We start from the raw sequence: 72,089 nt of genomic DNA on the forward strand, positions 1-72,089 counted from the left end.
TCCCTTAAAAGAGATTGGAGATTTATGTTCTAGAAAAATTGCAATTTAGGGATTCGGGATTTAGGGTCACTAGATGCTGCTGAAGAAAATGTGTCATTAATGAAAAGAAGGGAATTAAGTGATGAGACCCTTCAAGTTAGTTTGATAAGAAGGATGCAGCTCATTTAATTTGATCTCATAGGAAAGACCCAGGGAAATAATCAACTTGACTTCATTCTCCTTCTCTCAGATCTTCTGTCAGATAGAATCCAGAGACCCTAGCATCTTGTTGATGTAATCCATACACATCAGCCTCATAGGGCAGAAAACAGGATGAAATCTGGAGGGATAAACTAAAGATATCCCACATAGTAAAACTGCCCCACTTTTCAGAGGGTCTATTTTCCCAAACTTTAATTATCATTTGTCTAAGAAGCATTGTCAATTTGATTTCTGAAACAATATTTTAAATATTCTTTTCTGTAGGGTTACATTTCATAAATAAATACTATTTAAGAATAAATTTTACAAATTTGCAGAACATTGTGTGTATATACATATACACACATATGTATATACATATATACATACATATCATATATATATGACTATGTGTAACCAAAATGGTGGTAACACATCAGTGGATTTCATCCTACCCTACCCTCTTGGACAGGACTGAAACTTAAGGCAAGATATTTCAAAGTTTAAATCTCTGATTTCTTATGCCTGTGTTAGTGTGTACGTAGTACATTCTCTGGATGATCTTTAAGGTATGGAGCAAGGCATGGTATACTAAGTTATGGTATGAGAAGTTATCATGTTATAGTAAAGTATGGTATTGTGCATTTCACAAGCCTTTATGTGATGAACTCAGCATTGTGTGATGAATTCAGCATTTTCACCAGAAGAAAATGAATAACTGAGCTGTAGTGTGGCAGGGGGTTAAGAGCAAAACTGGGAAATGCTTGAACTCTTCATCATGAAATTCTTTCTGTAGGATATAAAATCAGTCAACATTTTTGGTAATGAAAGGTTGAAAAAGGTGAGAGAAGACCACGGGAGTTGATGATATTAATGTAGGCAAATATTCATTATTCTCCACTTTACCTCTGAAAGAAGTGTATTATCCTCCCCAGCAAATTTGGATTTAGGCCATGATCTCTTTGACCAATTAAATGTGGGAAGGAAGAACATACCAATGATGCTATGAGAAGCATCACATTTTACCATGGATCTCTTGGTTTTTGTCTACCGTGCAAATGAGCAAGTCTCATAAAAGGGCTGCTCCTTCACCCTGAGACACAAAATGAAGATATATGTGTCAGAATCTTAGCGTGTCTAAATTCTGGAACCACGGCAGACCAAAAGCAACATGAACAAGGAATAACTCTTTGTTGTAGTTAACAAGAAGTTTGAGATTATTACATTTCTTTAGTAAAGCTAATATAATCTCTTTTGACAGAACTTCCTTAAATGGTTGCTAAGTTGGAGACTAGTTTAATATTCTTCCTATGAGCAGTTGCTCTAAAGTATCTGCAATAAATATGGCCATTCACTATATCATAATAAAGGAACTAACTAACAAGAAGATCTAACAATTGTAAACATACATGCCTCCAACTTGAGAACATCCAAATATATAAAACAAGATAATAATACAATCATAGTAAGGGACTTTAACGCCCCACTTGCATCAATGGACAAATCATCTAAGCAGAAAATCAAAAAGTAAATAATGGCTTTGAGTAACACACTGGACCAGATGTACTTAACAGATATATTCAGAACATTTCATCCTAAAGCAGCAGAATGCACATTCTTTCCAAGTGCACACAGGATACTCTCCAGAATAGATCACATATTGGGTTACAAATCAGGCCTCAACAAGTACAAAAAATTAAAATACCATGCATCTTTTCTGACCACAATGCTATGGAACTTGAAGTCAACCACAAGAAAAAATTTGGAAAGATCACAAATATGTGGAAGTTAAAGAACAGTTTACTAAAGAATGAATGGCTCAAACTGGAAATTAAAGAATAAATAACAAAAATAGATAGAAGCACATGAAAATGAAAATATGCCAATCCAAAATCCTTGAGATGCAGAAAAAGAGGTCAAGGGAGGGAGGTGTATAGCAATATAGGCGTACCTCAAGAAGCAAGAAAAGTCTCAAGCATGTGTCCTACCCTTACACATAAAAGAGCTAAGAAAGGAACATAAAACTAGCCAAAAAGGGAAGTAATAAAGATGAGAGCAGAAATAAATTATATAGAAACTAAAAAAGAGAAAAAAAGATGGTGAACCATGAGAGACTATGGACTCTGAAAAACAATCTGAGGGTTTTGAAGGGGTGGGGGGTGGGAGGTTGGAGGAACCAGGTGGTGGGTATTAGAGAGGGTACAGATTGCATGGAGCACTGGGTGTGGTACAAAAACAAAGAATACTGTTACTCTGAAAAGAAATACAAAAAGAAAGAAACAAACAAACAAACAAACAAACTAGGAGATGATTCTTTGAAAAAAATTAATAATATTGAAACCCCCAGCCAAACTGATAAAGGGAGAGAGAGAGAGAAAGGACCCAAATAAATAAAATCACAAATGAGAAAGGAGAAATAACAACCAACAACAGAGAAAAAGAAGCAATTATAAGAGAATATATGAAAAACTATATGCCAACAAATCAGACAGTCTGAAGGAAATGGATAAATTCCTAGAAACATGTGAACTACAAAAGCTGAAACAGGAAGAAATAGAAAATTGAAAAGACACAATCAGCAAAGAAATTTAATCATATCTGATAAAAGGGTAGTATCCAAAATATATAAAGAACATATAAAACTGAACACCCAAAAACAAATAATCCAGTTAAAAATTAGGCAGAAGACATGAATAGACATCTTTCCAAAGAAGACATACAGATGGCTAAAAGGCACATAAAAAGATGCTCAACATCACTCGGCTGAAATACAAATCAAAACTACAATGAGATATCATCTCACACCAGTCAGAATGTTCTTACACTGTTGGTGGGAATGCAAACTGATGCAGCCACTCTGGAAAACAGTATGGAGATTCCTCAAAAAGTTAAAAATAGAACTACCTTATGACCCAGTAATTGCACTACTACATGTTTATCCAAAGGATACAAAGTACTGATTTGAAGGGATACATGCACCCCGATGTTTCTAGCAGCATTAGCAATAATAGCCAACTATGGAAAGAGTCAAATGGAGAAGAAGTGATGTATATCTGTACCTATATCTATCATCTATCTATCTATCATCTATCTATTTATCTATCATCTATCTACTTATCTATCTATCTATATATGAATGATGGGATATTACACAACCATTAAACAGAATGAAATCTTTCCATTTGCAGTGATGTGGGTGGAGCTAGTGAGCATTAGGTTAAGTGAAATAAATCAGTCAGAGAAAGACAAATACCATATGATTTAGCTCCTATGTGGAATTTAAGAAACAAAACAGGTGAACATGGAGTGGAAGAGAAAGGGGCTAACCAGAACACAGACTCTTAACTGTGGAAAACGAACTGAGGGTTACAGGAGGAGAGGTAGGTGGGGAGGTGGGTTAAATTGGTGAGTAGGATTAAGATGGGCACTTATGATGAGCACTGGGTGTTTATGGTATGTACATAATGAATCACAATATTCTACATCTGCAACTAATATTATACTGTATATTAACTAACTGGAATTTAAAGAAAGACGTGGGAAAAAAAGAAAAATAAGTAAATCTTGTCCTTTAGAGACAACTTTGGTTTTGATATTTGGAGAGTTGGACAAAATTATTAAATAATTCAATTAAAATTAATGTTCAACAGTTTCATGAGTTGACATAAATTAAAAAATAGCATTTTCATTGGTAAATCAGTAAGGAATTTTTTTTAATTCTTCTGATAACAGATATACATATGTACCTGGATAGACATTCATTCATTCATCAAATACACATGAATACTTTGTTTTGATCAGTGAATAACACAAACTCCCTGTCTCCATGGAGTTTAATTCGATTTGGGTTAGAGAGAGACAAAAAAAAAAATGTTATCCTTGGTTCCTTGGTCAAACTTGAGTCTTGGGGCACCTCGGTGGCTCAGTGGGTTAAAGCCTCTGCCTTCAGCTCAGGTCATGATCCCAGAGTCCTGGGATCGAGCCCCACATCGGACTCTCTGCTCAGCAGGGAGCCTGCTTCCTCCTCTCTCTCTGCCTGCCTCTCTGCCCACTTGTGATCTCTGCCTGTCAAATAAATAAATAAAGTCTTTAAAAAAAAAATAGAACTTTAAAAAAAAAAACTTGTCTTAATTTTACCATTTTACCATAATTACATCTTAATTTTACCATTTCTCTTTCTTTGTAATTGATTAGTATTTTCTGAAGAGATACACTTAGTATTTGCAATATCCTGTTCCACACTGTGTTTGTTACATACTGTAGTGTAACAAATTACCCTAAAATACAGTGGCTTAAAACAACAAACATTTATTATCTTTATTATCTTGCACAGTTTCTGAAGGTTAGGAAGCTAGAAATGATTTAGCAGGATGGTTCGGTCTTAGAGCTCTCACAAGTTTATAGTCAAAATGTGGGTGCTCCAATAATCTAAAGGCTCAATTTGAACTCAAGAATTCAATTTTAAGATGCTTGACTTGCATCATTGTTGGCAAGAAGCCTCAACTTCATTCTGGTCAATGACAGATGACCTCATTTATGTGCCATGAGGGTCTGTCTACAGAGCTAACTGTACTTATGACAGGACAGCTTTTTTTTTTTTTTTCCCAGATGTTAAAGGGATAATTTTTTTAGTTGAAATGAAATTGACATATAACATTAGATTAATTTCAACATAATTCAATATTTGTATATATTGCAAAAATTACCACAATAAATCTACTTAACATCTGTCACCATACATAGATACAAAATTCTTTCTTGGGATGAGAATTTTTAAGATGTACTCTCTTAGCAACTTTCAAATATTCAAGACAGAATTATTATTATTATTATTATTAGGAAGGCTTATATAACCTGTGTTTTAAATGAGTCCTAAAAACTTTAGGCCACAAAAGTATGCAAATTCCTCTTTTTATTTCTTTCCCTTGAAAGTGGAAGCATTGCTAAGGGCTAAGGAGCTACTGGGGTCTGGCAGGCAAAAGCATGTTTGGAGAATGAGAAAGTGGCAATGAGGCTAGGGGTCAAGTAGTGGGAAGGACAGAGAAGGTGGCCAAGATGATCATAGGGTTGGGGGAACTGAGCAAACAAATAAGTACATTAAAGATAGTGGAAACAAATTTAAAATTTTGGAAAATAAGAAGGCTAGACAATCCCTTGAGGTTTTAGATTTGTAGGTATTAATATAAACTTGTATTTTTTATAATTAGTATAGTCAGACTTAGAAATAAATGTATATGTATTTATAAAAATGCACATGTGTGTGTGAATATCTATGTTCTTTGTATTTGTGAATGCATAGTGAAATTTAATGAAACATTCAGAAAAAGACACCGGAGAAGAGTAAAGTGAAAAACTGGATGCAGTAGTTATAGACAATTCTCAAATGCTTCTGACATAAAGAACAGAAAAATGTAGGACTATCTGCAGGATGTTTGATGCAAATATTTGTTGTGTTTTAAATTGTAAGATATTCCAACATTTTTGCTGATGGGAACTGATCATGCAAGAGGAGAAAATAATGAGGATACAGAGAGAAATATCAATTGCTAAACTAGATGACAGCTGAAGAATTTAGTGCACAAGTAGAGAGGTTGGCATTATTCAGATACCAAGGACTGTTCCTCTGCAGTAAAGAAAATTCAGATTTTAAGGAGAGACATTTTTGTTGTTGATGGTGGAGAAGTTATTTTTTTTATTTGCAATTAAAAGAAATAACAAAAATCCTTAAAGTACTTTTTCTAATTCCGATACTCATATTTTTTAAAAACGTGTTGTTTAATTTTGATACAGATTAACCCTAGATAAAGATTTTAACTTCCAACACTTGTCTTAATATACCTGTATATTTAATATAAGCTAAAAGACACTTGTTTCTAGCAATGTGGTTATGTAGATATTTTGAAAGACAGTCAACAAAGAGCAAGTAAGTTATGGATAAAATATATCATTTGGCGCATTCCTGGGCTTTCTAAAAATGGAGGGTGATTATACACTTCCAAAAATGGAAGAAAGAAAAAATTAGATAGGCTGGCAAATTACAGCCTTCAGACCAAATCTGCATTTCCATTTGTTTTTGTACATAAATTTTATTTTAGCAAAGTGACACACTTATTCACTTGTGTGTGTTGTCTCTGTCTCCCTTCAAGCTACAATGACAGAGTTGAATAGTTGCAATGATGACCATACAGTCTGCAAGTTGGAAATATTTACTATCTGTACTTTTACAGAAAAAAAAAACAAAAAACACAAGAGTTGGAGGAAAGAAAGAACTCCAAAGAATATCTGTACGATCAGCATCCATTTCCCCCTATTATTAAACTCTTATACTTCAATGGTACATTCATTACATATTAATGAATTGAAGTTGATACATTATTATTCGCTAAAGGCTATTCTTTATTAGAATTTTGTAGATGTTAGTCGAATTCACATCTAGGGTACCACATTATATTTAGGAGTCATGTGTCTTTAGACTCCTCTTAACTATGACAAGATTCTCAGATTTTCTCTGTTCTTGATGATCTTGATAAAACTGGAGCTTTGGTCAGGTATTTTTGTATTGTTCTTCCTTCAATTTGGCTTTATCTGATTTTTACAAAAAAAAATTTTTTTTATTTTTTAAAGATTTTATTTATTTATTTATTTGACAGAGAGAGAGAGAGAGAGAGACCACAAGTAGGCATCGAGGCAGGCAGAGACAGGGGTAAGTTGGCTCCCTGCCAAGCAGAGAGCCATGTGGGGCTTGATCCCAGGACCCTGAGATCATGACCTGAGCCAAAGGCAGAGGCTTAACCCATTGAGCCACCCAGGCATCACTGATTTTCTTTAAGATTTTACTTATTTATTCATCATAGAGAGAGAGAGAGAGAGAGGTTGAGAAAGAGAGCATAAGCAGGGGGAGCAGCAGGCAGAGGGAGAAGCATGTTCCCCACTGAACAGGGATCCTGATGTGGGACTCAATCCCAGCACCCTGGGATCATGACTTGAGTCAAAGGCAGATGATTAACCGACTGAGCCATCCAGGCATCCCTATCTGATGTTTTTTCCATAGTTATACAATGGCTATAAGTTTTGGGGGAAAAAATCAGCAAGTTTAGGGACATTTTCATCATGTGCCAGAGGTTTTTTCTCTTTTTTTTGTTTTATTTTTTTTTATTTTTTTTTTATTTTATTTATTTATTTGTCAGAGAGAGAGGGAGAGAGAGCGAGCACAGGCGGACAGAATGTCAGACAGAGGCAGAGGGAGAAGCAGGCTCCCTGCCAAGCAAGGAGCCCGATGTGGGACTCGATCCCAGGACGCTGGGATCATGACCTGAGCCGAAGGCAGCGGCTTAACCCACTGAGCCACCCAGGCGTCCCCAGAGGTTTTTTCTATGAATGTGTCTTATCATTGAAGATGTTAACCCTGATCAACTAGTTGAGCTAGTATTTGCCAGGTTTCTCCACTGTCCCCTCCCCACTCTAGCCTTGACCCTTGTTCCATACTCTTTTGAAGTCATTATTGAATCCTACACTTAAGGGATGGAATGGGAGTTATACATAGCTAGAATTCTTCTGTATGGGGTATTTATATATGTTCCCACACATAACTATTTATTCAATTAATTTATATCAGCATGAATTTGTGGATATTTATTTTATACAGTGGGTTTTAATCTAGTACTATTTTATTTATTTTGTTGGCCAGATTGAATTCTCAGGTGTTTTAGCCACATAAAGGAACTCTATGCCATGGTTCAAGTTATGTGCAGTTACGACTGTCATAAATAAATGCTTACTAAGCACTTTCTGGTCTTAACATGGTATCAATCAGTTAGTCAGTCAACAAGCATTAGTGCTTTTAAATATCTAGCCATGTCCTGAAGGCATCATTCTAGAGATTTAATTATTGGGAAACCTTAACCACTAAGGTAACCAGAAATTTCTAACTTTCCAGGATGCACAGAACCAAAGCTACAGTGGTTACACCTGTGGCCCCGTTACATGATGCTATCCAAGGCTCAGTTGTCTCCAGCTCACACAGACATGAAGCCCAGCTTGGGGAAGATGACAAAAAAATCTCAGAGGGTTTGAAGTTCCTAGCTGAATTTCAAACTAGATCCTAGTCTCTTTCTTTCTCCAAAAAAGTTACAAAGATTTCTGGACAAGCTATTGGGAAATGTGATTGATCTAAATTTCATTCAGGCCAACTTGGAATACACTGGTTCACTAAAGAACTAAAGTCAGAGAGATACATGAGTTTATTCTTGTTTAGTTATACATTAGGCAACAGCCACTGTCAGTTCTACAAACTACAAAATTAAAAAGCTTCTGTTATTATAAACTATAATGTTAAATGAAAAAAATCATCAGAAAATGGGTTTTTAAATTAAAAATTGTTTCCTTCAGAGATTGAAATTCTACTTCTCATCCCACCCCAAACAAATCTTAACTGTTTTTGAGACTTTCCAATTTTTTGCATAATGTATAACTATGTTACACATTTTTTAAAAATAACTCTAATCTGAAAAATCATAATTACTGAACAGAGTGCTGAGAAATCCCAAGACTTTTCTCCAAGGTGTAAGAATACAAATCATATCAATTTATCCCTAGATTTGGCTTTTTAGCTTGCTAATTAAAGATACAATATTCTACAAAAGGCACATAGTGAATTTTTCATGACCTTGTGTGTCTTTTTTTATATATTTTTAATAATAAACATATATTTTTTATCCCCAGGGGTACAGGTCTGTGAATGGCCAGGTTTACACACTTCACAGTACTCACCGTAACACATACCTTCCCCAATGTCCATAATCCCACCCCCTTTTCCCACCCCTCCCTCCCTCCAGCAACCCTCAGTTTGTTTTGTGAGATTAAGAGTCACTTATGGTTTGTCTCCCTCCCCATCCCATCTTGTTTCATTTATTCTTCTCCTACCCCCTTAACCCCCCATGTTGCATCTCCACTTCCTCATATCAGGGAGATCATCTGATAGTTGTCTTTCTCCGCTTGACTTATTTCGCTAAGCATGATACCCTCTAATTCCATCCACGTCGTCGCAAATGGCAAGATTTCATTTCTTTTGATGGCTGCATAGTATTCCATTGTGTATATATACCACATCTTCTTTATCCATTCATCTGTTGATGAACATCTAGGTTCTTTCCATAGTTTGGCTATTGTAGAGATTGCTGCAATAAACATTTGGGTGCATGTGCCCCTTTGGATCACTACGCTTGTGTGTCTTCTGATTTAGAGAAAGGAAGCATTGAATGTTATGATAAGCATAGTATAGAAAAGAAAATCACCAATAAGATATAGAAAAATAGGAGACATAAGCCAAAACAACATTGCTTAAATAGAAAATAATAATTATTCTTCTCTTACTTTTGTTTTTGTTTTGTTTTACTGGCAAATATCACATTCTTCAATACTTTACTTTACAGAGTTTACATTCAATACATTGTATATTGGACAGAAGGACCTCTACAGCATAAATGTTTCAGATTAGCTGAAGACATTCAAGCATAAACAGTACTCATTAGGACTATTTATACAACTGGAAATCAGGACTGTTCTGCCCAAAATTTATATTAGACTAAGGTAGATTCCTAAGTGATTTTGCAGAAAGTGAAAGAAAATCAAGAAGGAAATAATAGGTATAATTATGCTTCCAAATGTATTTATTCTTTAGTTTTTCTCCCAAGGTCTTCAAAGTTCATGCAGAGTTATTAATATACATATTTATGCATATATGTGTATATAAATATATTCATATACTAAATGTACTACTAAATGGAAAAAAGTAATCACAAAAATAATTTAGAATGCTTTGTTGTTTTAAATTTTTTTTTTTATTTCATTTTTTTTTAATATTTTCTTTACTTATTTGATAGAGAGGGATCACAAGTAGGCAGAAAGGCAGGCAGAGAGAGAGGGAAGAAGCAGGCTCCCTGCCGAGCAGAGAGCCCGATGCAGGACTCGATCCCAGGACCAGAGATCATGACCTGAGCCCAAGGCAAAGGCTTTAACCCACTGAACCACCTAGGCACCCCTGCTTTGTTGTTTTAAATGAGACTCTGACAATTCAAACTGTATGTGTGTTCCTACATCATACACATAGATTATAGATTTATAATAACTTATAGATTATAGATTTGTGTAATATTTGTGAAGAAGAAGAAAGAAAAAAGATTGTAATGGGGAAAAAATCTTTTTATATGAATATCTCAATAATCATGTGAATCTGATCATGATCCTTCATATGACTTCTTTTTTTTTTTTTAAGATTTTATTTATTTTATCTGACAGACAGAGATCACAGGAAGCAGAGAGGCAGGCAGAGAGAGAGGAGGAAGCAGACTCCCCACTGAGCAGAGAGCCCGATGTGGGGCTTAATCCCAGGACCCTGGGATCATGACCTGAGCCGAAGACAGAGGCTTTAACCCACTGAGCCATCCAGGCGCCCCTTTCATATGACTTCTTTACCAATCTATTTTTTTTTTTTTTTTTTAAGAGAGAGAGCCAGCACGACTTGGGGGAGGTGCAGAGGAAGGAGAGAGACTCTTAAGCAAGTCCCACACTCTTCACAGACCTCGATGTTGGGCTTGATCTGACAACCCTGAGATGACAACTTGAGCCAAAATCAAGAGTCAGACACTTAACTAACTAAGCCACCCAGGCACCCCTCTACCAAGCTAAACTTTGAAAAAAGTGAAGAATGATGAAAAAGAAAGCTTTAATCTTATATATATTAAGAAACCCTCCTTAGATCTCAGTTCTTAACTTCAGTGTAGACCCCTTCATTTGCTGCTCATAATGTATATCAAATTTCTCGTTCAGAGCTACCGTAAAGTGATTCTTCCAGTCTCCTGCAATTCCTATAACAAAAGAGAAAACAGTAAATATTGTGTTTTCCAGCGAGAATCATGATGTTTTCTAATATTCATACGTTCATTAACACCTAATCAAATTTTATCCTTATAATCTTCAATTATAAAATAAAATATATACTATAGTGTGTGAGTGTGTGTGTGTATACACAGATATATATATTTGAGCTTGTAAAGAAAGATGTGTCCTGATTATTAACAAATAAACAAAACCCGGCAAATTTCTTTTTCTGATCCTTTCCTCTTTTGCTACTTTATTTATTTTTTCTTCCCCAATTCCCCTTGAAATGTTGGAGTTCTTAAGATGAGATCTATGTTTTGCCACACTTCCAAGATATTAAATATCATCTTCATACTAACACTCAAATCCAGGCTTATGTATCCATAACCTGTTGCCTCCTGGATTCCATAAGAGTATCTCAGATTCAACTAGTTCAAAATTAAATCCATTTTTTTCTCCACCAATTGTGGGTTTTTCGTGTGTACTTTCCCATAACCTGATTAATGGCAGCACCAGGTATCCATAGCATAAATTTGGAAGTTGTCCCTCAACCACAATATTTGATTTTATACTCATATTCAGACTCTCTTCATATCCATTTCTTCCATTCCATTTTTGCTGCCACTGACAGGTAAGCTTCTCAGCATCTCCTACATTGTGTTATTGTAAGACTGGCAGGTCCTTTTCTTTCGAATTCCAATACATCCAACCTTTCCCCAGCAGAAGGAGTATCTTAAGTTAGTAGTTTTCTTACCCCCTTAGTTAAAGGAGCTCTAAACTTTCCCAGTGAAATAACCCCAAAAGAGAGAAAATATGTGTCTTCAGAATTAGGTAGGGGCTAAGGGTATAGCACTAAGCAGCCCTTTACAAGCATGACAACTATTTTAAGTCCATTCATCTTAAAAATACATGTGAATCTTATGAAAAAGAACACTGAGATCATCTGAGAACTAGACAATTAAAATACAATCCATACGTTAACTTGTTTTTTGGGGCTTTCTGGGGGTGTCAGTAGCAGGTTTGTTATTCTTATCATCTTAAAAATTCCTGGCCCTGTCACTGAAAGTTCAGTTAAAAGGGCAAGATTTTCTCTATTTTGTTTCTGCTTCACATATTAGTAGACTGATGTCCCAAGTAGTCTACATATTCTACATGCTTTTGGATTTATTAACTGATCACCACTCCTCAGATCATTCCTCCTCCCAACAAAATGTCACCTCATTGTATTTTGATATTTTGCCAAACAAGGCTATATTTGGCAGTAAGTGCTTTGAAACTTAATCTTTTCAAACAGCTTTAATGAGGTTAACTGATCTACAAAGAACTGTACATATTTGTATAGCTTGATGAGTTTGGGTATTTGACACTTAGTTTTGAAAAATGTTTGCCGCTCGGTCAAGGAAAAAATAATTGTTCTAGGCTTTTTTCCTCAACTCAAGGTGAGATAATTATAGATGTTTTCTTTTGAGTTTCTTACTTGAGTTTGAAGAGAAAAATAATTTTTAAGTTATATACATTTATATAACATACATGGTGTAACACCAAGGCACACAGGCTTTATAAATGACAGTAGTGTGTGGTATTAGTGCTGATGGTGAGGCTTGGGGGGCTGTTGACAATTCTTAGTATGCTCCATAGAGTAAATAATCAGCAAATAGTAGCAATTTAGCAGCAGCAGCAGCAATAGGAGTAGTAGTAACACTACCATTTTAATCTCACTACAGAACTGGTAACTCAGGAAAAATATTGCTCAAATGTGAAACAGCTTTGAAGAAAACTAGCTGGGTCCACAGGCAAGAATAGACTTCAATAGGCGTTTGCCTAGAACTAGTTCAACTTGTGACTTTGTAGAGCCATCGAGGCAAATTACATGACTCTCTCACCCTTTCTCATGAAGGGAGAAATTTTTTGGTTCATGACTTCATCTGGTAGTGTTGTATAATTGGTAGACGGATTGTTCTTCATCTCCTGGAATGAAGTGTGTTGTACGATCTTGTCCACAAGCTCCTCTGATGGCTGTCTTCCCAGAAATTGTATCACTTTTATCACCTCCTTTCTGATATCCTAGGAAGAGAAAATATTTTGAGGACTCAATTACTAAAGTTAAATTCATTACTATTTAGATTGAGAGAGAGAGGGAGAGAGAGAGATTCTTTCCCTTTTGTCCCCACTGGTATTGGAATTAGACTTTTAATGAAGAAAAACACTTCCTGGAGAAGTATTTTTTCAACTTCTCTAAGCATAATTTCCCTTATCCACAAAAGGGACATAAAAGTTGTTTCAAAGATTGTTGTAATACTAAATGAGATGGTGTTTATAAAATATTTATTGTAGACTTTGATGCTTAGTACATACTCAGTAACTATTATCTATTAGTATGAATATATACTCTTAAAGACTAGAGTCCCTGTGAAAGATTAAGATTGGGGTTGAAAATATGTACATAGTTTTACTTTTTTCTTCTAATTTATTAGTGTACATACCAAGAAACAAAGTAACCAAAAAGATTAAAAAAAGGTATAAAAACTCAAATATCCAACATAGAACATCAGCTGTATATGAACCATAGCTCAAGCATCCTCAGCCCTACACGTCATATTTATAGTGTAGCCTATTATCCAGATAAACCACTCATACAAATATTCACAATACCAACTATAATGCTTATTTTGTCATATAGTTCTCTTTACAAAGAATGTTATTCTCAAATTCTCTGTCCTGCAAATTACAACTTGCCTATCAAACTTTAAGTATCACCTTCTTTGGCATGATTTCTTTGACTACTTCATTTTGAGTGAGATGACCCTATTTTCTCTCCTGTAAATTCCTGGATAGGTCTTTATTCTCATAATTTTATTTATTTGTCTGTCTGTTGTTTTTCTTTATTTTATGAACTCAAGTTCTTTCAAATTTTGTCTTTGGTAATTTTTTGAGATTTGGGTTTCAACATATTCATTCACAGAAGAGTTCTATTTATTAGCTTCAAATCTGTGCTAAAGTATCTGGATTATTATGATTTGGGGAGGTAGCTGCATCATCTATTTAAAGACAGATTTTTGTAACTACATTGTTGTCAAATGCTAATATTTTAGAAATACTAAGTCGCCCATATGTTTTCTTTTTCTAAAGTATTTATTTTAATAACATAAAGTGTTATATTAATCTCAGGTGTACAATATCCCATATGTTTTCAATTTCTCACCTCCTTCATGTCTTCATAGAAAAGAAATAGCACTTGTGGATTATTTCTCTTTTCCCACCAAGAATTTGCATGTTTATACCAGGAGCCATATGGCACTAAATTTAGAGATAAAAACAATGTAAGAGCATAGTATCATCTTTATACGGCTTGAAAATGGGTATTCAATCAACAGTAGCAACAAATAAATATAAGTGAATTATCATGGAATGAAAACAAGAGATCAGTCACACATCTTTTTTTTTTTAAGATTTTATTTATTTATTTGAGAGAGAGAGGAAGAGTGAGCACTATAGAGCGAGAAAGAGAGAGCGCCAGCGGGAGGAGAGCCTGACGGAGAGGGAGAAGCAGACTCCCCACTGAGCAGGGAGGTGATGCAAGACCTGATCTTAGGACCCTGAGATCATGACCTGAGCTGAAGACAGATGCTTAACCAACTGAGCCACTCATGTGCTCCGTTGTCAGACATCTTAAGCAAATTTCTCTGCAGCAAGAGAGGCAAAGTATGTTGAGTAATTTGTGTAAAGAAACATATTCTAAACTTTCATCATTATGACATGGTTAATGACACAGAAAAAGTAAAGGAAATTCCCCTCCCACTAACTTGATTCAGAGCTTATAAAAGGATTTTTGAAGTGTGTGTGTGTGTGTGTGTGTGTGTGTAAAATCAAGCTGTCAGTGAGGAGAGTGGAGTGGGAACTATTAATGATCTTATAATCTGAATTCAGTCTAGGTCTCAAATTTACCATTTACAAACTGTCTTTGGCAACTAAAGCCAGTAATTATATAATTTCTTATTACACTACTTGCAGTTTATATAGCAGGGGTGTTTTGTTAGGGAGCCTTAGTGATATTCTCATTTCAAAAAAGTTAGAAGATTTTCAAGATGATATGATACAACATGCTGAAATGCTGTCTGTCTAACTCCCTCTTCCCTTATCTTGTCTCATGCATATCTCAATGTTTTACCCAATAAAAAGCTGACAGAATAATATAATGTTGTCTGAGTCAACGTATTCTGTTTTGCGCTGTCATTGCCTACCATTTCTGTTCTTTGACTTTATTCACAATTGCTCCTAAAAGAAAAAGTCACACAATGATATTTATAGTGCCTCAGTCATCCATTTTGCAGAAGAGTAATACTGCCTTTCTCCGCCTTACAATGGGGATTTTGATGATCTTGTGGCATTTGTTTAATTCATGATGCTTTAGCATAATTTTTTCCCAAAATGTAAAAAACATAAAGGATATGTGTTCTAGTTTTATTAAGCCAATATTATCATCTATGAATATAAAGATGATATTATTATTGTTATTCTTGCAATTATTATTACAGGATCAGAATGGACTTCTTTCGATAATACTAGACTCTGCTGAACTCTTTCTTCCACAACTTTAGATAGTTGCTGTAGTCTGAAGTTAAAGAAAAAGGTAAAATTTCCCAGAATTTCAGCTCAAGTAACCCTTGTATGGTCCCGAGAAATCTAGCTGAATCATTCAGACTGTACCCTGGTGGAAAGAATAAGAACTTTGTAGATATTCAAACTCCTTTATGAATTCTGACCCCACAAAACACTTGAAATTTTCCTTGGAAACAAATGGGCATTCTCTTTTTTCTATTTCCTTGCCCTTTATTCAGTAGAATTATAACACTGTGAAATACTTTTCTAATAAAAAGAAATGAGAGAAAATTGGACACTGAATCTCAGTCGTAGAGCAGAAAATCTGTTACATTCAACCTCCAAACACACTTTTATATATTTATTTTTAGGCACTGAACTGGAATGTCCAAATTCTTCAATTTGCCACACACATCTGGAAACCCTATGCTTGCTTCAGAGTTCAGAGTCTTCTGGTATTTTTGTGTTTTATTTAAGGATCAGAGAAGATAACAGACCATAACAAGACAACAAAAATTTTTGCTCAGAGATGTCATTTGTCTTGTATTATTTACCTTGAAGGAGTTGAGAGTAAAGAAGCTCCTCTTACCTTGTCCTTCCATGAATTTTTCCACAAACTCTTGGAAAGATCCAGGATCTGGATGAGCAGATACCATTCGAAAGAAATAATAATAAGAAACAGCCACATCTTTGGCATTCCGGCAAAGATAGATCATCTAAAAAGGTGAAATTATATATGAAATCATTTTTTTTTTCAAACATAGTCTCATCAAGATGTAAAAAGAAAACATTTATGTTTTCAACTACAAATATAATACACAGTCATTGTAGAAAGTGGATAAGATATATGAAATTATATAGAAGAAAAATTCTTCAGTAACCTGAAATGATAGCATCTTTTGTACAGTTGTTCAGGGCTAGTTCTCACTTTACATTTTTCATGCCATTTTCACATATAATAACTTATTTTAATGTCATAAATTTCATCCAATCTTAGAGAGAAAACATGTTTACCAAGGGTTTACTTAAATGCACACTTATCTCAGTAAAAATATAATCTTCACCAATATTTTTGAGTTTCCATATTACATATAGAAGAAGCACCAATCAGGCATAGCAATCAGGAAGCCTTCTATCCCCATCTGGGGAAATAAAAAGTTTCTCTGACTATATTGACCTTAATACACATTTAATTTATTAAATGTCTGTAGATTCCAAAAAAGAACAAATAAACAAATGTGAAGTTTTAAGAATATTTGATTCTGCTTACCTTACAGTTCTTTTCCCAAAATGAGGCTGGAAGAAGGTCAGCTGGCAGATGAGTCTTCACTATTCTAGGAGATGCCATCTGTTTTAATTGTTTTACTCCTGATTTTTAAAAAGTTAAAGGTTATATAACTTTAAAAAATTAGAAATATTTATATGAATTTTATAGACATTTAAAAAATAAAAGTAACTTTAAGATTCTAAGTATATTCATAATAATAATAGTACATACCATGACAGAAGTTTAGGTAGAGGAAATTATAAAGAAAAAATAAGATAAAGTAAAATTTCACCATTTGGGAAAAATCTTTAACATTTTGGTAAGATATTAACACAATCATTATTAACATTCCACATTGAACATGTGCTTGAACTGCACAGGTCCACTTATATGTGGATTTTTTGCAGTACTATAAATATAAAATTTGTATTTATACACTTTATATAAATTTATATTTATTTACATAAATATATATTTATATGTATAAATTTATAATATAATATAAATATAAATTTATAAATACACTTTGTACAAATATATGTATAAATACATTTTGTACAAATTTTTGGTACAGATATATGTATAAATTTATAATATAATATAAATACACTTTGCATTATATATCTTATATATTATATATTATATATATAGTACTATATATAATTTCTCTTTTTTTTAAAGATTTTACTTATTTTATTTGAGAGAAATAGCACAAACAGGGGGAGCAGCAGAGAGAGGAAGAGGTAGAAGCAGACTCCCCACTGAGTAGGGAGACTGACTTGGGGCTCAATCCCAGGACTCTGAGCTGAAGCAGACATTTAACCAACTGAGCCACCCAGGCACCTCTTATAATTTTCTTAATAACATTGGCTTTCCTCCAGCTTACTTTATTGTAAGAGTACAGTATGTAATACATATATAACATACAAAATATGTGTTAACAACTGCTTATGCTATTGCTAATGCTTCCAATATAATAGTATACTATTAGTAGTTAAATTTGGGTGAGGTCAGAAGTTATATGCAGATTTTTTTTTTAATTTTATTATAAACATATATTTTTATCCCCAGGGGTACAGGTCTGTGAATCACCAGGTTTAAACACTTCACAGCACTCACCAAAGCACATACCCTCCCCAATGTCCATAATCCCATCCCCTTCTCCCAAACCCCCTCCTCCCAGCAACCCTCAGTTTGTTTTGTGAGATTAAGAGTCACTTATGGTTTGTCTCCCTCCCAATCCCATCTTGTTTCATTGATTCTTCTCCTACCCACTTAAGCCCCCATGTTGCATCACCACTTCCTCATATCAGGGAGATCATACAATAGTTGTCTTTCTCTGCTTGACTTATTTCGCTAAGCATGATACACTCTAGTTCCATCCATGTTGCCGATCACCACTGCTATTCAATATATGCAGATTTTTTATTGTGTGAGGGGTGATCATCCCTAACCCTACACTTGTTCAGGGGTCAACTGTGAATCCATATGACTAGACTCAGAGCTATCTAAATACCACACATGTAGACAGAATTTTTAATACCTCCTAATTGATTTTTTCCTCAATATAGTATACTGAAACTGCAATGTGAAGAAACATGACATCCTAAAATTTTAATGATATCATAGAGTTATTATGTCACTTTATTCTTTTATTGACCAACACATTGTTTCTAATTTTTCACAATATTAAAAGAATCTGTGATGAATATCCTTTTAGATATATCCTCGAAAATTTATGGATATTTTTCTAGTTTTTAATGTATTATCACATTCACCCCATATAGGGACAAATGCTTAAATATTACTAGGCTCTCATATGAAGACATGTAAGAGCTATCCTTATTCAATCTATTTCAGTTGAATGTTATAATGTAAACTCTGTCAAGATTTAAATTTAAATTTACATGTTTTTCATGGAGAAGACACAATACTAATTGCCACTTTTGTTTACAGTCTCTTTCCTTGCACTGTCTATATCCACACTTTAGAATATATGTACATAGTTTTTATTTTTTTTTCATTTATTTATTTTTTAATCTAAACTTAAAAAATCTACTTAAACATTACCATTCATTACATCTTCTTTTCTGCATTCCAAATAAGGTATTCGATTAAAAATGGCATCTGCTTTGCATTTTTCCACATCGCCCTCTTTGTAGATCATGTACACAATTTCACTAACCCAGGTTGTACCTGTAAAAATTAGACAAATCTCAGTGTTTCACTAACCATTCAGATTGCCAATGCAAGTAGTGTATTTATAGCTGGATAAAGCAGAAGTGTCCTAATGCAATATAATTTGAAAGATGTCAGAATAACTTTAGAACTCAAGAAATATTTCTTCTCATACTTAATCTTACAAGACCTCAAAATAACCTCAATAGATGAAGATGAATATTGTAGTAAGACACACCTATGGTAAGAGTCCAAATTTGTTCACAGTGAACTGGGACATTGTGCAAGCTGGTAACAGTTTAGGATTTAAATTTTTACATCTAAAATGTTAGAAGGCTTGAATTATTGAATTCTTACTACATAGAAAGCATTGCATTTAATTAGACATTATCAAGAAAAACAAAGAGGAATAAGATACAGTTCCTGGCATCTAGGACACATTAACAATAAATATATTTAAGCTGACTAAGTCATACAAGTGAAAATAATGCACATTGAATCCTGAGTTTAATTTAAAGAAAGAAAAGATGAGTATCCAAGTAGGAGGAGGAAAGCTTTCAGGTGAGTTTTGAAGGATGCACTAAACACAGATGGGCAGGAAAGAAGAACTGAACAAGTTGGAGAATCCAGAGAGCAAGCGCGCGCTCGGAGGCTCCCACATCATGTACGTGCTATTCCTGCAGCCTGGAACAATCTTCTAGGAGCTAAATCTCTCACATCTTTGCTTTGTTTACCCTAAGAAGCCTCTGGACTGCCCCAAGCAAAGTACTCCTGCTATATGTTCTCACAATACCCTAACGGAGCTCCTTCATCCTCAACATTTTCATACTATATCATATCTGCCACTTATTTCTTTATATTCTCCTCTGGGTTATTTATTTATATTCCCCTCTGGGTGATACACACTGAGAAGGCAGGGATTTGATGTGTTTTATTCACCATTGTATCTCCAGTGGCTAATAGCACCCTTGACACATAGCAGAAACTCAATAAAAATTTGCTGAATGAACAACTGAAAAAACAGAAATGGGAAGAACATGCAAAGAAATGGTGAAGAGGCAGATCAATGAGAATAGAGGGTTTGTACTTCGGGAGAGATAATGTTCATAGGAAGGTGTCATTCATCCATTCATTCTTTTCAACACAGGTATATCGAGAATACTCTGGTCATGTTAAATTTTAAGAATACAGAGTTAAGTAAGATGTAGTCATTATGCTAGTGTTTCATGTGTTATGGAGACTTATACTCCAAAGACATGTATTTTGAGCACAGAATTTGAACTATCTTTTCGGCCTATTAGATATCTACAAATACTACATGAAAATAAAATTGTTCATTTTGAAAAAATGTAAAGAGACTTGAATAATAGATGATGCACTCGAGCATGCGTCCACCACAGACTTTACTGTTAACTTCTGATGCCTCAAGCTAAGCCCCAGTACAGAGGAAACAGAAAAAAATAGACTTGATCCTTGCCTTCTAGTGCTCAAAGTCATGTTTAAGAGTTGGAAACAGTGCACAATAATTACAAAACTTCTTTTTTTCTTCAGATGCTATAACACAGGTGGGCACAGGAATTTCAAGGGCTACAAAGGAAGAACATTTAACTCCGTGTGCTTCTGCTGCTGTGATGTATTAACAAGAAATGCCTTCAAGACAACATGAGAATTGAACTTAGACTTAACACATTATTGGCATTGGTTCACCAGTTTTGTGAGAAAAGGATTCTAGCAGGCAGAACCATCTCCCTCCCACCCCCCATTAAGGTCAGATACTTAAGAATAGTATAGTGATGAGGAAAAGAATTGGAAATCCATTATAAAGCCTAAATGGAAGAAGAAATGGGTGGGAAGGAGGGTGCAGAAGCAAGCAGATGGCAAGCATAAAATGCCTTGGAGTTCATATTAGAGTTTGAGTTTTTTAGAAGTTCTGGAATTAATTGAGCAAGAGAGCAAGATTATGAGAACTCTGTTTTGGAAGAATTCCTTCAGTAAGATAACAATATATTTAACACATATAAAAGTGTTAAATGTAACAACCAAATAGAGAAGTCTCGATCAGATCTTTCTAATTTCTAAAGATCTATGGTTGTGAGATCCCCGAACTATGATTAAGTTGAGCTAATCTCGGGAAAAAATATGTTACTTAAAAAAGGAGTCTGGGGGCAAACTTAAGAAGAGCTAGTTAGCTGAAAAAATAATTTTTTAAGTCTGAAAAAATTGTTTGTACTTTGTTTATACAAAATGACAATATGGTTCTATAGTCACACATTTATATTAATAATTTTCTAAAGGTCCATGGAATCTGTGCTGCTCAAGTCACACGTACAGAACGTGCTCTTAGAACAGAGCTATAATATCCACTTTTTCTGTGTCTATACCAAAACTACTATGTTTGTCTTTAATATGAAGAATCAGTGTGGAAGAAGCCAACAGCTTAATATTCACCATTCAAGGTGGGTTTGTCATTTCTAGATGAAAAGAGAACCGCACTGAGATAATAAGGAAACTTACCAGATTTGGGATACGTGGCAATGACAATGTCATCTGGTCTTGCCTGGAATGTATCCACATCATCCCAATATTCTATAAAGTCTTTATACATTAGAATTCCGTGGACTTTGCCAAAGTATTCATCATAGTCAGATTTGGAAGAATCCATCCTAAGGGTCGTGCACTGAAAGAAAAATGTATATTTTCCACTTATGTGTACTTTAAAATGTTTTAAAATTAATAATAGCTCTTACATTGAGGTTCTCTTGAGTTTCTAGCATTTCTTAGCTATTGAGTATATGGAGTAAGGCATGTTTAAGAAGTATATAACATAGTCTTGGTGCTTTAAGAATCTCTAATCCCATTCAGAAGGTAAGTCTAACAATATAAAAGAGTAAGAAAATACAAGGCACTATAAAGTGTTTAAAACTACATAAAAAATGGGGGCACCTGGGTGACTCAGTCTGTTAAGTGTCTGACTCTTGGTTTCAGTTCAGGTTATGATATTGGGATCATTGGAACAAGCCCCATATTGTGCTCTGCATGAAGTACAGAGTCTGTTTGAGATTCTTTCTCCCTCTACCCCTCTCCTTCCTGGTCTCTCTCTTTTCTCTCTCTAAAATAAATAAATAAATCCACCCCCACCACACCCAAAATAAACCTATGTAAAAAATAATGTGAAGTGCTTGTATTATGTTAATTTTTTAAAGGATTTTAAAATCTGAGCCACCCAGGCACCCTTGGATAATCTCTAAGATTTTTAACAATTGTATTGTACTTTCTTCCATGAACCCAAAAAAACACCACTAGGGGCACCTGGGTAGTTCATTCTGTTAAGTGTCTGCCTTCCACTCAGGTCATGATCCTAGGGTCCTGGGATCCAGTCTGTATGAGGCTGCCTGTTCAGCAGAGAGCCTGCTTCTCCCTCTCCCTCTCCCCTGCCCCTACTCATGTTCTCTCTCTCTCTCTCTAATAAATAAATAAAATCTTTTTAAAAATTTATATTATAATTATGCATAGCAAACTCCATGATGAATAAAAACAGAGCCTTCCATTTCTTTATCAAAATTGATGGAGTATATGAAAAGACTAAGAGATTTAAAAAATACAACAGTATTTTGGCAAATAATCATGGTGATTAATCATGTAAACATCAAATAACATGAAAAGATGGATGGTCACATTTGATAGCCACTACACGATCTCAAAGTCATAGCTTCCTTAGTTCTTGAATGTTTCATTTAATGAAAAAATTCAAATGCTTGATAAGTGTATTTAAAAGATGAAACTAATGACACTGTAATGGATATATCTAAAACACGGGTTCTTGAGGATATAATAGATTGCTCTGGGACCTCTCACATTACCTTCACCTTTCTCTCATTTGATCAGTAAAGTAGTACATATTCCCATTGAATGACTTGTCTGAAACATATAAGGTTAAACAAGATGGTTATCACTGATAATTCATTTCCTGATCCCATGACAACTCATTTCATGTTCAGCATTGTTCATAGGATTTTTACTTAAGCAAACTTTCTTTCATTGACTTTCAACTTCTTCCACTATCTTTCCTTTTCCATTCTGAGTTTGTGATATAGCATCTCAACAAATTTAGTCCTTTGATATTAGCCTCTTTAGATCTCCTTTGTATTCATCTGTGTGAACCAGATTAGTGCACATGTGCCATGATGACTACTCTGTGATCTGCCTTCTTGAGCTATCACCTCCCTACATTCTTTCCCTTTGTTTAACCACACCCTTAAGTACACCCTCAAGGTAAAATGTCTTTGGTCTGCTCTAGAGATAAGACTATGACACACACTTATTCTTTTATAAATTTTTTTTTCTTAGTTTAAATTTTAGGTTGTTAACATATAGTGCAATATTTGTTTTGGGAGTAGAACTCAGTGATTCATTTACTTATGCACAACACCCAGGGCTGTTCATAACAGGTGCCCTCCTAATACCTATCACCCATCTAGTCCATCCTCAACCCTCAGTTTGCTCTCTATTGTTAAAAGTCTCTTCTGACTTATTTCTTTCTCCCCTTTTTTTCTTTTCCCCCGTCCCATATGTTCATCAGTTTTCTTTCTTAAATTCCACATGTGAGTGAGATCATGTGGTATTTATCTTTCTCTGACTTATTTCACTTAATATTAAACTCTTTAGCTCCATCCATATTGTTGCAAATGGCAAGATTTCATTCTTTTTGATACTGAGATATGTATATATATATAGATAGATAGATAGATAGATATCTATATATATAGATCTATATATATATTTATCACATCTTCTTTATCCATCCACCTTTCCATGGACATTGGACATTTGGGCTCTCTCCATAGTTTGACTATTGTTGATAATGTTGGTATAAACAACAGGAGCATGTATTCCTTCCAATCTGTATTTTTGTATCCTTTGGATAAGCACCTAGTAGTGCAATTACTGGATCATAGTGTAGTTCTATTTTTACCATTTTGAGGAACCACCATACTATTCTCCAGAGTGGCTGCACAAGTTTACATTCCCACCAATGATGTAAGATGATTAACCTTTCTCTGAATCCTTGCCAACAACTGTTGTTTCTTATGCTGTTAATTTTAGCCATCTGACAGGTGTAAATGGTATCTCACCATGTCTATTTTTTTTTAAGATTTTATTAATTTGTCAGAGATAGAGAAAGAGGGGAGATACCGAGCACAAGCAGGGGGAGTGGCAGGCAGAGGGAGAAGCAGACTCCTGCTGAGCAGAGATTTCCCCCCCCCGCCCCCGCCCCCAATGCAGGACTCCATCCCAGGACCCTGGGATCATTACCTCAACCAAAACAGACACTTAACCAACTGAGCCACCCAGGCATCCTTCATCATGGTTTTGATTTGTATTTCCCTGAGAGATCTTGAACATCTGTTCATGTGTCTATTAGCCATGAGGATGTCTTTTTTAAAAAAGTGTCTTCTGCCACTTTCTTAACTGGGTTACCTGTTTTGGGGGGTGTTAAGTTTGATAAGTTCTTTGTGAATTTTGGATACTAACCCTTATCAGATATGTCATTTATCAGCCCATTCTGTAGGCTGCCGTTTACTTTAGTTGATTATTTTCCTTGCTGTGCAGAAGATTTTATCCTGATGAAGTCCCAAGGGCTCATTTTTGCTTTGTTTCCCTTGCGTATGGTGATGTGTCTAGTAAGAAGTTACTATAGTTGAAGTCAAAGAGGTTTCTTCTTGGACACACACATTCTTAAACATTCTCCTCTTGGGTGGTTCCCTAGCAGTACTCCCAGCCTCTAGGTCTACAAAAGCAAGTCTTAAGGGAGGTGGGTTGCAGAGATCTACTCATCTTTCATGACCCAAGACACACTTCAGTCCATTAGCCCCCTTAATAAAACCATTTCTTGTTAAGCTGGAGTTGGTCTTTTTCTTTGGTTTTATGGTTCCTTTGGACTTTAGAGGTTGTTTTCATGTACCTCCCTTTCACAAATATCACCCTTGCCCAAAAGCCACCTGGTAAGTTATATGCTTATTTGTAACAACTATGACTTTTATTGTCTTTTTCAGAGAGCCTGTAGTATAATAAGAGCCTTCTGGAGGTAGTAGTTCTTTTAGTCACTTAATATGCTTCCTTTAATACAGAGAATCCCAGTTCATGAGAGATGCATTATAAAAAGAAAATGAAATTTCAATTACTGTGACAGATCGACTATCCCAACACAAGAAATAACTAGTGTCAAATTTTAGGACGATAAATCCTACAAATTAAACCAAATGGTTAGACCATTAACTTATTCTGAAGGTTTTTTCCCATCATGTTTTCCCCACTATATTTCTAGGCTGCACATTATAGCTAGAGACTTTCAGATGTTGCCTCCTAACTCCCCATCACCAGCACCTGGCACTAAGTCCCACAGACTCAATCCCTCTCATATCAATCATATTCCTATCTTCATGATCATTGCCCTTGTTCAGAGCTCCCAACTGTTGACTGAATATGAGAGTAGCCTTTCATCTGGATTTTCTGTGAAAAGTACAAATCTCTTCTTTCTACAATCACCAGAAGAAAAGGAATGAATATTCTTTACTAGGCAATTACTTTGTGCCAGATTTGAAAAGTCTTATTTTAAAATCTTATTTATATGTCATAAAATTACATGAAAAAGCAGACATCATTATCTATTAAGTTTGTCCTGTAACAGACCTTGGAGACAGAAACTGTTTTTGTCTTTCTGAAGGGAGGGCAAATATGCACACAGTTATGCATACATGTAAATGTACATATATAAATATTCTTATTTTTGACACATGATTGGTGAAAACAAATTAAACAACATAGATACAATGAAAATGCTCTCTTTATTCTACTCTGAAGATATAATCACTCCTAATAGCACTATATTTATGCTTCCAAATATTCAAATGTATATAAAGCCTATATACTTATATATCTAATTTAATTTGTATTATAGTTTACATTCTTTTTGTACTCTATTTTTTCACTATATAGTGTGAACAAAAGTTTCTATTAATACATAAATTCTGTTTTTATTCTTATAAATGACACATGGCAGTCCATAGTATGGGTGTAACATAGATAACACAATTCTTTACTGAGGGAAATTTCTGTTGTTCCCCATTTTTTAGATATAAGTAGCACCATAATGAATGTCTTTAAGCATATGTATTTTCACACTTACCTCTGCAGTGATAATGAAACTGCAAAAATAAAAGATATGCACATATAAAATATCATTAAATATTTTAATTGCTAAAATTATACCAATTTGCATAATCTGTGCAATTGCCTGTATTCTCATATCCTCACCAGTATTAGAAATTATTTGTTGTAATCTTTTATAATTGAAAATATGTTTTTAAAATTGTGTTTCAGGGATATTTTATAATTTTTCATGTTTCATCTTATATAAGTTAATTGGTTATTTTAATTATTTTATTTTTATTAAATTGATAACTTTATTATTATTTTATTTTATTTATTTTAATTTATTTAATTTAAATGTATTTAATTTTTATTTAAATAAAAATATTAAATAGTTTAATTTAATTAATTTAATTTAATTAATTATTAAATTTGTTATTATTATTATTTTATCCATCGAGAGTGTTGCTTTTGGGGCACCTGGGTGACTCAGTGGGTTAAAGCCTCTGCCTTTGGCTCAGGTCATGATCCCAGGGTCCTGGGATCGAGCCCCACATCTGGCTCTCTGCTCAGCCGGGAGCCTGCTTCCTCCTCTCTCTCTCTGCCTGCCTCTCTGCCTACTTGTGATCTCTGTCTGTCAAATAAATAAATAAATAATCTTTAAAAAAAAAAAAAAAGAGTGTTGCTTTTTCGTAACTGATTTATAGCTAGTAATTTATTGTTGATTTTATATTGAGGATATATGTGCTTTTTCTGTTTTATATGTCAGTAATCTTTAAACTTTTTTATTTTAAGATTTTGTTAATGTGTTTGACAGAGAGAGAGTGAGATTGCTCACAAGTAAGGGAAGTGGGCAAGGGAGAAGAGAGCAAGAAACCCGATACTCAGCTGGACCCCAGGTCCCTGGGATCATGACCTGAGCCAACAGCAGACAATTAACCAACTGAGCCACCCAACCTCCCCTAAACTATCTTAACGAACTCTTTTGATACAGTTGCATAGAAGTTTATTGCTCACATAATCAATGTGTCAAATTTTGGCCTTATGGTTGGTATGGTTCCTTAAATATTTAAATGTGCTCATACAATGAGAAACATATATACATCGTAAGTTTATATAATCTTATTAGTTTAGAAGATTGATGTGTACACAACAGAGAATAGAATATAGTTATTCAGAGTGTGGGTCCTAACGTATACCACCATGTTTAAATCCTAGTTCTGCTATTTGAAATTGTATGATCTTGAAAAATTACTTCAGGTCAACTATGCTCCATTTTCTCATCTACAAATTAAGGATGATAAAAATGATAATACTTATTGGAAACACTGAATGTAAATTATAAATTCCCATTATAAATTCTTAATAACTATGAGCTTATATTGTTACTACACTGAATCCATATGGTAATATGGAGGAGTGTAGAGAGCAAGATGGAGTCTCTCATGTCAAGCAGGGGGCTGTGTCAAGCAATGATGCAAGCAGTTAAGGCACTGCATCTAGGAGATATGCCAGGACCAGAATTGTTGACATCCCACAAATGATAACAAGCAGAACCAGAAGAGGTCTTCTGGGCCTCCTAACCAGTTAGATCTCTTTAAAAAGGGGAAATTTTTGGCAGCAAACTGTCAGAATCTTCAGAGGTGATCTATGTCTGACCACTTTAAAAAGGCAGCCACCACCCAAGGTTCTGCCCACTTGCTCTCTGAACAGAACCAAGACCCTCCATTGTTTGACTATGATAAGTAATAAGTGCAGAGAACTGACCCAGACTGGACCAAGGCCTGATCTCAGCTGCGCATCCACAAACTGACTTCAGGTTGGTTCATTAACTTCCTACACCCTTCTGTTGTTGTTGTTTGTTTGTTTGTTTTGGTTTTAGTTTTTGTTTTTGTTTTTTTTAAGAGAGAGAGAGAGAGAAAGAGAGTAACGAGTTGGGTAGGGGACTACAGAGGGAGAGGGAGAGAGAAAATCCCAAGCAGACTCCATGCTCAGCGAGGAGCCCGACACAGAACTCAATCTCACAACCCTGAAATCATGACCTGAGCTGAAATCAAGAGTTGGACACTCAACCAACTGAACCACCCAGGTGTTATCTTGTTTGTTGTGTGGCTTGTCTTATGGTCTGCTCTATGTGCTGTGTAAAAAGCCACATTAATCTCATGGTGAAATGTCATTGAGTTTGAAATCTTGAAACTGTTTTATAATCATGTCTAACTTTGCTTTCTGACTGAATAAAGCTGACATAATGTGTCACTTTCATAGCATGCTCAGGATAACGAGCCAGACACTTTGGGCTCTCTCAGTTAGAAATAGTACGCATAACGCCGTAAGATCTCCTCTAAAAGCAGAGGAAATATATGTTGTTACAATTCCCAAGAATAAGGGCACCTGGGTGGCTCAGTCATTGAGCATCTGCCTTCAGCTCAGGTCATGATCCCAGAGTCCTAGGATTGAGACCCGCATCAGGCTCCAGCCCTGCATGGGGCTCCCTGCTTGGCAGGAAGCCTTCCTCTCCCCCCTCCCATCATCCCCTGCTTGTGTTGCCTCTCTCGCTGTGTCTCTCTCTGCCAAATAAATAATTTAAGTCTTTTTAAAAATTCCCAAGACTATATTTCATAAATACAAAATTACCTGGAGAAACTGATAATCAATAACCTGTTTTCTCACTGGAGAGGGTAAAATCTGTTAATATCTGATATGATTTTTACAACACATGACTTCTATTTGTTTGCTTCTCTTAAGTTCTTTGGGACAACCCAATATATTTATTTCATTTGACCCCAGATTACCCACCAGAAGACAGACCCAATGGAAGAGAGTTTTTAATTTGTTTTTGACTAAAAAATGGCTTAGCATGTGTTTTGGAAACATGGAACAACACTAGTCCTGCATGTTGTTACTAAAAGTTAAGAAAATCCCAGTCCCTAATAGACTCAACTCTTTGAAGACCTCCCTCTCAGGTAGGTTAGATGTCATCTCACCAAAATTACAAGATTTTGATGAAAAATTAGCCTTGTTAATAAATCAGCTTGTTGGGAGCCTGGGTGGCTCAGTCGGTTAAGCATCTGCCATAGGCTTAGGTCATGATCTTAGGGTCCTGGGAAGGAGTCCTGCTTCCAGTTTCCTGCTCAGAGAGGAGTATCCTTGTCCCTCTCCCTCTACCCCTCCCCCCTGCTCATGGTCTCTCTCTCTCTCTCTTTCTCAAATAAATTTTTAAAAATCTATAAAAATAAATAAAATAAAATAAATATAATAAAATAATAAAATAAATCATCTTGTTCCCTAAACCTTTCTTGCTCTCAGAAACAGAAATCTTTCACTAGAAGAAATGTGTATAACAGATGTTACTTGCCCAGCCTATTGATTTGTTTATTCATGTGAACAACTTTCTTGGTGTTCTGCCAAGTTTGCAAATATTGGCTTACAGTCAACTGGGAGTAGCCGATTTTATCATTCAGCAGTTGGCTGGCTTCTGCTTACCCCTTCATGGTCAATTTTTTTCTCAGAGTTAAGCTGAATGGCATATAATAAAATCTCTTTTCTTATTAACTTCTGTTAGTAAGTTATCTCCTATCACAATGTATGGACTTACTCTCTAGCTACTCTCTTCTTTCTCAAAAGATGTATTTCAGTTGGAAATTGTCAATTTTATTTTCCGAGTGTAAAGGTTACTGTTGTCTAGAAACACCAACCAAGAAAAATCATTAGAACTGTGCTTTATAAATTCAATAAAATTCAGAAAGAATTTTTCTTTTTCCTCTTTATTTCTTTCTCCTTTTCTCTATCTTCCCCTCCTCTAGCCCCTAATCTGCCTCTCATCCAGCAGTTATTAGGTGTGTGGGCAACTACCTCATTTCCAGATGTAGTGTTAAGGGTCAGAGACACAGGGTGAGTGCAGATGAATGAAGCTCGTTTAGTCCCCACTGTCTTCTGCTTACTCAGATTTGGGAAAAATTGTTGAAAGCAGTGAACATCCAGGCTCCATACTATGTCACAAAGCAGATGTTCAAAAATACTTCTTAAATTTAATTGCCAAATCGAATGTCTCTGCTCTCTCTCATTTCTATTAAGGACTCCTAGATAAAATAGCTACTGTTTTGCCAATAATCTACCTATGATGGACCAAGGACTTGGATTTCTGCTATATTCTCATTTAAAAGTAACAGTAATATACATAAAGGCCCATGGTGGCATTCAACTACTTCTGTCACACTTCACAGAACTGATCACCACACTGGAAGTCAGTCTCCACTTTAACTATTTCTACCCTGCTTGTTCTGTTTCCTCCTTAGTGAAATGGAGGACATGTCCAGCATGCAGAACTTGCAGAGTCACTACGATACCATAGTTTTATGTTAAAATTCTTTAAACACCAAAACACTATATAATGCAAGATTTATTTTTAATGACAAGTGATTTAAAAAGGCTTCGAAATGTTTTACATTATTAAGTAACTGAAGTATTAATAAAGACTTTATTCTCTCTGTGTTTCTTTTTCTAACAGCTTTGTGATGTATCCTTTGCATCTAAATTTTCTACATCTAAAAATCTAAATATTAACATCAGTAACAATAGTAAAAATACAACCTGTCCTGATGATCCTGGGGAAAAAACTGGGTGATCCAATTTAGTTTTCTTCGATCTCCACTCAGGTTTTAGGCTGCCAAAAAAGATGAGAACCACTTAAGCATTTGAAATGTTTCTGGTGAGCTTTTATTCCCAATGCCAGAGAGGGAGGCGGAGATTAATTTGTGGGGCTTGGTTTTCTAGCGTTCGTGATGCAACGAGGATCAGAAATATGTATACGTACCTGCTGATGGATGTAGCCAGAGCCGTGCTCATTCATAGCGGGATGTGAAAAGCCTCTGCTGTTAGTTTTCATTCTTGGCTCATAATCAAATTCCTAAATTTGCCAATAGCAATCAGTGGGTTGGAGAGAGGGAGGGAGGGGAAATGAAGAGGAAATGAGGGAGAAGGGGTTTGGAGCAAAATATATGCTAGGAAGGGGAGGTTCTTTATTTATTCACTGATGAATAATAAAATGAGATTGACCTTCAAAAGAATAAACTTCCTGGGGGAGCGAGAGGAGAGAAGAAAAGGAGGGGAAAACCAGGAGGGCAGTGAGGACCCTGGATCAGTAGACATAGCTCAGTTTCCTGAGGGATGTCAAAGAAGGCTTTGTAGTACCTGGTTATGTCCTAACAAGTCAATTGGGAAACACCTCCTACTTTCAACTCTGAAGCGGACCTGAACATCAAAAACAGATGACAGCTAAAGAAAGAATGTAGATACACATCACTCACCTTTGAATTCTTATTTAAAAATCTCACTATCTCTGCACCCAGTCACATGCATAACAGGATAGTGTGGTATTTACTGTGATGTTAACCCTTGACGCCAATGTAATTTAGATACAAGAATATGAAAAACAAAACCCTAAAGATTTGTAGAGCCCAAGAATCCTTCACTTTTCTTCTTTTCAGGTCTGCACCTGCTGAGGAAATTTTCCCTTGCACCCACCTCTCTACCCTAATCAATACCTCTAACCCAGTTAGTTCCAAACCTCATTGGAACTAACTAATTGGACAGATTAGTTCTCATTTGTCTCTTGATTATAATGAGAAGACACTTCTTTAAAAGGTTTATTATGACTCTTGCAGAGCTGAGCAACCCTCTAAATGACCTTCAAACCCTACACTACTCATTAATGCTTAACCCATTATGCTGTAATTAACATTTACTTTGTGCAGCTTTCTGATAGTACATAACTTAGAGAGAGGGGTTTTACTCAGTGATTAGCATGCTGCTGGCATGAATGCATACTAACTGAATGAAAGTGGCCAGCGTGTTCGAGACAGTAGAAGTTAAAAAAAAAAAAAAAAGTAATGGTTAGTTATAGAAGTTACTAATATCTAGCCCTACCAAAAGTAGAAAAGAACAGTTGCATGGTTTTTGAGAAATGAGGCTTCTCACAATACAAAATCAAGGTATAACAAGAGTAACAGAGACTCGAATATAGATTTTATATTACTTGGTTTTCTGTGGTTGGTCATTTATATATTTCTATTTTTGAGTTAAAATGTGTGTTAAAAGGATTTGATCATTCAAAAATGTAATCATTAAACATACACACTTAATAGAGATGATAATTTTTAACCCTGTTGCATAGTGTAAACTTTAATTATTATTTTTTAATAATAAGGATCTAGGGGCGCCTGGGTGGCTCGGACATTAAGTATCTGTCTTCGGCTCAGGTCATGATCCCAGGGTCCTGGTATCAAGCCCCACATCAGGCTCCCTGCTCAGCGGGAAACCGGCTTCTTCCTCTCCCACTCCCCCTGCTTGTGTTCCCTCTCTCGCTGTGTCTATCTCTGTCAAATAAATAAATTAAATCTTAAAATAATAATAATAATAATAAGGATCTGTGAGACTTACTTTATTGTTTACCAAAAATAATCTTTTATTCAAAAAGTCAGGATAAATACAAGCTAACTTGAACAGGTTTAACCTCAGGCCATCTCTCTTATCCTTCTCTTGTAGACAATTGGCCACAGGAACATTACAAATGCTTCAGAATAACGTGAGGTTGGTAAACTCCAAAGGCAAAAACACATTGAGCCTTAGAAAATCTTATAAATGAGGATTCACTCGCTGATCAAAATAAAACAATAGGCAAAATGGCCACCTTTTAACTAACCTTTCATCCTTCTCCAGGAACAATGAGTAGAGAACTTACAGAGTGATTGGGTCCTTGGTCTGAGCTTTCTTCCTTTGTACCCCCATGCTAGGAAAATAAAAACCCAGATTAGGACTTATTTTTTTTTTAATACTTATCTTGACTAGTAGAATTTGGGTGCAATTACCATCATACCACTGTCATTCTCTAAAACACTGAAGATAAATGCGAGATGGGCATATCTGTGTGACGAAGTGTTCTCAAGGCAACAGTTACTTATTCCCTATGTGACTGTTAAACTTTTTCTTCTCCTTCTGATCACACACTTATTTCTTTTGGGTCAAGTTTGAGGGTTTGTTTTATAAACAAGATTTCAGAATTAATTGTGAAAAGATAAATAACTTTTTTAAAATAACTATTATTGTTAATAGACTATTTTTTAGAATAGCTTTGGGTTTACAAAGAAATTGAGCAGATAATACAGAAAGGTCTGATATAGCTCTTCTCCCCTGTACAGTTTTCCCTAGTTATTAACATCTTGGATTAGTGCGGTACATTTGTTAGAACTGATGAACCAATATTGATACACTAATATTAAATAAAATCCATAGTTTACATTAAGATTTCCTGTTTGTTCAGTAAAGTTCTGTGGGTGTTGACAAATGCATAATGTCATGGGCCCACCATTACCATATCATTTGGAATAGATTCAATCCCCTACAAACTCTTGGGCTCTACCAATCAGTTCTGCCTCCCTTCCCCTGAACTTCTGACAACCATGGATCTTTTTACTGTCTCTGTAATTTTGCCTTTTCCAGAATGTCACAGAGTTGTAATCTGTTATATAGCCTTTTCAGACTGGCTTCTTTGACTTAGCAATATACATTCAAGGTTCTTCCATGTCATTTGGTGACTGGATAGCTAATTTCTTACTGTTGTTCATTATCAGCCACTTGTCTGAATACCCCACAGTTTGTTTATCCGTTCACCTTGGCTGTTTCTAATTTTTGCAATTTTGATCAAAGTTGCTACTAGCATTAATGTGTAGGGGTTTATGTGGACAGAAGTTTTTACCTCACTTGGGTAAATACTTAGGAGTTCAACTGCTGGATTATGTGGTAAGACTATGTTTAGTTTTGTAAGGAAATGCCAAAATGGCTGTATTGTTTTGCATTCCCACCAGCAGTGAATAGAAATTACTATTAATCCTCATCGTCACCAGCATTAGTGTTCTCAGTTTAGGATATCATGTGCTGTAGTTTCACAAATCTCAGTTTGATCTAATGTCCTTGATCTATCTCCTCTTTTGCCTTCCTTTCTCCCCATTTATGAGACAGAAAGGCCAGGAAGGCTATGGGTAAGTATTTCTCTTCTTCCGGATTACATACGTCTCTGGTAATGAATTTTTCCATAGCAAGTAAGACTTTTATGGTGGAGAGGATGTGAGGTTTATTTGTAAATTGTAAATTTTTAAATTGTAAATTTATTTGTAAATCTCCCACCCCCTCCTTCTGCCTGAAGCTCAAGGAGATTTTTCTCCATTCATTCTTCACCACCATAAGCTGGTGAGACTCCCAGAAGTCAAACTCAGGAAAACATGGAGCGGATTTAAGACTGAGCCTCCTGGAGTTTTTAAGTCTTAAACTCTCCACACTTAGCCTCTAGCATTTCACCAGTTTACATTTAACTCTTCCTACCAGTTTAAGGTTCCTCAGGTTTCTACTCTCAGTGGCTCTCATTCTATGTATTTGGAGCTGCAGTCTTCCCTGTGACCCCCTTTCTCTGATAAGTCTAAGTATTCTTGATTTCTAGTTCCATTTTTGTCATTGTTGCAAGGGATTATTTAAAGTTCATTATGTGTCATAGCTGAAACCAGGGGCACCATTATTATGCTCTGATACATTGATGTAGCCTCACTTTTTAATATTCCATGAGCCTAAAAAAGTAAGTGACTACAATCTTCTCTCACTCAAGAAAAGTCCCTGGGAGTCTTATCACAAAAGAAAGACATAAACACTAACTTTTTAGTAGCATGTAATTGAGCATACGGGTACTTTGAAATGCCAGATAACTTAATGTTGGGAATTTTGAAATAATTTACAAAACTCAACATCTTCATGTAATCTTAGCAAAAGAAAATCTTAAATTCATATTTTGTCAATGTCAAATTTATTAGTTTATCTTTCATTGTCATTCTTATCAGATCCAGTTTTGTTATCCAATTGTTAGAGTTAGTTTTTTTTTTTTCTTTAAAAATTTTATTTATTGGGGCGCCTGGGTGGCTCCAGTGGGTTAAAGCCTCTGCTTTCAACTCAGGTGACCCATGCACTGGGACCACTCTCTCCGAAATCATCACCACCCCAGGAAGCGCTCCACTGTAGGAAAGAAGAGCTGAGGTCCATCTGAGTGTGTCCCATCGGCCTGCTTTCCTTAATGGGCTTGCAAGACACTGGGTCTCTCCTGCAGGCAGAAAGAAGGTGTATTGATCATTGTGTCCTCGGACGGGCTCTTGGTATGATCTCAATCAGGAATTTCCTTTGTATGTTATGTTTAGAAGGATAATGATAATAATAAAAACAAACAGAAGAATTAAAAAAAGAAATGATCCCAGGGTCCTGGGATCGAGCCCCACATGGGGGGGGGGGTCTCTGCTCAGTGGGGAGTCTGCTTCCCCCTCTCTCTCTCTGCCTATCTCTCTGCCTACTTGTGATCTCTCAGTCTGTCAAATAAATAAATAAAATCTTAAAAAAATTATTCATTCATTTGAGAGAGAGACAGAGCATGAGCAGGGGGAGAGGCAGAGGGAGCGGGAGAAGCCGACTACCCACTGGAATCTGCCAATCCCAGGACCCCAAGATCACGATTTAAGCCAAAGTCAGATGCCTAAACAACTGAGCCACCCAGGTGCCCCTACAGTTAATTTTCAAGCTAAAAACAGGAGTTTGGGCCTATAAATTACATTGTTAATTTCCAAATTAGACTTATCCAGTTATTTTAACAAATTTATACATTAAAAAAATAATAAACTACGTGTAAAATAGGCTATAATTTGTATTCTTTTACTATGTGTACCATCACACAATTAGTGTATTATGGCTATATCTTTAAAAATGGCACTGATCATTTGGTAAAGACTTGAAAATCCTCACCACTTATTTTTTTGTGGGTCTATTTATTTTGTAGGGATTTCCTTCTCTTGAATTCAAGGAAGGGAAGATTGTGAAATCACATTTTTCTTTTATTATTGTTTTTTCCTTTTCTCCTCAGTGAGTCTAATCCTCAAAGACAATACCAATACATAGGTTTAAGTTTTTTTCATTTTAACCCTTCTCAAACTCTCCATTCCAAATCCTTGACAAATTATAAAATATTTTGAAAAAAATATTCATAGTATACTTATTTTGTAAGATTTTATTTATTTATTTGACAGAGAGAGACCCAGCAAGGGAGGGAACACAAGCAGGGGGAGTGGGAGAAGCAGGCTTCCTGCTGAGTGGGGAGCCTCATGGGGGGCTCGATCCCAGGACCCTGGGATCATGACCTGAGCTGAAGGCAGACGCTTAACCACTGAGCCACCCAGGTGCCCCAGTATACTTATTTTGAAATAACTCAACCTTGTTATTGGTACCATGTTAACCTATAACTAGTTACTGGGCTCGCTCTTTATTCATCCATTTGTGACAGCAACAATGATTGGAAGAGGAAAAAATAGAAATAGACCTACTATGTGCCTTGCAGTTTATGTCTAGTTACCTGTGATCATCACATTTATCATTTGGAGGTATGTCCTAGAACTGTATTCTGAGACTTTGTTAGCGGGTAGATACTGGAAGGATGATACTGTGATACAGGAATCCCGCTCTAAGAAGAAGCTTCAGAGTAAAGAGAGAGAGAGAAGACAGAATAATTGTAAAGCCTTCCAATAAGGTACATTCTTCATCTTTAAAATGATTTAGATTTGAATTAGATATCTTGATAAAAACAAGCAGGAATAATGACACAGCAGATAGGCAGAAGGTGCTGGGACCGTGGCGTGGAGAGAGCATGGTGTAACAGGTAATAAGTATGTGTGTGTCAGGAGTCAGGAGCTGCAGCGCGGAAGAATCCGTGGTATTCTAAAAGTCAGGCAGGATGTTGACAGCCTCCACACAGGAGGGAAAGTGCTAAGCCTGTGACAGGTGTTGCCACAAGCCTGGAGCTCAGGAGCAGGACTAATTCCAAGAATGACAGAAAAAAGCGCAAGTCTAATTCCTATCTGAGAGGAGATAAGGTGCTCAGATGAAGATTCGGATATGTGAAAAAAATACGTGAGAAATCTGGGACACAAAGCAGCTTGGGGGTCATAAGAAAAAGTCCCTTACTTGTTAAACTGATAAATCATAGCTAAATAATAATATCTAATGTTTCACAAGGGCTTATTGCTTCTCAGAATCTCTAAGTACCATACATAGATTATCTCTTTTCATCCTCACAATAGCCTTACAAATTAGTACTATTATCCTCACTGTCAGATGCAAAAATTAAGGCCAATGAGTAAGTTATGTTGCACAAATTTATAGCCACTAGGTGGCTGACTTGGGTGTTGAACCTGAATCAATTAATCCAAGAACTCAGTCGTAGACCCCTGTGCCAAAGGACTGTAGCAGTTAAGTACACTTAATCTCCCTGAACCACCCCTAGCTTTGTCCCTCCACTTCTCACTTCCTCCTCATTCCCAGTGGGATTGGTCTCAGAGCATAGGAAGATGCCACGTGGAAACCAGAAAGATCTGACTGGGATTTAGGGTGTCCTTATAGAACTTCTCTCAGATTCCTGTTGCTGATCTTTGTGATGATACAGAAATCCTTTTGGGGGGGTCAGAGGAGATTGCTTCTTAGACTTCTCCCAGTTGCTTAGTCTAGCCCCGTAATTCTCAACCCTGGTGGCACCTGGTGACATTTAAAATATTGAATTTCTGCATCATGTCTCTTACCTTGTTCCAATTCCCTATAGTTCTATCTCTGATGAAATCACCCAGTTAGACCTGAGTCAGTTTTGAAAGGGGCAAGACAGCATCAGAATCATTCTCACCTACCTAAGTGCTTTTGCTTCTGTGTGGAGAGCCTTGGGTGTAATTCCCATGTTTGAATTGCATCCCAACCCCCACCCTTTGAAAGGGTGGACCCCACCCTTTCAAGAATCTTTCTTATATCCAACAAGACCAGGGGATTGGTACTCCAGGGGCAAGTCCTGAAGATCTGAAGCTACGGAAATAGCTTACACTCATGCGGTTCCACACCTGTGGGTTTCTGCTCTGATCTCCACTCTGTAGTCAGCCCACTTTCTATTACTTCAGCCACTTCTTAGGAAAGGATTCCATTTTGAATCCCAATCTATTCTCTACTTCCTCAATTTCTTGTAGATTATATAGTTTATATTCTTGAAAGGTCAGAGGCAAGGAAGAAGGAAGAAAAATGGTGGTAGATTTGTAGTGTTTATAAGAAGGTATTTCCCTCCCTACCTGTTATAAGTTGAATTGTGTCTCCCCAAACAGATATTAAAATTCTAACCCTAGGACTTCAGAATGTGACCTTAGGGTCATAGTCAAGATAATATCTTACTGTAGTGAAGGGCAGTTCCTAATCTAATATGATAATGTCCTTCTAGGAAGACAATGGTAAAGATATGAGGTGAATACAGAGGTAGAGACTGGAGTTGTGGGCTGCAAGCCAAGGAACACCAATGCTTGATAGATGCCACCAGGAGGAAGGAAGAAGCAAGGAAGAATTCTGTCCACAGTCTCAAAGGAAGCATGGTCTTGATGACATTTTGATTTTGGACTCTGAGCCTCCAGAACTGGGAGAGAATAAATTTCTCTGTTTTAATCCTTTCAGTTTATAGTAGTTGGCTATGGCAGCCCAAGGAAATTAATGTCCTGCCCTGGCTACTTGAAGGTAGAATATAGTTCTTTACTCTGATAATCTTTAAATTGACCATGTAACTTGCTTTGTTCAATTGAATATGAACAGACATGACAATAGGCTATGTCTGAACAAAAGCTTGGAATGTCTTTGTGTGTTTTGGTTGTCAGTCTTGCTCTAGTCATCTACCATAAGAACATAATGTCCCAGATAATATTTCTTCCTTCACTTTCAGTCCCCCAACGAGAAGACAGGTAAAATTCAGCAGAGCCCAGCTAAGCCATGATTGAGTGGCAGTCCTTAAGCAGCATGATCAAGAACTTAATTTTTCAGGACGCCTAGGTGGCTCAGTGGGTTAAGCCTCTGTCTTCAGCTGAGGTCATGATCTCGGGGTCCTGGGATTGAGCTGTGCATCAGGCTCTCTGCTCAGCAGGGAGTGTGCTTCCCCCTCTCTCTCTGCCTGCCTCTCTGCCTACTTGTGATCTCTCTCTCTGTGAAATAAATAAATGAAATCTTTAAAAAAAGAAATTAATTTTTCTCATTGTAAGTCACTGATGTTTTGTAATTGTCTTTTCTTTCCAAAAATGCCAACTAAAATAGGAGTCCTAAAAAATAAAGTTAAATTTTTCCAAATGAACCTGATTAAATAAATAATGGTCACATGATCACAGGTCATGATGTATGTGCTGTAGATTATGGGAAGAACACTGCATTTTAGCAAAATATTGTAGAGGACAATAAAGTAATCTAAGATTTATGTGTTTTTGCACAGATTTAAGAAAGAAAACTTACTTCTATAGTACATCAAAAGTTTCTTTTATCTAAGAATTATAAGGTATATATACTTATAAGTATGGAGCTATAAAACTCTGAAAGTTCAGAGCTGATATTTTGAGGATTGGGCAACAGCAAGTAATCTAATATTTAGAGCTAAGAATATGTGAATAAATATCAAGGTCAGATTAATATTAAAAAGCATTTACCCAGGCAGTGACAGATAGAATGATCTTTCAGGATTGTTATATTGCAATGTCAAAAAGAAACCCTCAAAACAACAAAAAAAAATCTGGACTTAGTAAGAAGGGATTTTATTTGAAAGAATCATTGCAAGGTGCTGGGGAACCTTAGTTGGTGGGGGGGGGGTGTCTATTACAGTAGGGAGAACATTCTGACTATGAGATTAGCAAGCATTCTAAGAGTAAAGCAAAATAAATACTGTATGATCTGACTTATATGTGAATTGAAAAGTCAAACTTGTAGGAAGCAGAGAGAATGGTGGTTACCAGAGGGCTGGAAGTTAGGGGACCATGGGGAGACATTGATCAAAGGGCACAAACCTACAGTTTATAGAATGAATAAATTCTGGGGATCTAACGTACAAGATGGTGACTATAATAACTAGCACTCTATTGTATATTTGAAATTTGCTAAAAGAGTAGATGTTCAGTGTTCCCACCACACACACACAAAAAGTGATTGACTATATGAGGTGATACAAGTGTTCATTAGCTTGATTATGGTAATCATGTCACAGGGTACACTTAAATCATCACATTGCACACCTTAAATATACACCATTTGTGTTTGTCAGTTATGCCTCATTCAAGCTGAGAATGAGGGTGTGGGGAGTTACATAAAAGGGATTTTCTTTCACACAAAGTCAACAAGGCTAGAAAGACCCATGCATGGATGAGAGGGTGGCATTGAGGAAAGAGCCAATAAGAGAATGTTTATCCTGAGCCCAGTCTATCTATTCTCAGAATGGGCTGTTAAGGGAGGGGTTGTTAATTGATTCAAGCTGAAGGTAAGAGAAAGTTCAGACTCCTAGGGGATGGAGGAAACGGTTTTGTTTTGTTTAACTTACTATTGCCAATTTATTTCAAAGGATATTTTAAAGGATACAAATGAACAGCCAGATGAAGAGGTATACAGGGTGAGTTCTGGAAGGGCCTTGAGCACAGGAGCTTCTGTCCCCATGGATTTGAGGTGTGCCCCACCCCCCAGCAGGTGAATGTGTTTACAACCATGAAGCTCTATGACCCCGTACTTTGAGATTTTTCTGGAGGCTTCATCACTTAGCTGCGATCAATTATTAACTCAATTGCCTGTCCTACTCTCCCTTCCAGAGGATGGGGGGATGGGGCTGAAAGATCCAAGCTTCATGGGTTGGTCTTTCTGGTAAACAGACCCCTATCCATAAGCCATCCAGGACCCAGCCAGAGTCGCCTCATTAGAAACAACATGCTCCAGTCACCCGGGAAATTCCAATGGATTTAGTCGATGTATGTTGGATGCTTCCATCACTCAGGAAATGATAAAGGTTTTAAGAGCCCTTCACCAGGAACCAGGAGCAGAAACCAATATATATTTTCTATTATTTCATAATGGAGGGAGGGAATCTTAACCAAAGTTTAGTTAACAAATATTTTGTTCCCATTGATCAATGGGACACCATTTACATGGCAAAGAATAGGAAACCAGAATGTCTGTGTCTTGGCTTGTCTGTAAACAAAGGGCCATCCCTGAGTCTTAATCTGAGTCCTATGGGGAAGAAGTCCTCTTCTTATGGGGAAGAAAAGATTACCTCTTTTTTATGATGGAAAAAGAAGTCTTTATTGATAAATAGGTTACAATGAAATAAACAGAGTGGCAGTTTTTTGGGGAATAAAAACTAGGGTAGGATTTCTGTGTCTCCATCCCAGCTCTAGCTTTCACCCTCTGCCTTCCTACTGGCCAGTTTGGATGATGAGGCCTTGGGGGGCATGCCCAGCCTCCTCGGGCCCTTGGAAGCCTCTATCTTCCTGGCCAGAGGTTCAGGTACTATCTTAGACCCGCCACCCCTGGACGAGCAGAGACCTTGGCTTTGGGCCCCTCCATGGCCACATGGGCAATGACCTCTTTAGGGATGTGGTTGTCTTTCTTTTTGGCTGGAGGAACAGCACCATGCTTGCCCTGAGGGACTATGGATTTTATACTCTGACTCCCAGCTTTTGTCTTCCTGGGGGCCTCACCACCTTGGCTCTTCCTTCTGCCTTTGACCTTTGACTTCCCAATGAGCCCAGTGGCACTGGGAGGATCCCATGGGGCCTTGTCTGGCTGGTGGGAGGCCTTCCTGGCCTCACTCACTCTTGCCTCTTGGTCTTTGCTCTGGCCACCCTTCTTGGGAACCTTCTCTTTGGCTGCACCTAGTTTGGGAGGAGCCATCCTCACCTCTCAAGGCTTCCTTGGGCCCCTTTTCACCTCAGCTGGGTTGGAAGGGCCCTTCTTAGCCTCTCTCGGTTTCTTAGGGACCTTCTCCTTGGCCTCACTGGGTTTCCTAGGTGCTATCATGGTAGATGTCTTTCTGCGTTGGACTTTCCTTTTACGCTTGGGAACTGATTTGAAGCTGCCAGTGGTGCCCCTGGCCTTGGAGTTGGTGGGCCTGATGAGCAGACCGCAGTGCAAGCCCATGGCCAGGACCTGCTTCAGCAGGTGCTTGAACCAGAGGCTGTCCGTCATAGGGTACTTCTGCAGGGTATAAAGCTTGATGGCCGCCACAGAGGTGCCCCGGCGCTGCTCTTCCATCTGCAGTGACTCCAGGACCATGTGCAGCCCAGGAGGGGTGGTGGCGAGGTCCTTGGATGGCGCTGCGACTTGGGCCTGGCTCTTCAGATCCAAACAGCCTGGACGACCCCACCCCACTGTGGAGGGCAAGGGGGCTGAGGACGCTGAGGATGTTGAGATGTCGCTGGAGGCAAAGCTCCCAGAAGCCATTGCATGGGTAGACACGGATGCAGACACTGATGGTCAGACCCCTCCCAAGGGGTTTCTTTGCAGTAAGCCCTTTTCTGGGACACAAAATGGTGAAGGAATTCCTTCAACCTCCCCTCTTTTCCAGGGACGTGGTGTTCAGGTAAAGTTCAATATCATCAGCAATATCACAAAATTATAAATACACTGAGATAAGGAATGAAATGTTCAAGAGGTCACAGTGCCCTCCGTGGTATACTGTATAACACAGGATAGTGAATGAGAACAGACCTGATAATGAGGCTGCCTGCCTGCTTGCTATGAACTGAGCTAGCCAGGTAATTACTTTAACTAGTATTTCTTAACACAAAAGATTACAACATTTACCTCCCCTACTAAGTGGAAAGGGGTAATTATTATTAAAAATTTCTGTAAACTGAAAAACATCACACATGTTATTTTAATATGTGTAGGATGAACATTGGCTGTAGAGATACAAGGGGACAAGAAGAGCCCCGTGTTCTCTCTTTGCTAGTTTGTTAGAACACATTGCTTCCTCTGCCTTATGTTTGCCTCCACATCTTGCTCAAATAGAAAAGAAATTAAATTTAACTTGCCAGAAATAGTAATTTTGAAATCTCTGCTGTCCGGTACTTATCAAAAGCCTGGTTAGGATAAGCAATATTTATGGAGAGTTGTTGAAGGGAGTGGGTTCTATCTGTTCCTCTGGTAACATTTAAAATGTTACCCTTGGATTAGGCCAGGCCATCAAAGAGCTATGTACTTAAATTGAATTATTTTAGATTGAATGCTTTATGAGCTGCCTTACGAAAAATTGTCAGGTGTATGAGTTTGTGTCTTCCTATGTAAAATTATAATCTTCCAATTACACAAGTCTTCATTTGCATCCTTTTTTAGGCTTCATGGTTTTTGTTTTTGTTTTGTTTGTTTGTTTTGTTTTTTTATAAGTCTTACATGATTCCAGCAGTGTGGGTAGGCATATTTCATCTTGGTTATTATTATTGCTATGTGAACAGCTGGTTTAATTAATTGTCTCTTCTAGCAGGTGATTCCATGATTATTTGCAAGTTCTTGCACTGAGAGTTGAATTTGGAGCCAGCCTTTCATCTTAGAAGGTAGAACATTGGTGGTGGTTACTAAGCCACCAGTGAGCACTTTCCTTGCCCTTCCATCTGCTTCCTCACTATCATATTTGGCTAATCTTAGTTCAAACAAACAAGTTGGCACCAAATGTCATAAGCATTTCCCCCTCGTTTATACTTCAACTTAAAAACACATGCATGGACACTGTATAAAAAACAACAACAACAACATACAAACCAAAAACATTTTAATAGATGAAATGAAAACATTCTTTATACTTCCTAGAAATAGTCCCTTATTAATTAATTTTTATTCTTCTGTGTCATATATTGTAGAAAAAGAAGGCATATGAATAAATAAATATGAAGTCTTTTATACTTTCAGTATTTAGGATCTTGTTAAAGTCTCACTATCCAAGAAGGTTTGAACAAGATTGTTGCAAGGTCAAAACAAAAAGAAAAGGTCACTGGTTAATTATATAAATATCAGCTCTATGAGGGTAAACACTGTATCTTTTCATTATTTGAAATTTTTTAAATCCATGTAGTACATTTCTATATAGAGAGAGGTAGAAGGGATACCTGGCTCGCTCAGTTGGTAAAGCAGGTGACTCTGGGTTGTGAGTTCAAGCCCCAGGTTGAGCATGGGGTCTACTGAAAGAAAGGAAGGAAGATAGGAAGAAAGGAAGAAAGAAAGAAAGAGGGAAAGAATTTACTGTTGAAAACTGTACCACGTGACCAACTCCAGATTTGTCTGAGGCTTTGGGCTAAGCTAGTTTTAAAGAAAAAAATTATTCATGAAACTTGTTAAAGACTATAAGGCAGATGCAGCTGATTGCAGTGGGTTCTGGGATTAGTGCAATGAGGGTTTGCAGTAGGGGAGAGAGACCCTTGCTCTACAGCAAGGCAGGATGGGGATTTATAAGGTGCATACTATGTGGAAAGGGGTCAATGGATGGAAAATTACTAAGACAGTAGAATGCCATTCTTTGCTAAACTAACCGAACAAGAATCTTCCTGAAAGTAGCCACAGTTACCAGGTGTTACCCTGGGGGATAGTCGGGGATGAGGAATTTGGTCAGATATTGAGGGTGATCAGATATTGCTAAACTGATTTGGAAGGATTCCTGTCAAAACTGGACTCCACAAGCACTGAGATGAAGCTCAAGACCAGGTCTCATGAGCAGGGCCTCCGAGGAGCCTGAGGAACGTTTGGTCTGGGAGAGCAGCTTTATCACTCTGACAGGATAGGATCATGCTACTCTCCAGTCACACAGAGCATCTCTGACGATTGACAAGGGAACATTAATTTGCTTTTGAATTTCGGGCTTGGAGTACAATAAAAACCAAAAATGATCAGAAAGTTTAAAGGCGGTCAATTCAATTAATTTTCTGTTTGGTTTTTGTTTTGTTTTGTTTTGTTTTGTTTTGTTTGTTTTAAGCTGTGTTGAGAGCAAATGAATCTAAGGCTTATTTTTTGATGCACTTCAAGTAATTATTTAAAAATTAATCCAAGGCACAATTTCTTAGCATCAACTAAGTACTGAACATCATGTTGGTCACTGGACACACATAGTTTGGTCAGCAGTAGATGTTACCTTTAAGAAGCTCACACTATAATAAAACACTATCAGAAAAGGTCATTTATCTTAACAGTAAAGTACAAAGGAAGTACAGAGAAGAAGAGTAAATGTCTTCACTCTTCTCATTCTTGATCAGTTACAGATAAAAGATTTTCATCAATAATGTCTATTTTTTAACCAAATTTGCTACAGCTTGGTAGAGGAGAAGAGGGTTTTAATTATTTTTCTCGTTTTAGGTTATTCCTTATGTTGAAAAGGAGATACAGGTTCAGAACAGAGTCACCTCTACTAAACACCACCTCAGCAAACCAAGGACTTGCTACCTAAGCTAATTGCATTTTCAACCCCCCACCTTCCCCGCCAAGCCAGGAATGCAAAATTTTAACCAGTCAATCTGAAAGTACCTTGTTCACACTAGTGAGGTTACCCATTCCAGAGGCCCTCCATTCTGCTTAGAAAGGCAACCTTTCATGAAACAATGCACTTTTTGCAACTGATGTCCTTTTTCTGCCCCCTTTCCACTGTTGAAAGTCTTTCCTTTTCTACAGCCCAGTTTTCTATAGCTCATTGCTAGACGGGATGTTGCTAGATTCATGAATTGCTGAATAAAGTCAATTTCATCATCAAATTTAATCAATTAAATTTTTGCTTTTTAACACGCAGAAATTTTTTTTCCCTTTATTTACTGTGTCCCTGCAGCCTTTTCCATTAACCTTAAAAGTGTGTTTATCCACAAGAAACTACTTCTTCCATAATCCTTATAGCAGGGACTGGTATTCTGTGCTGAACTTCAAATTAACCAGAAGAGACTCTGACATGTACTTCAATTCTAAGTCCTTGAGAAGGAGATAGACCCAGTGCTTTCCCTAGTCACTCCTATTAGTGGGGAAACTCTTTTTCAAAGAAGGATAGCCCTAAAACCCAAACACCCCACCTTCCCCCTGTTTAGAAATACTACCACTATTGGAGATTCCCCACCTAAAACCCTTTTCCCCCACGGGTAAGGATATTGACCACAATCACCTGCCAGTCTGTCCTACTCCAATGGACTGTGCCTTGATTTATGAACACTCCAGGAGGACAAACCTTGCACAGGGTTCAGTTCCCTTAATCCTGTGGTTAGTCCTCCATTCCTTATTGCCTCCCAGCCTGTTAGAAGAGGAGTTCATGTGGACGGAATGTGAAGGGGAGCCTTCATAAAAGAGATGGTCTTTGAGCGGCTTCACAGGGCAGCTCAGATCTCATAAACGGGCAAGAAGGAAAGGGAGAAATAGCATTCTAATGAGGGAGAAGAGCAGACCCAAGGCATTTGATGATTTAGTCCTTAAAAATAAGGATGTGTGTCTATTGAAATCAATTTTCTCCTAATATTCCCGAGTGACAAAAGCTGGGGAAAAAACAATTCATGGAATGTATCCTCCTTAATGTAAAATAAAATATTACATATTTCTTAGTATATGTATATGTGTCTTACTGTATGCATACATTACAAGCAAAAGTTTGCAAATTGATCTTCAAGGACCTCCAAAAGAGTTGTGAAGTTGGGCGGTATCAAATAGCGACTTTGCTTTATCTAATTGTTTGAATTCGTATTTTGTCATAGAACAGAATGTGTGTGGGGGTGTGTGTGTATTAGTGTATTCCTTGGGAAATTAGGAACAACTTGTAGAGAAGAAAGAATAAACATGCTCAGTAGAAAAAAAAGAGCATAGATGAAAAGATAATTGAATGGCAGGATGGAAAGAAAATATTTTTGTATTTCTGTGTGGTTAAGGGTTTCTGCTATTTCTCCCTTTCCTTCTTGCCCTTTTAAGAGATCTGAGCTGCCCTGTGAAGCCGCTCAAAGGCCATCTCTTTTATGAAGGCTCCCCTTCACATTCCGTCCACATGAACTCCTCTTCTAACAGGCTGGGAGGCAATGAGGAATGGAGGACTAACCACAGGATTAAGGGAACTGAACCCTGTGCAATAACCCTCTAGCTTAACAAACGAGGCTTGAAAGTTAAGCAATGGCTGAATAGAGAGTGAGAACTGAGATTCACTCTCCCTTGGATTTACTTACGTGTTTACATTTCAAAGGTGAATAAAATCCAGAATCAGGAAACTTTCTTGGGTTTGCCAAACTGCAGGACTTGGCATTCCAAAGGATAAGTACCTTGAAACCCTCTTATTCATGTCCCAGTTATAGTTTGTTTAGATTGGGAGATTAAGCTTCCTTACATCTCTCAGCACCAGAGAAGGATGACACGTATATAAACTCCCCAATGCATCCTTTTTGGGGGTTCCTCTCCTGTAATGCAAAAATTGCCTTTACATTTACAGCCTGTCACATTGCTTCCGGAGAAAGGCAGAGAGAAAGGGCAGAGGGGGACTGGTAGGATTGTCACCCTAATAGTACCTCTGATCTCTGCACCAAGAATTTCATGTTTACTTTCAGAGAGCACAAACAAACATAGGTATTAAACACTTACCACAGCACTAATATCCATTCCATTGAAGAGTAAAACTTCTATGGCAGGGTTGAAGGGTTGAACCAGTCTCCCAGCTGGTTTTTTAAATTCCATCATTTTCAGTACAGAGATTTAAAGACATTATTTTCACTTGATTTATTTCACATGTATCTATTAAGGGCTTAGTAGGCACCAAAAAACAGACCAAAATCTAAACCTAAATCTAAATCTTTGGGGATGAGGTGGACAAAAGACGAACAGTAAACATTTAGAAAGTCAAATAGCGATTAGCTTTACTTTTTAAAGGAAGGCAGGATAGTAGGGTGAGGAGTTTATTTTAAATATGATGCCCAGGAAGACCCTTTCTACGGAGGTGGAATTTGAACAGAGATCCAAATAAATTGAGTGAGTCCTAAAGGTATTTTGGGGAAGAGCATTTCAGAAAAGAGGTCAGAGCTAACGCAAATGAGCCAAGTTAAGGACATGGCCAGTCTGGTTGGGGAACAACAAGGTTAGTATGGAATCAGGAGGAAAAGGGACAAAAATGAAGACACGAGGTGAGAGGCACAGTTTTGTAGCCCAGGGAGACTGCTTTGGCTATTCTGGGGGAATTTATCACAAGGATCTAAGCAGAGAACTAAGAAGAGATCCAAATTCTGTTTTAAAAGATTTACCCTCCCCACTGTGTGGGAAACAAAGATGAGCTTGGAGGTGAGGTGAGAGCAGAGCAAAAAGAGTAGTTGGAGCTTTTACAACTATCCGGGCCATGGTCATTTACTTGGACAAAATTAAAGTGAGGCATTTGCTAAGAAATGACCAAAGAGCTAATGGGATCTGGAAATGGGAAGTGAGTTGTCTGGACCATCAGGCAGTAAGTAGGCAGCCTGTAACCATGGCCTCGGGTTACGCCTTGGGAACTGCAGTTCCCTATTGGCAGCAACCCAGGCAGTGGCTGGCCCCCTCCCAGGATGCCACTCTTGGTGTTTTCTGCTTTGTAAGCTGTTCCCCAAAAAGCAGGACCTGACATCATAGGAAGGGAATGAAGCAATTATGATTCTAATCTTTCCCTATAGCTCAATCCAATTTCTGGTGTCCGAACATTATAAAACATTCACTCCTACAAAGGTCGGGATTTCCGGTTATGGGTACAGACCAATCACTGGATCCATGAGATATGACACTTATCTTCTTGCCAGGGTCAAAGTACCTAGCAATGCCAGAGAAACGGGAACACTGCAAGGTAGGAATGATTTGCCGTGGTGCTGCTGAAGCCATAATAACACAGACAATGCCTTTGATGTAAACATAGGCGAATGCAATTCAGAACTGTTGGGCAGAATCTGAAGTGTTTTATCATGAGAGAAACAAGTGAGCTATGTCAATGGACATCAAGGAATTCCAAAGATTATAACCTGGTTTATCTCTTAATGACATTCAGGGCATTCCCTCACAAGCTTGGCCTTATAACATACAAACTCATGAAGCAGTTTTCTCACCATGACTAAAAATACTATCCTGCCTCCCACCCCCACACCCCGTTTAATAAGCTGTCAGAGAGAAATAAGATGTTATGATGGAACATTTAGTTGAATATTTACCAGGTTATAGGAACCACCGCTATTTTAGTTCTTTTTTCCTTCATTTTTTTTCCTTTTTATTCTTCCTTTCTTTGTTTCTCACAAATCAAACACATTTCCTATACTTTTTTTTATTCCAAAAGTTGCAGTTTAAGATCTTGAAAAATCCTTAAGTTGATGCTAGATAATTCTTTTTTTTTCTGCCCCCTTAGGAAAAAGTTTTGAAGCACTATGTGGAAGTAGAATTTCAAATTGTTGCCATTAGCAAATAATGTTATTCCAAGATTTTCATGATAGTTACAATTTTTAAAACATTCTGATGTTGTATGTTAATATGAAAATAAATACATTTGTTGAGAGCTGAATAAGTTTAGTAAAACCAGCTTACAAACCAACAATGAAATCCTGTTCGTTGTTCTCATAATTGTACCCCACCAGATAAAAGAACAACTTTATAAAAAACATATTTTTAACATTTTTAGCAAAAGTAAATATTGCTTTAAAAGTTAGCCATACAGGGGTGCCTGGGTGACTCAGTGGCTTGAGCGCCAAGCTCTTGGTTTCAGCTCAGGTCATGATCTCAGGGTCATGATCTCAGGGTCATGATCTCAGGGTCATGAGAGCCAGCCAGGAAGCCCCACAGATCAATGCAGAATCTGCTGGGGATTCATTCTCTCTCCCCCTATAATTCCCCCTCAACTCCTTCCCCTACCAAAGCTCCCAAGCTCTTTCTCTCTCCCTCTTTTTCTCAAATAAATAAATAAAATCTTTAAAAAATAAAATGTAGCCATGTAAATAATTATTATTTAAAATATTCAAAGAATTTTCAAAACCTAAAATTAAAAAAATAAAAATAAAATGACCTGGTCCCCCCCCCCAAAAAAAAGTGGATAACAGATCTGAACAGACATCTCCACAAACAAAACATATAGATGGCAAATAAGCTTATGAAAAGATGTTCAGCATTACATGTCATTAGAAAATTATACATTACAATTGTGAGATATACTACTACACACCTACTAGAGTAACAAAAATCCAAAACAACGAAAATACCAAGTGCTGGCGAGGATGTGGAACATTAGGGACTCTTGTTCATTGCTGGTAAGAATAGTCATTTTGGAAAACATGTTGGCAGTTTTTTACAAAACGCTACATAATCTTACCATTTCAGCCAAAAATCACAATCCTAGGTACTTACCCAGTTGAGTTAAAAAATGTGTCCATACAACAATGTGCACATGAATGTTTATAGCAACCTTAATAATAACCAGCAGAAGTTGGCAGCAACCAAGATGTCCTTCAATAGGTGACCAGACAAAGCAACTGTGACACTGCCATATCATTAAATATTATTCAGCAGTAAGAAGCAATGAGCCATCAATCCATGAAAAGACATGGAGGAACCTTAAATTCATATTGCTAATTGAAAGAAACCAGTCCAAAATCAATGCAGCCTGTAGGATTCCAACCACCTGAGAATTCATTGGGACTTTATGTACTTTCTGTGCAGTTTTTCTGGAAACTTAAGAAATTCTCTTTGAAAAGTCATCCATTTAACAAACGAAAAGTCTTAGCTTTGTAGAAATTCAACCACAAGTGATAAATTTTTTTTTTTTAGATTTTTTTCTTTATTTATCTGACAGAGATCACAAGTAGGCAGAGAGGCAGGCAGAGAGAGGGGAGGAAGCAGGCTCCCTGCAGAGCAGAGAGCCCGATGTGGGGCTCTATCCCAGGACCCTGGGATCATGACCCGAGCCGAAGGCAGAGGCTTAACCCACTGAGCCACCCAGGTGCCCCCACAAGTGATAAATTTTTGAGCATAACTCAAATTTATTACTAGTTACTATGGGTGATTTACATATGTTTTTGAAAGTCAATGTATTTTCCAGAGGCAGTAATAATAAATGTTAAATATCTTTGCTCTCAAGATAGAGATTAACATTGTCAAAGTTTGTCTTTTTTATTGGAAGGTTTTGTATATGCTGAAAGACATAAGTGAATTTTGAAGTATCTGTAACATAGTTCTGTGAATGCTAAAGAATGTTTCTTAGGCATACTACCACTATGATAGGACAAGTGTTTCATATAAAGTCATTTTAATGCAATATTAACTTAAGCAGAGATGTAGAATTGGATTTAAATTGTGCTTTATTTTAAGAAAATGGTTTAAAATATAACAAATCCAGTTATCAAATTCAGAGCCAATTCTATGTCTTGTTATTAACATGACTTATTGGAAGGGAAACAATGTGATTTGTAGAGTTGATGTTATTTTAAGACATTAAAATCTAAGTCAAAATATTTTTTCTCCTTCAATTTTTATTTTTCCATAAAATTTTCTTGCCACTATCTTAGTAAAGATGTGATGAACTGATTTCATTGAACATATGTATCTCGTATGATTTATAAATATACTAGTGGGTGGAAATACATGTGTTTGTAAAAATTTTTTGTTTATTTACATTTCTAAGATGCACTATAACAAAATGGTACTAGATCACAAGAAGACTTGAATATATAAAATAAGTATCTCAATCATGTTATTGGTGGCAGAGAACTCAGAATATTTTTAAGGAAAAATTTGCATTCTATATAATAAAATACATAGAATAATTAAAAATAATTTTCCATATTTCAATAACAATGATGAAAATAGTTGATACTGTTCTAGACATTAAAAAAAAAAAAAGAAAGGTATGTGATATGGTGAGGGCTGTGAAGTGTGTCAACCTGGCGATTCACAGACCTGTACCCCTGGGGCTAATAATACATTATATGTTTATTAAAAAATTAAAAAATTAAAAAAAAGAACTCAAGAAAAAACTGAGATACTAAAAATGTAACTTGTTTGAATCTTGATTTGAAAAATAGGCTAAAAAAATGACTTTTTAAAGGTTATCAGAAACATTCGAATAAGTGCTTCACATTAAATATCCTTTATAAAAGATTGTTAATTTTATTGGGTATAAATGGCATTGTGGTTGTCTTAGTCCATTTTGGCTGCTATAACGAACTTCCATAGATTAGGTGGCTTATAAACAACAGAAATTTAATTCTCACAGTTCTAGAGGTTGGGAATTCTGGCATCAAGGTGCTGGTAGGTTTAGTGTTGGGAGAGAGTCCTCTTCCTGACCATAGATAGCTGTCTTCTTGCCTGACCTCATATGACAAAAGGAGCAGGAAAGCTCTCTGGGCCCTCTCTTATAAAGCATTAATCCCATTCATGAGGGTTTTCCCCTCATGACCTAACCACTTCCCAAAGATCACCTCCAAATACCATCATGTTAAGAATTAAAATTTCAACATATAAATTTTAGAGGTATATAAACAGTCTATAGCAGTGGTTGTACTTTTCTATAATACTTTTTAGAGATTCACACTACAGTGTTTAGGGGCAAAATGGTATGATATCTGAGATGTGCTTCAAAATACTCAAAAATTGGGGCACCTGGGTGGTTCAGTAAGGTGTCTGACTCTTGATTTTTGGCTCAGGTCATGTTTTCAGGGTTGTGATCTCAGGATCCTGAGATTGAGCTCCACTGTAACCTGCTCTGTGCTCAGCAGGGAGACAGCTTGGATTCTTTCTCTTTGTCTCCCTCTGCCCCTCCCCCATGCTCTTTCTCTCTCTCTCAGATGAATGAATAAATAAATAAATCTTTAAAAAAATTACTCCAGGAAAAATCAAACTGAGGATGGGAGGTGAAACAAGGTTTGAAAAATGTTGATGGCTGATAGGTAGATGGAACTTGCTCTATCTTTGCCCTGAGTATGATTTTAATTTTTCATTTTGCATACTTATAGAAATCTTTGGTGTTTAAAACTTTCCATAATATGTTTCAGTCATTGTTTTAGCTTTGCTTTACTTCCAAGGCACTTTCCAAAAATCTTAGTTCCATTCAATTCCGTATGTTCTTAATTTTACACAAACCTTGTATTTTCCTGATTCTACACCTATGTTTAAGTTTTTTTTTAACTTTTTAAAGAGTTTACTTATTTATCTGACAGAGAGAGACAAATCACAAGATCACAAGTCAGAGAGAGAGGGGAAAGCTGGTTCCCGCCTGAGCAGAGAGACCAATGCGGAGCTGCCTCCCAGGCCCTGAGATCATGACCTGAGCTGAAGGCAGAGGCTTAACCCACTGAGCCACCTAGGTGCCCCTGTGTTTAAGATTTTTATATATTCTAGAACACTTTCAGTCTTGTTTGTACTTGTGTTGGAATCTCAGGAGTTGACTGCACTGACAGTTATCTGTTAACAAAGATTATTAATTCAGAAGGTATAACTGAACTTCCTTAAACCTTTTTCCCAAAACTCTGAAATCAGCTTGATACTTAAGCTTATCCTTCCCAGTCCTAAATATGTCTAGAAAATCATCTCAGATGCTTGAATGGCAAGTAAAGATCACATCCTTTATATTCTGAACCACAATGGATTATCTGCAAGAACAGGAATGTCCTTGGGATATATTCGGCTCCAAATGAAAGAATTTGCAACCAGTGGGAGACTGTTTCTCAAGACTGATCCTGAGACTGTCTTTTGTACTCAATGTGAGGCACTTGTAATTTTTTTATTTCCAGGTATGAACGTATAAGAATAAAAATATCATGAGTTGTTTTGTTTAGGGGAGGCTGAGGAACAAAGCATAGAATCAGAATTTTTAAAAAGCATGGTCAAAGCATTAGAATAACATGAGATTTGAAATGGGAAAGAAGAAAGACGTGAACATATTTATGATGGTTTGTGGTGTGGTTTGTAAGGGGGGGGGAATCTCATGTTTTAAGGAGAGAAAAGGAACACAATATTTAGCTAGATAATAGTAAAGTTATTTGTTAAATGGTGAAACAACAAACTTCTAGATTATGATTTCTAGAGATTACCTGGAAAGAAAATCCTTTTAGAAATAAAATTCAGTGATTACTATTATAGCCTAATTCTTTTATTGTAGCTTCAGTTGACAGGCTGTGCATTATGTCCCAAAGCCATTGAATAGTGTATGTAAGCAGAATGAAAAAATCAGTCCTGTAATCTTTTGTATGTCTTATGTCCAGAATGTTAAAATATTTAAACACCTGGAAAAGAAATGAACACTTGTTGAGTCAGGAAGGCTGATTAAGAATATAGCTCTATGTATTCACTCTCCTTAAATAATATTGAAATCATAGAGTAACTATGATAAGAATAGAATAACATTCCCCTAAATTCTGATAAGCACCAAATGACCAAAACAGGGACAACTATCAGGATGGAGTACATAAAGCAGGTGAGGTCATATTATCAGCAGAATTACAGTGCCCTGGAGACAAGTCTTCAAAGATATTGAGTTATCTCAGCAGAACAGGACAACGTCAAGATCAGAGAAGGCAGAAGTTCACAGAAGGAGATGCCTGTCAAGGCAGCTTTTAACCTATGCATTTAAGCTATGCATTTTAACATTATGCATTTTAACCTATGCATTTAACCTGTGGATAGCCAAATAGCTGTTCTAACGCTCTGCTTCTGATTGTGGAGATTTCCCCTGGACAAAAGCTGGGAGTGAAGCTACCTAAAATGGGTTTTTCCAACAGAAATTTCAATTGACAACAGAATTTACAATAATCAATTTTAGATGGTAACATAAATTTCTAGAACAAATACTACAGATGGAGAAGCACAACCCTAGTAACTTAAGACTGTAAAGTTTTGCAGGCAAGGTAAACACACCACCAGGTGAGGCAGGCCCAAGGCAAGATTTATTAAAGTCACTCTCTGGCAAAGTTTCAGGGTTTAGGAGAAGGGGAGCCAGGAAAGTCGCACTGGGAGGAGGTCAGCACCCTTGGGCGAGGTTCCACGACTCCAGAGAGGAGTCGGGAAAGTCGCACTGGGAGAGAGTCGGCGGGGTCTTTTATCTGGCCAAGGCAGGGCATGGGCTCACATCCATACATGGTAAGGTATTTGGTGATCCGAGGGTCTAGGGTGGGGGCTCCTGATACTCCTGTTTCCTGCATAGGTATCGGGTTACCTATGGAGATGTGACCTGGACATACATCTTTTTGGTGGGAGAGTCAAGGGTTAAGGAAGGGGGGTGATGTGGGAAACAGAGGCAGAAGAAAATCATTAAAATTCTTTACCTACTGACAAGCCCTTGAAACAGACAGAGTGGTTCTTCCCTGGGGACTCAACTGCCCTCACCTTGAGGTTTTGCTAAAGACAATCCTTGCCTGACTGACCCCCTACTCCAAGAGGTACAACCAGGATCCTGTAAGTCTACTTTAACAATTCCTTTAGGAAACTTTATCTCTAAACTGCCAAGACAGTGTCAACAATCATTCCCAAGCATATGACCCACTGATACACATCTAAAGGGTCTCACAAGAAGGTTTTATTACTGTAATGAATAATCTTTTCCCCAGACAACAGCTAGCTCCTCAAGGTCCTGGAGACCTTGCTTCCAAAATTCCTTAGAGACTTACATCATCCCTAATGCCCTCTGTCCTCATCTACGCTGAGTCCACCCCTACTCCGCCTTTAAAAACTCTGACTGTAATCTGGTTCAGGGTCCAAGTCCCTACTCTGCTGTGTCGGGTATACGTGGGCCCAAGCTTAAGCTTGTTAAGTAAACCCTCGTGTGATTGCATTGGTGTTGGCTCCTTAGTGGTCTCTCAGACATGAAAACTTGGGCATAACAGGGGGGTGCTGGAAGATGGTGGCCCCGGCAGTCATTTCTATTGTTCCTCCTGCATTCCCGAAGCCACCAACCCAACAAAGACCACTTAAGAAAACAAACTGATTTTGTCAAATAGAAGTTAGATGTACATTGTAAAGAAAAGCACATGAATACATGTCTTATTCTCTCTAGTTGTTAATTGTACAATATACCTCAAGAATACTGTTAAATATACTTTAGAGAATAATGATATGCAATACAGTGAATCATGTTCTAGTATAAACAGACACACAAAAGCTTGGTAGAGAGACACCCAAGTTACAAAAAGAAGTATTAATACCTGAAGAAATTGGTTTATGCCAAAAACTCAAAAAAATTTTAGAAAATGAATAATTGGTATGCCATTCATTATTCAGCAGGATATTATACCTATTTTAAAATTGACTGCTTTGAACAAGGAAAAATTACTACTTTTAGAACTTAGTCACATGATTATTGAAATAAATTCTCTAGATATTAAAATGAAATATCAAATCAGCCACCAAGGTCAAGAAGACACAAAATGTAGGAGAAGAATTAAACTGAACATGTATCTAGATATTCAAAAACCTATTTAGTAAGTATTCCAGAAAGACAGACATGAGAAAATGCAAAGCAAAGGAAATAAAAATAAACCAGGACAAAATAGGTGTTTGTGGTTCTTTTTTTTTTTTTTTTTTTTTTTTTTTTTGAAAGAGCCATTATAGTGACAAGGAGTAAAAATGAAAAAAAAAAAAAAAAAACACAAGCCGAACAGAACTCATCCACATCTTGCTAAGTAAGAAACTTTCATTAGTATATTTAGAAACAAATTGATTAGATTGTTCACAAGGACTTTCACTTTTCTTTTTGCTGATAAGTCAGCATCTTCTGTTAAATCTGACCTTTCTCTCCACGTGAGACACAAATATAAAGAAATTAGAAGGACAAATTATAAGTCATGTTGTAGACTGTGACATCCAAAGGCAGAGGTCTGCTAACTGCCTCTAATGGCTATGTAGAAAGTTAATTGCTCTCTGTGCAAGCACGTTTAGCACCCCCATGGTAATGTTTTTTCCACAGTGAAATTAAAAAAAAAATTAATGCATATGGAAGAATTACAAACATAGACACAGATGTAGGGCATCTGAAGGTATGTCAAGGAGAAATTTCAGAGCAGAGAGCCCTGAGGGCATCAGAATAAAGGGCAGAGCCCCATTTACAACATTGTAATGTAAGTCTTGGAATAACTTAACTTACACCTTGGTGAGTGGTGGTGTTGGAATTCTTCCTCAGACAGACTGACATACAGAGCTGCGATGACTCAGCCCAGGATAGGTGATTCTAGAATTCAATCTGCTGAAGGATCCAGACTGGAAGAACAAGAAAAGAGACTCTCCCAGCTCAGCTTCAGTTTTGGCATTTGAAAAAAAGACACAAAAACATTCAACATACTATTTAAAGTTGCAGAAATACTCCATTGGTAAGATACACAGGCTCACAAAATTGAAAATGTGGACAAATACGTGTTTATTATCTGAAAGCAGTCCTCTTTGCAGCTATACCTTAGTGTCCACACTCCTTTTAGAAGAGATACTCAGACAAGTATGCAGGTAAATAAAACACAGTGTTACAGATCTAAGATCAAGCATGGTCAGGTGCACAAAGTCGGGTAACTTCTACCTGGCAAATTGAGAATCATGTAGTAGGTGTCTGAGCCAAGAATTGTCATCCAAGGCCCTCACCAGTCAGATGGAGAATGGGGGAGAAACATCATCCCAGGCCATGAAGCAGTGTGAATAAGGAGCAGTGAGGAAAATACACCAGGGCACAAAGGGAACTTCACACAACTTGGATCAAGACAAGGCTAGCGAGCCTTAGGAGCAAAGACAAAATGTGAAGTGGTCTGTGTCTATTGCACGGGCAGGAGATTCAGGAGAGTTTTATGGTTTTTAAGCAAGAAGTTGAATGTTCAGATTGACTTTTTAAGTGGCTCTAGGACCAATTTCTAGATAGAATAGCGAAGTTTGAGGTAGGAGGCAAAAGGCTTGACCCTTACTCCCTTACTCCTTTGTGATGTGACTGTGGGTTCAGGGAAAGAGCTGAGATCGCCGGCCACTTTTATAGACGGCTTTCCTAGGAGCAACGGCGAGAACAGAGCTTGAAGAGTAAGTGAGAACAGAGAGAATACACCCATTACAGTAACAACATGTCGGGAGGATTACCTTACAGTCTCTCTCCCAAAGGGTTGTGGCAGTAGGTGTCTTTACAACTCTCTGATGTGGCATTTTATTCAAAGACCCCATCACTTAAAAGGCACCCATGAGTTATTAAAGGACTGTAGGATGCCACAGGTTTCTAATAGTCTTCCCACATAATTTTCATCTAACAGTTCTCAAAATATGATATCCCTGGACCAGCAGCATCAGTATCATCAGCCAAATTGAAAAATGCAAATTCTCGGTGGGGTTCATGATTTGTGTTTTAATTAGCCCTCAAAATTAAGTAATTCCTCAAGATGATTCTAAAGCATATTAAATTTGAAAACCATGAGTCTAACTCATTCCAAAGATCACATCAACAGATAAATTAAGTAGAGGCACAAACTGAGGCCTAGTATCAACCCACTCAAGGCGTTATAATAATATTTTTTCATCAACGTGACAATTGAAGTTGTTTGTGAATATCTATATCATATATTAAGTCAAATTATAGGACATCACACAGCTTGAGCAAAACTTGCTATTTGCAATTTCAGACATAATCAATTCCATGAATATAGCTCGGTTATAAAAAGAAACCTTATTTATATTTTTTCACATCTATTTTATTAGGAATAAAATCATGGTAATCTGCTCTATCATTTTATTAACCCTGGTTGTCTTAAAAAAATAAAAAGAAATCAGATTTATTCTTTTTCTGGGGTTTACTAGGAAAACATACTGACATAATAGTTTTCCTTTCATTTTAATGAGACATTACCACTGTATTACATTACTATCTAACATATATTGAATGTTACCATGTGCCAAGTACTATTTCAATCCTCAGAAAACTCTATAAAGTCAACAGAATTATCATTTACATTAGTATATAAGGAAATAAGGGCCCAGAAGTGATAAGGAATGCACACAACATTCTTCACCTAGAAAGTAAGAGAGCCCAGGATGATTGTTCCAGAATCCACAATAGTGGTTTTTCTAAATAATATTTAAAATTCTTTTTTGTTTGTTTTAATTGTTTAAATCAGTTTATTGAAGCATAATGTATAGACAGAGAAATTCACCATCTTTTATGGGCCAGTCACTGCTCACAATTCATTCTATTCCTTCACAACAGTGGTTCTCAAAGTGTGGTCCCCAGACTTGCTAGCAGAGTAAGCATCACTTGGAAACTTGTCAGTCTACCCCAGTCTTATCAAATCAGAAACTCAGGAGGGGATGAGATCCAAAGCACAAAGTGCTTGTCATATTTGTTAAACTTAACAACAACAGTGATAAATCAGGTTAATAGTCTATATGCTTGATATGCTGAAATCAAAGTAGCACTTAACCTGTGGTGCTCCTCCCCAAAACTCATGACCCAGTCTAATGATGAGAAAACATCAGACAAATCCCACATCTACATTCTACCTGGCAATTATTCCTCAAAATTATCAATGTCATCAAAAACAAGAAAAATTGTTATAGCCAAGAGGAGCCTACAAGACATATGAGCTAAATGTAACCTGGTATCCTAGATAGTGTCCTGGAACAGAAAAAAGAAATTGTGTAAAAACTAAGAAAATCTGAATCAAATATGAACTTCAGTTAATAATAAGGTACCGATTCTCGTCTATTCAGTGTAGAAAATGCACAATAGTAAAGCAAGATGTTACTACAAGAGAAAATCAGATTGGGTTATGTGAGAAATCTACTGTCTTCACAATTTCTCTACAAATAAGAAATTGTTCTAAAATTAAAATAAACAAGTAATGAAGTAATAATTCAACTTAAAAGTTAGAAAAAAATAATATATCAGAATAGATTTCAAGTATGGAGAACTCAATTACAAACAAGAACATGAAAGACTGCTTAGAGAAGAAAAGGAAAGGCATACAATCTTTGTCTTTAAGATAAAGATTAATATGGAAGAAATCAAACCAAATGGACAAAGATAAAAATATAACACCTAGAAACAATATGCAATATTGGAAACAAGTGATTTGTAACATGAAACTGATGAAGACATCTATGAACATCTTTGCTTTTGTTAGTAAATTTTAAAAATAGACAAAATCGGGACATCCCTGATAAAATTTGATTTTAATTAGTAGCAAATACAGAGAAAACACCAAAAACATTGTTTTGATTATATTTCCTTTAATTATTATTGAATATTATATTACCACATTAAGAAATTTCATAATTTAATAACCAATTAAATAATACTATACCCTTTAAAGAAACTTAATAAGCTATTTAGTACTTTATGGAAAATAAGTTTCAGATTTGACAGTTTCAAAGGAGAAGTCTATTAAATATTCAAAGAAAAATTGATATTTCAATTTCTGGTGATGTTGCAAGTGACATTCTCTTTTGTTCCAGTAGGAGGAGGTAAGACCTAAGAATTTTAAATGGAAGCATCAGAGAAGAAACATTGAAAGCTAAGGCGAAACCCAGACCTTAAGATTTAATTCCACACACCTTTGTCAAACATACTACAAGTCTTGATGCAGTGCAAAGTTTTGCTTTCTAGGTTAGGTGTTTTCTGACCATTCTAAATAAAGATGTTTAAATTTTGTGTCTTGGGAAGAGTTGTGGTGGCAAAGCAATGTTAAATGAATGGACTAGAGGAAATTACAAAGTATTACCTCCCCTCCCTCCCACTTTCTTCTCCTCACCTTCTCTCTCTCTCTCTCTCTCTCTCTCACACACACACACACACACACAAAGCCACGGGAGACAATCCCCTCTGTACCTTCTAGGATTTGAGAAGGGACGATACATCTATTTTTATTTCGATTCCTTTCTTTTCAAGAAAGAAGTATCTCCTTTGATCATTAGGTGTCACCAAAGAGCAACATAATATGGTCAGATAAATGTAAAGTAAGAGAAAAGCAGAACAAGTCCTGTAATAAATCATTTTTAATTAGGCAGACAGGACTGGACTGAAATAAGGTTAAACAGATTTTTTAAAATTTCCTGAAACATAACCTGTCATTCACTGAAGATCATAACAATACTTCAGTTAAAAATTCTACAAAGTCTATAGAACTTTATTATATAAATTAATTTTTTAAGATTTTATTTATTTATTTGACAGACAGAGATCACAAGTAGACAGAGAGGCAGGCAAAGAGAAAGGGGAAAGCAGGATCCATGCAGAGCAGAGACCCCGACGCAGAGCCTGATTTCAGGGGCCCTGAGATCATGGCCAGAGCCAAAGACAGAGGCTTAACCCACTGAGCTACCCAGGGGCCCCTAAATTATTTTATGTTTGCTAAAAAATAAGCATTACTAATTTTAATTTGTCTAAATATTTCTATCATCAATGGATCAGGTCCTAGATATTTAAAATCGTTAGTTACTAGATATCAAAATGAACAAATGAATTTTTTACCTTCATGAATGCCCTTACTTATTTTCCTGAGTTTATGTCAAGGCTATGGGGTTAGGGATGAAGAGCTAATTCCATTTCAGTTCCATTTCTATTTCAAGTGCTGCATGTTGCTGATGAAACAGTGATGTCTGTCCTTGCCCTTTAAGATCTCACAAATGAGAAGAAAAGACAAAAGTGTGAGTGAGCAAGTAAAATATGGTGCCGGTAAAATACAATACTGCTCACATAGGAATTAAACACTGTCCAAAAGACTCAAAGAAGGGTCACTTAAACAGTGGAAGGGAGGTGATGACAAAGCAGGTGTAGGCCAGGAAGAGCGGGGAGGTAGCGCAGTAATAGAACACGGAAATAGTCCATGTGAAGGAAATGAGGTGACCAGGGATAGAGGGGGAAGAGCTTCATGCGTTCCTGAAACCAGAAGAAGTTTGTTATGGATGTGTCCTTTAGAAAATATGAAGAAAGAAAAGGTGCTGGTTGGCGAAAGTGGAGCTGAAGAAGTCAGCAACGCTCGTATCATGCAGGGGTTATAGGTGAGTTTAGGTGAACAATTATCCTATAAGCAATGGGGAGCCAGTGGAAAAACAGGTACCTTGATCAGCTTTGTATTTTGAGAGACTCATTGTTGCTCAGGAGTGGAACACGGATCAGAGAGGAGCAACATCAGAGACAGTGAGAAGCGTGAAGAGATGACCACTCTAGGGAGTTGGTGGTGGTTCACTGTAGAGAGAAAAATGGAGTCTCTCATGTCAAGAAGGGTCCCGGGTCAAGCCATGACACAAGTAGTTAAAGGTTCTGCAGCTACCATATATTTCTGGGGTCAGCATCAGCTGATACCCAAGCAGAACCGGAGGAGGTCTGCAGGGGCCTGAGATTCATTAAATCCCTTTAAAAATGGGAAGTTTGGGCAGCAAACTGTCAGACTCTTCAGATGCGACTTCTCTGCTGACCACTTAAAAAAGGCATCTGCCACCCAAGGCTCTGCCCACTTGCTCTCTGAACAGAACCAGGATTTTTCATTGCTTGACCAAAAAAAGCAGTAAGCACCAAGAGTTGACCCAGACCCAACTACAGAGGTCTTATCTCAACTGCCTGCCCACAGACAGTCCACCTTTGGTTCGTTAATTTCCTACACCCTTCTGTTATGTCGTTGGCTGTGTGATTTGTCTTACGCCCCATTCTGTGTGCTGTGTAAGAAGCCAAGTTCAACCACATGGTGAAATGTCATTGAGTTTGGAATCCTGAACCTGCTTTATAATTCTGATTAACTTTGCTTTATGACTGAATAAAACTGATGTTGTAGAAAGGCACAACTCGTGTGTGTGCCTTTGTAGCATGCTCAGGACCCTCACCTAGACCTGGGACATTTAGTAGGTATGCTCAAAACCATTTAGTGGTGGTTGGGGGGAGAAATAGAGGTGTCTGAACAGAACAGTTGGAATGATCTAGAGAAGCAAGAGCTAGGCTTAGGCAAAAGGTGGTATGTTCCTTTTAGACACTGAGTTGGACATGCTTGTAAGGCTTTCCTGATCTTTTCCTCAGAAAGATGGCTGGGTCAATGAAAGGCTCTAACATCCACATTTGTGTTATTTCCCCTTTCCTTCATATTCTTTCTGCAAAGTTCAATACACGTATTCCTTTCCGAGCTTTCTTTCATCTGTCCACTTCTTTCCATCCCCACCAACATTATTATTTAAACATTATCACCTCTTATTTGGATAACTTCAAAGACTCTGAACTGGTCTACCTGCTTTCACTCCTCTCTGAAGCCAGAGTGAGCTTTTTAATGTATAAATCTGATCTGGTCACCTGCCAACATAATCCTACTTAAAACCTTTCAATAGCTTCCTGTTGTTCTCAGGATTAAGGCCAAATCCTTAAATTAGCCTACAAATCCCTGAGTGGCCAAGCTCATATATCGTACATCCCCTTTCTGCTTCCAATTCCCCCATTCACCTTCCCTCCAACAAACCACTGGTCCTGTCCATCCTCAGCTGCCTCTTGATCTTCCCTCAACAGGCTTTGCACGTCATACTCTGTTTTTGCCAGAAATGCTCTTCAATCCTCTTTTCAACTCTTTCATCCCATTGACTGCAGCTGTAAAAGCCAGTTCCTCAGGAAAGATGCCTTGACTGACCTGTCTAAATCAAGCACCTCTTTCACATCACCCAGAGCACCATGCACTTCTCCTTTGCTGAACTTGTCAAAATTGCACTTTTACATATGTTTATGCTGATTGTGTCTCCTGACCCACTAAGTGTCAGCTTTCATGAGAACAAGACTGAGTCTGATTTTAACTCATCTTTGGGTTTCTGGAACCCAATCTGATGTTGGCAGATGGTGAACACATACTTCTTACTTGTTGAATGGAGCAATGAAGCAGTGAGGTACAGAGCATACTTTATAGACAGACGTGAAGCTTAAGAAACAAGTCTACATGGGTCATATGATTCAGGTGTCTTTAAAACAAAAATAATATTCACAGTTATGGGAGTGAATCAGATCACTCAAAAAATGCACAGAGAGTGGAAAAGAAATAAATGTAGGAAGGGAGGGAAGAAGGAAGAAAATCAAGGCTGTATTGATCACTATTCTCAGTTGTTGACAAAAAAAAAAAAAAAAAAAAACCTATTCTGTGTTTAAGCAGCAAAGAAATGCATTGAAAGATTTTTAGTAGTTTACAGAATTTGGTTCAGTGATCCAAGTCTAGCTCTAGACAAGAGCAGTGCTAAAACCTAAAACATGGCATTTCTTGGGAAAACACTGAGGGTCATGCAGTGTATGCCAGTCCCCTGAGGATTTATAGTTCATATAGACCATACTAGAGAATAAACGCCAGAAGTTCTACCAACACAGCCAGCAAAGAGCGAGAGCCCTCATCCATCATCCTCACTAAGAGGTTAATTCCCCAGATACCCGCTTCTTCGTGTTCGCTGAATATCCAACTGTGGTACCTTGAGAGTGAATTGGATGGGCAGAACCTAGGTCACATGCCTTGCGGTAGAATCTAGGGAGGCTCACAAAGCAAATTTTTAGGTTTCCATCATGAGAAGATGAGGAGTCATGAGAAATTAGCAAAATACGGAGATGGCATTCCAAAGAAGTTGAGTATCACTCATACATAAGAAATATCTCCTACAATGGCTCATTAAAAAAAATAAATACTCTGAAAATATCAATAGATAAGAGATGGTTAAGGAAATATAACCAGCTAAGGAAACTAGAGAGAGAAGAGGAAAATAAGAAGGATGCACTCTTAGAAATGACATATGAAGAGGGTGTTCTTTGAAAATAGGAGAATTTGTGACACAACTACTGCACAGAAATTTAGCAGGATAGGCTAGGAGTATCCATTGGCAACCAAACCGAAGAGGTCATTAGTGACCCCGGAGGAGGCAGTTACTAGGGATAATGAGGCAAAGGGTGAATTTATAGTACATAAGGAATGGGAGGTAAGAATGTAAGCACCATAAGTGTAGGACATCATTCCAAGAAACTTTTGGAACCCTAGCAGTAAAGTGTGGGATTAAAGAAGACTCTGTTGCTGCTTCTTCCAAAGAAATTCACAGTCCTGGAGTGAGATACTTGTGATAAGGACAAGCATGAGAGGTTAAAGAGGTTCAAGAGGAGAGACACCTAATAGCCTTAGGGATTATGGAAGCTTTAGGAGTTTAAGCTGGAGAGTGATATTTTCATATTTAAGCTTTAGAAACATCACCAAAGCCACACCACGAAAAAGTCAAATCCAGTCAGGAGGTTACTCCAGCAAATGGAAAGAAAGGGAGCCTGTGGAAAGGTGGGAAATTTACATTGAAGAGAATGGAGAGGAGACTGATTTGCAAGAGACTAAACGGTAGCTCTGATAAATTTGTATTTAATTGAATGTAGGGGTTACTGAAAAGTGATGAATCAAAGATCCCTTGGCCTCCTGAGGACATTCATTGTTAAGAATAGCATATTTTTCCTTCCCTTCCCCTATGATCCTCTGTCTTGTTTCTCAAATTTTTCCTGTCAGTGAGATCATATACAAGATGAAAACAGACAAGGAGACAAACCATGAGAGACTCTTCATCTCAAGAAACAAACTGAGGGTTGCTGGTGTGTGGGGTGGTAGGGGTGGGGTGGCTGGGTGATGGACACTGGGGAGGGTATGTGCTATGGTGAGTGCTGTGAGTTGTGTAAGACTGATGAATCACAGACCTGTACCCCTGAAACAAATAGTTCATTATATGTTAATAAAAAAAAATTGTTCCAGAAATATCAGTATTTCAAACATGCATTCTGATTTCTCCATCATAACTAGAAATATGGCAAAAACCCATGGGAGGTAAAAACCAAGAATCTATTTAGCCGAATTCATTTTCTGTCTTGGTGGGTAAATATATTTTGATTACCATAAATTATGGCACTTGCCAATCTTTTTAGGCTCCAGTTTTTAGGCTCCAAAATCTCTAACAGTAATGATGAAACATCAATAAATTACCCAACTATTTGCTCTTTTATCTTGAACTTATATTGTTGAGCGTTACTTGTTTTATCAGAGAGGGGAAAAAAAAAAAAAAAAGAATTACCAGTCTTTGGCTTTAATTCCAATGGAATTTTTCTGATCAATTTTGTAGTCCTTTCCCTTTTGCTAGCCCTTTCTCTACCTCTGTGTTCTTCTTTTCTGGAGTCCTAAAGAAATGGTCACTTCCAGTTTGGCCTGGTCTTCCTACTGTCCTTCTCCAGGTTGAGATGCAAAAACAGGGAGAATTAAACCTACTTCTTATAGCAACCTATGTGCTTGGTCCAATTACTCATTTAAATAGATCGATGATAGATTGAGAGAGAGAGAGAGAGATTGATAACCAAGCCACCAAGGCATTGAAATTCACTGTTGGCTTTCACTAATTCACTAGTCCACTTTGCTGGACAAATAAAATGTAAGCTCTGTGAAAGCTAGGACCATGTCTGTCTTGTTCGTTGGTATTCCAACATCACCTACAATATGTGCAATAAATGAATGGATCAATAAATATAAGCTAAATTTAAAAAATAGTATCATAAAGAGGGTGCCTGGCTGTTTCAGTTGGAGGAGCATGTGATTTTTGATCTCAGGGTTATGAGTTCAAGTCCCACATTGGATGTGAAGATTACTTTAAATAAATATGATTTTAAAAAAAGAATAGTATCATAAAGGATACAGTTTTACTAACCCGGCTGATTAATATAATACATGATTTTCTTCCTTAAATCTCCATTTATTTAACATGCCATATTATGCTTTATTAAGATGTAATTCCTCTTATTTCAAGTGAATAATTTAATGTTTAAGAAGATAGGTTCCAGAATATTTCAAACTCCCGTATATTTTACCTATTTAATTTTTTTAATCACAGTCACCTGAGAATTCAGGGGAGTGTGAGGATGCTACTCATTTCTAAGAAGAAGACTCAAGAGATATTAACAAACCAGATGAGAAAAGTATGTGTCCTTGAGTTGTTGAGTTATGATGTTCTTGTATTTGAATGCTTTCTCTTTTCCACTGATAAAAAGAAGTTATTATTGCAAATATAGTCATTATATACCATGGTAGTGTTACCTCTAAGACTGCAGATCTATGTCAAATCCTGGCTTTACCACTTTCTATCTTGCCATGGACAAGTTGTTTAACCTCTCTTAGACTCAGACTCCACATCTATAAACTAGACATAATTTCATTGGCTGTTGTAAAGATTAAAAATGATAATTTATATAAAATACTTGGTACTTTATTCAACAAACATGTATTATTATTCTAATAAACAATCTAATGGGGTTTCTTTAGGCTCATGAAAAAGAGTACAATATAATCATTAAAAACCTTGGAGATTTTCCAATAAAATTTCCAATACACACATACACAGACCCAGACACATGACTGATTAATACCAATATAATCTCTGTATTTATAGACCATACAAATATGTCATAATGTGTGTGAATTTATGTCACACATAAATTATATACAGATGATATACTAATATACATATCATACAAATTAACCTAAATTACTTTCATCTAATGCCTAATACTGATATTCTTATGGAGACTTAACAGGGTGTAGTGGTTAGTGTGTAAAATGAAAATCATACCCTCTATAAAGCACACACTCACAACCCAATCTCTGTCAGTTTAACCCTGTAGGAACGTAGACCCAGTTTTTTCAAGTTATCTCCTATATCAAGAGAGTCTACAATTACTGAATTACGTATGAATTTTTTTTTTTTGTATGAATGTTTTTAATGTTGCAAACATTTGAACGTTTCAAGTGAAAGAAAATTCAGCCTTTGGGATACTAGATAGCCATGTCAGATACTGTAAGTGTGCTGAGTAAGCCAGAGGCTCAAAAATTTATCTTCCCCATGTCCTCTCCTTCTGCCTCCCCCCGTGATTCCCACTCCATATGTTCTGTTCTTCTAAATTCCACATCCTCTCACATATTAAATTCCCTTCTATTTCCATCTCTGATATTTTCTAGTTTGAGCCCAAAGGGATAGTAAGCTTATTTAGGGTCATTATGACCATTTAGCCACACACAAAATTGAATACCTGATCTGCAAAGAGGTGGTTCCAAAAGGGTATTTTGAAGATGAAGTCTCAAGGGAACAAGGAAGACTTGGGCTCATCAGCTGAATTGAGGGGATGAAGCATAGCACAGATTTCATGTAGTTAGAAGGAGAAAGAGTAGGTTAGAACCCTGGGGACCAAACAATGAGATCAGAACAAAATAGATTTTTTTTTAAAGATTTTATTTATTTATTTATTTATTTATTTGAGAGAGAGAGAGAGAGTGCATGAGAAGGGGGAGGTCCAGAGGGAGAAGCAGTCTTTTGAAAAAAGGAAAGGAAGGAATGAAGGCTGGTGGAGATCAGTATGGTAAGATGGTCAGGGAAGAAGAAAGCTGTGAAGGTCTCGGGTGAGAATGAGGTGTCGGCCACACAGAAGGCATTTGTTAAATGGCAAATGTAATTCCCTTTGTTACCAATGTATTTATGACTTCAGGTAACACAGTCTTTCTGTAAAATTAGGTCTGTCTGACACCAGGGTAAATAACATTTTATAAAAGAATAGATTTGATCACAGGGACTCATACTTCAAAGGTTATCACTTTTATATTTTATTTCCAAGTTCTAGGATTAAGTATATGCATGTGAAATAGTATCTGTTTGGTTTTAAATAAATACTAGAGGGTTATTCCTGTTTATCTACCCCCCTAACAAAGTCTAGAATCTAATTCTGAGTGGCAAATTTTTTGTCCAATAGCACAACTCAAATTTTAATTATGGTATCATCAATTGGGTTCATCTTTGCAGTTCGATTTTATAACAAAATAGTTAAATTGTCTTCATAGAATGCTGACTAGAACTTGCTAAGATTACAGTGAATTACTTCTCTTATCTAATTATTTTTTGTATCTCTTCTCACCTTACTTTCCTTCTCTGTCTCTTCATTGGCTAACACATCTACCAAGTTTCAGGTTGTTCATCATTAAATGATTGAATCATTGAATAATTCTGGTTGAGAAAAGTGACATGCACTAAAGGTGGAAAATATGTGAATAGCTATGTCTGCATAGTATTATCACATTCGCTTTACACCTATAAGCTCAAATCCGTAATTATGGATTGGTAGTTGCTGTCTCTGAGACACAAAAATCATGGTATATCTCATTCCAGGAAATGTAATACTTCCAAGTTTTTAATATATTTATTTCCATATCTGTTTAGAAATATTGCATCTCTATTAGAAGCAACATACTATGAGGGTGACAAGAATAACTAATAATGTTTAACCTTTCGGGGAAAGAGAGAGAGAAGGACCAGGAGTAGGAAGAAGGGAGGTAGTAAAGGAGAAAAGGGGAAGTTTGAAGGCAGGTTTCACAAAATTGATCATTACAAATGTTACAGTTCTTTAACTACCTTAAGAGAAGTTCAGTGTGCTATAAAAGTTGAAAGTGAGCATAAATTCCTTCCTACTGAAGCAATCAGGGAGATGAGATCACAGCAGTCTTCAACAGGAAAGGAGTGAGGAATAATGAAATTAAAGTTATTGAGCGCCTCCACATACATGAAAGGTTTCCAGAACTTACATTTTATTTTATTTCCCTTCCTCTGTATAACAACACTAAGAGTCATCATTACCTCCAATTTTCAGTGGAGATTCATCACCTCTAACTTCCCAAGCTCACACAGTGAGTTTTCTCTTTTTCAAAGACTATTATTTTCTCAAAATATCTTAATGAGACACTACAAAATCACATCCCGTATCACTATAGGAAATTGAGACCCCTCCAGAATATTGCTGGTGGCTTTTCTAAGCATTTTAAAATCCTTACTGCGAACTGTTGTTGCTGGCGTCAACCCCTGGTGATTGCATCAAACCTTCTTCATGCTGGATTCTTCTTATCTTACTATTTTCATCCAAGCATGAACACATGCTTCCTCGGCTCCCAGAGATGTAAATTACACAAGGTTGTTGGCTTTGTCAGAATTCCCTTACCACTTAATAATGTCAAAGGGGACTACAGTGCAGAGGAAAGGGAAAAAAAAAAAAAAAAGAAAGAAAAAACCTCTGACACTAGGTTATCATAAATGACCCTGACACCTATTAGGTAAACTCCAACAAAATCTTTCACAAGACTTCATTTGTCTTGGCACCAATCAGCTGTCATATGCTGTTGTTTGTCTCTTTGGAAACCAGAATTACTCACCACCTGTCATACTTCGCTGGACTCAAGGCCCCCGTATCCTTGTCCTAAGGTGCCTAATGGAAACCATAAAATGAACTAGCATCTTTCTATGTTTTTCACCCTTAACAGATACTCTTTTACATCATTTTACAAAACAGTCCAACACCTCTTTAACCTAAACCTGACCAGTCAAGATTTTCCTAAGATTTTACAGAAGTAAACGAAATTAAATATGTTGTGGGGAATGACAAAGGAAAGAAGAAATGTCTGCACTTAATTTTATATGAAAAACAACTACGGCCTCTATGGAGCTTGATGCTGAACTGAGGTCTGTGTTATTTCGGATCTCATTCTTTTTTCATTAAGTTACTTCCTTCACATGAAGGTAAGTATATTTCAATAGTTTGGGAAAGAATCACAAGTGAGGCGGGGACCCAAAGGTACGTTTGAGAAATAACAGCTGACCAGTTGAATGACGCACAGGTTACATTAAAAACAGTATTGTGAGAATTGGTTGGAAAGATAATTTCAGTTTTACTCCATATGTGAATAATTAAAACTGAAATATTTTGACATAATTTACCAGGTGCCATGTAATACAGTGGCACCTTAAAAAAAAAAAATTAACTAACTCAGTGGTGTAAAACCCAGCAACCTGGTAATCTAGGAACATTAGATAAATCACAAAATTTTTCCTAAGAAAATAAAAATTCTATAACTATTGATTGTTTGTTTGCTTATTTCTAACAAAACAGCAATGGCAGAGGTTTCTCTGAAGTTTTGGGCGGTATTAAGATGAAGACCATGTTGTTGACCTACTCTGGGGAGGGAAAAGTAGAAAAGTTCATCCTGAGCAAACAATAATAGAATAAAAAGTTCATCCTAAGCAAACAATCAATAGAATAAAACCTCTGGATTAGATTAAAAACATTTATTCAGGTATTGCTAAATTACCTTTGTAAAAGAGATAATGTATGTGTGTGTGTTTGTGTGTGTTTTCTTAGTTTTCTTTGTCAAGAGGGGAGTATTATGGTCCTACTAGTAAGTCTAGACATTATGCTCTTTGTAAGATTTGTAAGATTTCCCATTTCAAAAGATTGGAAAATTATTAACTAAATGCCACATTTTAAAAAAATTAACTAACTCAATGGTGTAATGGCAATCTAGGAACATTTGGTAGATTACAAAATTTTTTCTAAGAAAAATGATCATTGTACAATGTTTTTTGTATTGTGTGAGTTTATGGGTATTACTTTTACAAAAAAGATCAGCATTATGTCTGCAATATTTGTCAGAAAACTTTGGGTTTTTTTTTTTTAAAGATTTTACTTATTTATTTGAGAGGGAGAGAGAGTGCATGCATGAGCAGGAGGAGGGCAGAGGGAGAGGGAGAAGCAGAAACCTCACCCAATAGGGATCCTGAGGCAGGGCTCAATTCCAGGACCCCAAGATCGTGACCCTAGCTGAAGGCAGTTTCTTAACCAAATGAGCCACCCAAACACCCCAGGAAACTTTGTTTTAAAAGTTAAAACATAATATAACAATAAAATTATGTTGCATAGGCAAAAAAAGTAGAACTTATTAATCCACTCTATAATTATGTTGCATAGGCAAAAAGAGTAGAACTTATTAATCCACTCTATAGAATACTCTTTTTGCCTATGCAACATAATTTTATTGTTATATTATGTGAATATAATATAGGATAATTCTATTACTATGATAATATCACATAAAATTCTGTTATTGTTGGAATATTACAGCTGGAATGTTCTTCTGAGTACTAAATTAAGGACCAAATATGAGTACTAGACATTAAATCTTTATAAGCAATTTTATCATAT

At 36.8% G+C, this 72,089-nt stretch overlaps 1 protein-coding gene and 1 pseudogene across 2 annotated transcripts; both read right to left on the reverse strand.

The window, feature by feature from the left end:
- Positions 1-10,658: 10,658 nt before the first annotated feature.
- LOC116585151 (sulfotransferase 1E1-like) lies at positions 10,659-31,235 on the reverse strand. 2 transcript variants are annotated; one of them, XM_032334480.1, is made up of 9 exons: positions 31,065-31,235; positions 30,842-30,914; positions 21,617-21,779; positions 18,995-19,120; positions 16,928-17,025; positions 16,247-16,373; positions 14,261-14,355; positions 12,942-13,122; positions 10,659-11,045 (listed from the first exon to the last, which is right to left on the reverse strand). In XM_032334480.1, exons 1-9 carry the CDS (start codon positions 31,094-31,096, stop codon positions 10,933-10,935), a joined length of 1,008 nt encoding a protein of 335 aa, XP_032190371.1. In that variant the 5' UTR covers positions 31,097-31,235; the 3' UTR covers positions 10,659-10,932. The 2 variants fall into 2 exon arrangements, with proteins under 2 accessions (XP_032190371.1, XP_032190372.1); XM_032334481.1 differs by lacking the exon at positions 31,065-31,235 and having other exon boundaries at positions 30,847-30,920.
- A 10,199-nt stretch (positions 31,236-41,434) lies between these two features.
- On the reverse strand, positions 41,435-42,714 carry LOC116584063 (annotated as a pseudogene).
- Positions 42,715-72,089: the final 29,375 nt, after the last annotated feature.

Source organism: Mustela erminea, chromosome 2 (genome assembly GCF_009829155.1).
Source record: "Mustela erminea isolate mMusErm1 chromosome 2, mMusErm1.Pri, whole genome shotgun sequence".
Classification (NCBI taxonomy): domain Eukaryota; kingdom Metazoa; phylum Chordata; class Mammalia; order Carnivora; family Mustelidae; genus Mustela; species Mustela erminea.

Bases quoted from the DNA above. Each gene is read 5' to 3' on its own strand.
- LOC116585151 (XM_032334480.1), bottom strand. From the start codon at position 31,096: ATGAGCACGGCTCTGGCTACATCCATCAGCAG. The intron at 21,780-30,841 runs GTTGTATTTTTA...TTTTTCTTTCAG, and splicing joins CCCCAGGATCATCAGGACAG to TGCACGACCCTTAGGATGGA. The intron at 16,374-16,927 runs GTAAGCAGAATC...TCACCTTTTTAG, and splicing joins TTTGGGAAAAGAACTGTAAG to ATGATCTATCTTTGCCGGAA.